This window comes from Mesoplodon mirus (assembly GCF_964341445.2).
Source record: "Mesoplodon mirus genome assembly, chromosome: 15".
NCBI lineage: Eukaryota > Metazoa > Chordata > Mammalia > Artiodactyla > Ziphiidae > Mesoplodon > Mesoplodon mirus.
Window position 1 is genome coordinate 27352940 of NC_138991.1, and position 51722 is coordinate 27404661.

General features: G+C 49.9%; 2 protein-coding genes across 6 annotated transcripts; both read left to right on the top strand.

Moving 5' to 3' along the window:
* Positions 1 to 13153: 13153 nt before the first annotated feature.
* On the top strand, positions 13154 to 19371 carry NRSN2 (neurensin 2). Of its 4 annotated transcripts, none has more exons than XM_082644114.1 (3): positions 13154 to 13205; positions 15791 to 15985; positions 17676 to 19371. In XM_082644114.1, exons 2-3 carry the CDS (start codon positions 15800 to 15802, stop codon positions 18099 to 18101), a joined length of 612 nt encoding a protein of 203 aa, XP_082500240.1. In that variant the 5' UTR covers positions 13154 to 13205; positions 15791 to 15799; the 3' UTR covers positions 18102 to 19371. The 4 variants fall into 4 exon arrangements, with proteins under 4 accessions (XP_082500240.1, XP_082500241.1, XP_082500239.1 ...); XM_082644115.1 differs by lacking the exon at positions 13154 to 13205 and adding an exon at positions 13297 to 13361; XM_082644113.1 differs by lacking the exon at positions 13154 to 13205 and adding an exon at positions 13911 to 14180.
* Positions 19372 to 39263: 19892 nt separating this feature from the next.
* On the top strand, positions 39264 to 50549 carry TRIB3 (tribbles pseudokinase 3). Of its 2 annotated transcripts, none has more exons than XM_082643899.1 (4): positions 39264 to 39480; positions 42893 to 43183; positions 46281 to 46573; positions 49212 to 50549. In XM_082643899.1, the coding sequence occupies exons 2-4, from the start codon at positions 42893 to 42895 to the stop codon at positions 49699 to 49701; spliced, it is 1074 nt and encodes a 357-aa protein (XP_082500025.1). In that variant the 5' UTR covers positions 39264 to 39480; the 3' UTR covers positions 49702 to 50549. The 2 variants fall into 2 exon arrangements, with proteins under 2 accessions (XP_082500025.1, XP_082500026.1); XM_082643900.1 differs by having other exon boundaries at positions 39264 to 39475.
* Positions 50550 to 51722: the final 1173 nt, after the last annotated feature.

Here is a 51722-nt window from a genome sequence, read left to right on the forward strand (position 1 = left end):
CTGTTGGCTGGGCTGCATTCCTTTCTGGAGCTCAGTGTCCTCTTCCAGAATCACGGGGTGGCGGGCTGAACTCAGTTCCTTGTGGTTAAAGGACTGAGGCCCCCATTTTCTTCCTGGCTGTCAGCTGCTACCACTCTGGATTCCTAAAAGCCACTCAGTTTTTTTCTTCACAGGCCCTCTATCAGTGTGGAGGCTTATTTTGTCAAGGAGCAGCAGGAGAATCTTTCTGCACCTTCAAGTCACGTGGCTCAAGGAAGGCTCTCTTTTAAAGGGCTCACCCAGGGAAATGGTCCTTTTGATTCACTAAATATCAACTAATTTAATCACATTTACCTTGATCACATTTATGAAGTCCCTTCACCCTTGCCAATAATGTAAGCTAATCACAAGAGTGACATCCATCATGCTCCCGGGTCTTACCCACACCCGAGAGGAAGAGGTTATGTTTGGGCACGCACACCAGGGAGTGGGAATCTTGGGGGCCATCTTAGAATTCTGCTTATCATAGCCGTAGCTTCTCAAGCTTATACCTCCATCCCGACACTGCCAGACTATGTTTAGCTGCCTTCTTGTCGTCTTCACTGGGATATCTAATTGGCACCTGAAACTTGGCATGTCTAAAAATGAACTGTGGTTTCCCCAATCCTCCCAAGCCTGCTCCCCCACCCACATCTTCACTTCTTCACATATTACTTTAGTTGGCCTTTTAAGGCCAGCAAACTTGACTCTTCTTTTCCTCATAGCTTCATATCCCTTATAGCCTATTGGTTCTATCTTCAAAATGTGTCCTGTGTCCTATCACCTCTCACCTTTTCCATGGCCACTCTCCTGGTCCTGGCCCCCATCATCTCTTGCCCAGTATCCTTTACCAGCCACCTCGCTGAATTCCTTGCTTTCTCCTTTGCCCCATTCATTCTTGTTACCCACAGAGCAGCCAGAGGAATCTGTTTAAGCTATAAATCAGACCATATACCGTCTCTGCTCGAAACTCTCCAATGGCCCCCATCTCATTCAGACTAAAAGCAAAAGTCCTCAACAAGGCCTGTGAAACCCTGTGTGATCTGGCGTGTGGCCCACCCTGGGACTCATCCTTGCTACTTTTTCCTTCTCTCATCATGCTCCAGCCACCCTGGCTTCCTTGTTGTTCCTCAAAACTGCCAAATGCACACCCACTGCAGGCCCTTTGCACATGCTGTTCATTCTGCTTCAAATGCTCTTCTCCCAGGCTTGCTCTCTCACTTCCTTCAGGTCTCAGCTCCAATGTCACTAACTCAAAAAGGTCTTCCCTGACAGTTCATATACAGTATCACCTCCCCTTACGCTATCCCCTTACTTTGCTTTATTTTTCATAATAGCATTTATCACTATCTGGCAGTTATCATATAAAGTTTTATTTTATATGTATCTCTTCAATTAGTATGTAAGCTTCATGAGGAAGGCATGGCCTTTGCACTGGGCTCCATGCCTTAGCTCATTCAATCACTCATTTGCTCACCCATGCAACAAACATTTATTAAGGGCCTGCTTTGCCACGCTTGGTGCTAGGTGCTGGGTGTACAAAGGTGAGAAAAACAGACATGGTCCATCCTCACTGAACCCTCAGGTCTGGGGAGCAGAAAGACCCATAAACACAGGGGTGGAAATGCATTGATGGAGATGGACAGTGGGGCTGGGGGGACACAGAGGAGACCCTTAATCCAGACATGGAGCAGGGTGTGGTCAGGTCACCTCCTGGAGGAGGTGATGTTTAAGCTGTGACTGAGACCTCAGTGCATTGTTGTGGTTTTAGGACACGGCTACAAGTTCTTTGACATTCCTCCCATAAATTTCCTTCCTCTTGAACCTGGGCTGGTCTTCGTGATCTACTTGTAACTGCTAGAATGCAGGAATGAGGCTGTAGGTTTCCAAGGCTAGGTCACACTGAACCACCGTAAGAAGTCCAACAACCCTAAGACTGTCACATGATCAAGAAACCTCAAAACACGTGGAGGGACCACACGCAGGTGCTCCAGGTAATACAGGCACTGCCAAGGCTCCAGACACATGAGTGAAGAAGCCTTCAGATGATTCCATCCCCTAGTCATTCAAGTCTTCCCAGGCGAGGCTCAGCCACCATGGAACGGAGACAAACTACCCCCTCTTGTGCTGTCTGAATTCCTGACCCACAGAGTCCATGAGCAAAATGAAATGGCAGTTATTTGCACTATTCAGTTTTGGGGACAGTTTGTTATGCAGCAATTAAAACTAGAATAGTAGGATGAGACAGATATGGGGGAAGGATAAAGCTTTCCAGACACCAGTGAGAGCAAGTGGGAAGACTCGGCAAGAGAGGCTGACATGGAAGGAAGTCGGCTGTGGCTGGAGGGGTTGGTGAGGAGAGAGGAGATAGACTGGCAATAGCATGAAGGGCCTTGAAGGCATTTAGACTTTATCCTGGATCTCCAGATTGCAGCTCAAGGGATCTTCTGAACACATAAATCTGACCACTGCTGAAAACTTTTCGGTGGCTCCCTATCACCTTCAGGATAAAGTCTAAAGTTCTTGGCCTGGCATTCAAGGCTCTTTGCGGTTGACTTCTTTACTGTCTTATAGACTCTTCTTCAGCTATCAGCTCTACCCAGTGAAAATGCCCTATCATGCCATTTGTCTTTGCTCTTCTTGAGAAATTGGGGGGACTTTGGGCTAATCACTTTGTCTTTTGAGGACTCAGTTTCCCCATCTGTACAGTTAGGTGGTTGGACTAGAAGTGTTTAAGAGCATATCCAGCCTGGCCTTCCAGGAGCCTATGGAACCTGCCTGTCTAGCTTCTTCCAGGTTGCCTAGCAATGAACGCCAATACTCTCTCCCTTCCTCAGAGGTTTCTTAGCAACCCAATTTCTCACCCTCAATTGTTTTCAGGGTTTCCTACTAACTAAATGAATGTCAAGTTCTGTTTTTCTCCTCCAAAAAAATCTGAGACCAAGGAATCTCTTTGGAGACCTGGATACAAACCCAGACTGGCAAGAAGCTTGGGTTTGAGTCAGTGGATGATTTGCTGTAACACTTAAAGAAGTTACCTGACATCTCTGGCTTTTATTTCAGATTATGAATACCTATCAGGCACTTTCCCTATTCTCTTGTGTGTGTTTGAGTCAACTACTAAATTTATTCACTCTTTCAACAAATTTTTACTGAGTGCCTACTCTGTGCCAGGCACTATCCTAAGAACTGGGAATTCATCAATGAGCAAAACAGACATAATCCCTGCCTTCATGGAGCTTACACTCCAGTGGATGGAAACACACAATCAATAAACTGATAAATCTATACAATAATGTCATGTAATGAAGGCGGCAAAGTATGAGGAGAGGCTACTATTTCAGACGAGGTGGTTGCATCAGTCAAGAGAGGCTAGGAAAGCCAGGGGAGGAAGGGCAGAAAAACCCTGGCTTCTCCCTTTCTCCCACCCACCTCTGCCTCCCATTGGCTGAGCTCAGCTGGAGGCCAGCTGGCAAGGGAGGCTGTGAAATACAGCCTCCAGGGGTCAGCTCTCCAGAGCAGGGAAAGAACAAGGAATGGACTGGAAGGCAACAAGGTCCAGAGCTGCCTTGTGACTCTTGGGAGGTCCACAGGTTTTTTTCAGTTCACTTCCTGCCTATAAGCTGTTGGGGACCCTAGGATCTTTTTTTTTTTTTTTTTTTACATTTTGATACTTTAACAAAAATTGTGGTAAGATATACATAACATAAAATTTACCATCTTAATCATTTTTTAGGTGTACTGCTCAGTGACATTAAGTAGCCACATTGTTGGGTAACCACCACCACTGTCAAAACTAAAACTCTCTGCTCAGGAATCCGATAACTGCCCATTTACCCCTCTCTCCAGCCCCTGGCAACCACCATTCTCCTTTCTGAATCTTTGAATTTGACTACTCTACGTACCTCATATAAGTGGAATCATACAGTATTTGTCTTTTTGTGACTGGTTTACTTCACTTAACAAAATGTCCTCAAGGTTCATCCATGTTGTAGCATGTGTCAGAACTTTCTTCTTTTTTAAGACTGAATAATATTCCATCGTATGCATATACCACATTTTGTTTATCCATTCACTAGTGGACAGGCACATGGGTTGCTTCCTCCTTTTGGCTATTGTGAACAACATTGCTATGAATGGGTGTGCAAATACCCCTTCAAGGCACCCTGTTTTCAGTTCTTTTAGGCATATATCCAGAAGTGGAGTTGCTAGATCATAGGGTAATTCTATTTTTAATTTTCAAATTATTGCCATACTGTTTTCCATAGCAGCTACACCATTTTACATTCTCACCAACATTGCATAAGGGTTCCAGTTCCTCCACATCCTCACCAACCCTTGTCATTTTCTGTTTTTGCTTTTGTTTTTTTGATAATAGCCATGCTAATGGATGTAGGTTCCTAGGATTATTTTGAGATTTGAACAGTCATGGGCTTTTTATCCCAGGCTTGTGATTTTTTTCAGCAGACAGTTAACTCAAAAACTTAGGCTTCAGGACTAAAGATACACACAAACATTGTATATCACTGTTACTCCAATAAAAACTAAAAATTAAATTTAAAAAAACCAAACACATACAGACTTCCCTGGGGGCCAGTGGGTAAGGCTCCATGCTCCCAATGCAGAGGGCCTGTGTTCAATCCCTGGTCAGGAAACTAAATCCCACATGCATGCCACAACTAAGAGTCCGCATTCCACAACTAAAGATCCTGCATGCTGCAACTAAAAGATTGCACATGCTGCAACTAAGACCCAGCACAGCCAAAATAAACAAATAAATAAATAAATAATTTTTAAAAAACCCACACAAGCGCCCCTCCAAAAAAAAAAGAGCTCTTTGGGGTAAGAAAACAGAGAAACAAAGCAAACCTAAGGACTATGTGTTGAAACATGTTGTGGGTTTGGTTTTGTACATGAAACTGGCTATAGTCAAATGGATAAGAAGCCTAAGTGTTTTTTTTTAAGATTTATTTATGATTTATTTATCTATTTTTATTTATTTTTGGCTGTGTCAGGTTTTTAGTTATGGCATGCGGCATCTTCATTGAGGCATGCGGGAATCTTTTGTTGCGGTATGCAGGCTTCTCTCTAGTTGTGGCGTGCAGGCTCCAGGGTCCGTGGGCTCTGTAGTTGTGGCGCATGGGCTTAGCTGCCCCACAGCATGTGGGATCTTAGTTCCCTGACCAGGGATCGAACCCGTGTCCCCTGCATTGTAAGGCAGATTCTTCACCACTGGACCACCAGGGAAGTCTGTATGTGTTTGGTTTTTTTAATTTAATGTTTAGTTTTTATTGGAGTAACAGTGACATACAATGTTTGTGTGTATCTTTTTTATTGGAGTAGCAGTGATATACAATGTTTGTGAGAATCTTTTTCACTTATACATATATATATATATTCATCTTAGGATTCTTTTCTTATATAGGTTATTACAGACTGTTGAGTAGACCTCCCTTGTTATACAGTAGTTCCTTGATTACCTATTTTACTTTATTTTATTTATTCTTATTGGAGTATAGTTGCTTTACAATATTGTGTTAGTTTATACTGTACAACAAAGTGAATCAGCAATATGTGTACATATATCCCCTCTTTTTTGGATTTCCTGCTCATTTAGGTCACCACAGAGCACTGAGTAGAGTTCCCTGTGCTATACAGTAGGCTCTTCATTAGTTATCTGTTTCATACATAGTGTCAATCTCAATCTCCCAATTCATCCCACCACCACCCCCTTACTCCCTTGGTATCCATACGTTTGTTCTCTACATCTGTGTCTCTATTTCCAAAGAGCTCTCTTGATTGAATGGCAGCTCTCAGGAATAATTAGGTGGTAAAGCCACACCCTTTATATGATCTTGGCCCTCAACCATGTTGTCCATCGGAGAAGTTTTACAGAGTATTTTCATCCAAACCCTTTTAAAATTCAATCTCTTACTCTAATTAACTTTAGCCCAAGATACTTTAATCAACAGAGAAGTTTTTTTAAATGGGTGTGAAGGCCCTTAACTTAATCTATGCCCTGAAACATTTTAATGAGTTAATAGGTTCTGCTGTGCTCAACACCTCTTTAAAGCTCATTTCTTTCCATTTGGGGTCTAGAAGCATTAGAATTTTCCAGCTCTGCAAGAATCTAAATTTCTGAACTCTATTTCCTTTTATTTCTGTTTGCAAATTAGCCCATTCTCTTTACGCGGGCCTCTCACTGTTGTGGCCTCTCCCGTTGCGGAGCACAGGCTCCAGATGCGCAGGCTCAGTGGCCATGGTTCACGGGCCCAGCCACTCCGCGGCATGTGGGATCCTCCCGGACCGGGGCACGAACCCGTGTCCCCTGCATCGGCAGGCGGACTCTCAACCACTGTGCCACCAGGGAAGCCCCTTTTCTTCTTCTTTTTTTTTTTTAATAGATGGCACTGTCTTTCTTTTATATAAATTTATTTATTTATTCATTTATTTAATTTCTGGCTGCATTGGGTCTCCACTGCTGCATGCGGGTTTCCTCTAGTTGCTGAGAGTGGAGGCTACTCTTTGTTGCAGCATGAGGGCTTCTCATTGTGGTGGCTTCTCTTGTTGCAGAGCATAGGCTCTAGGCGCACGGGCTTCAGTAGTTGTGGCATGTGGGCTCAGCAGCTGTGGCATGTGGGCTCAGTAGTTGTGGTTCATGGGCTCTAGAGTGCAGGCTCAGTAGTTGTGGTGTATGGGCTTAGTTGCTCCGCGGCATGTGGGATCTTCCTGGATGAGGGCTCGAACCCGTGTCCCCTGCACTGGTAGGCGGATTCTTAACCACTGCTCCACAGGGAAGCCCAGCCCATTCTCTTCTGAGCTCATCTCACTCTTGAATATTCAAATAAATGCAGCCAAAGGCACCCCTGTAGTCAGCTTCCCAAGTTACTGCAGAAAAAGTGTTACTAAATGTTCTGGTTCTGTAGAACAAGGATTGCCAGCTCCCCTGCCTGTGGCCCCAACCACTAAGGCAGTGACACACAGTTTGGTTTTGGTAAGTACCCTACTTCTGGTACCAATTTCTTAATCAATCAGAAAAGGCTGGATTATGACATAGTAACAAATTAACTCTGAAATATCAGCAGGTTGACATAGTAAAGGCTTATTTTTTACTTAAACATATTCTGATATTGTGACTCTCCAAAGCAGCTTTCTCCACTCAGAGACTCAGCAATCCCATCTACCTCCATCTTCTGATGCTACCATGTCCATAATCGTCACGGCAGGAGGAAAGATAACTGTAGGGTCATGCACCAGCTCTTAAATGTTCTAGCAGTTCTAAAACACGGCCCCCACATTATTTAACATTTCTCCTACTGAGAGTGGGGAGTATGTCTCCTCTTCTTAAATCTGGCCTCTGTGACTGAAAGAATAGAGTAGAAGTGACACTGAGCCACCTTCTAGACTCTAGCCTTGAGAAACTTGGAGCTTTCACCTCTTCTTTCCTGGAATAATCATTCTTGGGATCCAGCCACCAGGCTGCAAGGAAGCTTGAGAAACTGTGGAAAGTCCTACAAGGAGAAGAACTGAGGCCCCCCCGTCCTCAGACACAGGTGAGCTCCCATCTACAGCCATTACCAGCTTGCCAGCAATGTCAGCAAGCCATCTTGGGAGTGGCTCTTTCCAGCCCCCAGTCAAGTCACCCCAGGCGATGCTAAGTGGTGCAGACTTCCCACTGAGGCCTGCCAGTTGCAGATTTGTGAGCAAAATAATGATCATTGTTGTTTTAAGTCACTAAGTTTTGGTTGGTTTGTTATATAATAACAACCAGAACAAATGCTTTGGCCCAGAAGTGACATGCATCACTCTGCTCATAGCTCATTGGCCAGAACAAATCCCATGGCTTTGTCTAACCTCAAGTGTGAAGCACATAGAAATTGGGTGAGCAGTGTATGTCTCTATCACAGTGAGGCAATAAAACCTCTTTGATAAGGTGACATATGGGCAGAGATCTGAATAAAGCCAGAAACTAGCTATACAGATATCTAGAGAAAAGAAAGAGAGGCAGAGAAGCAAACAGGTGCAAAGGCTCCGAAGCCTTGAGGTAGGAGTTTGCCCACTGTGCTGGGTTCATTCAAGGAAAAGCAAGGAGGCCAGTGTGGCTAGAGTCCAGCAAGTGAGGGAATGGAAGAGATGAGATCAAGGAGGGAAGTAAGGTTGTGGGGGAAGGGCAATTAGAGGCCACAGTAAGGACTGGTTTAGCATATCTATTGCTGCACAGCAAACAATCTCACAACGTATACCTTATAGCAACACCATTTTATTATCTTGCAAGATTCTGTGGGTTTATGGGATTCAGTGGGATGGTTCTTCTGCTCATGTGATGTCACCTGGGGGCTCAAGTGGGCTGGAACATCCAAGATGACTCACTCACATGATGCTGTCCAATACAATATAGCTGGTGCTAGCTGTGAGCTGCAAGTTTGGCTGGGGCTGTCGACTGGAGCATCTACATGTGGCCTCTCCGTGTGTCTTGGGCTTCTTCTGCATGGGGACTGGGATCCAAGAGGGAGAATTCCACAAGTGAGTGTTCCACAATGGGGGGAAAGCTGGTCCTCTTGAAAGCCAGGTCCAGAGCTGGCATAGCATTACTTTCACCCCATTCTATTGGTTAAAGCAGTTGCTGGGTCAGCTCAGATGAGGAGGAGCAGAGTGACAAAGAGTTTGTGGCCATCTTTTTAAAATTATTTATTTATTTATTTTGCAATACGCGGGCCTCTCACTTTTGTGGCCTCTCCCGCTGCGGAGCACAGGCTCCGGACACGCAGGCTCAGTGGCCATGGTTCACGGGCCCAGCCACTCCACGGCATGTGGGATCCTCCCGGACCGGGGCACAAACCCGTGTCCCCCGCATCGGCAGGCGGACTCTCAACCACTGCACCACCAGGGAAGCCCCTTGTGGCCATCTTTAATCCACCAGTCTTTCCCTTTTACCTTGAGTAAGATGAGATGCCATGGAGGGTTTTGAGCAGAGGAATGAGAGAATCTCACAGTTTCAAGGATCATTGTGGCTGCAATGTAGAGAAGAGACCACCAGGGGCAGGGCAAAAGCACTGGGGTGATGGGGATGGATGTGGGGGTCTGAGACGGCAGTAGTCATGCCCAAAGTAGGGCCCTGGCAGCAAGATTTGCACCACTGACACATGGTTGACCAATATGGTGACCCCTAGTCACATGTGGCTATTTAAAATTAAATTTAGAATAATTAAAATTATATAAAATTTAGAATTCGGTTCCTTAGTTGCAATAGCCACATTTCTTTCTCTTTTCTTTTTTTTTTTTTTTTTTGGCCACGCTGTGTGGCATGAGGGATCCTAGTTCCCCGACCAGGGATTGAACCCGTGCCCCCTACATTGGGAGCGCAGAGTCTTAACCACTCTAGCCACATTTCAAATGCCTAATAGCCAAATGTGGCCAGTGGCGCCAGTATAGGCAACACAGATATAGAACACTTCCATCTTTGCAGAAACTTCTATTGGATGGTACTGGCTTAGACCTTCTCATCTCTTACGAGTTTCCACATCTAAAATCTTTAACTACAGGATCCCACATTCTGACCTCAGACTCCCTTCCTTCCCATCCACTTATTTTTAGACTGCATTGAGCTCTTCAGTCTGGATTCCCTGAGTCTTCTCCAGATCCATCTGCTCCCCTCCTGGGCTGCCTTGGAATCCTTCCCCAACAAGCCAGGATCCATCGTGAGGTCCATCATGGGAACTGCTCTCTCCCTTGCTCTCTGCATTACCCATCACCCTCTCCTCTGCCTCACTAGGAGCTGGGGTACCAGAAGCCTTCTTCTTCTCTCCCAGGTCTCCTGACACTGCCAAAAAAAGTCACAGCTATGCAGACCCCTGTCTCCACAGATCATGGCCTCAGAGCCATCAGAGCAAGTTCGGATTCTGTCACATTGTGGCAGGCCTTGGGCAAGTGACTTACTTTCCCAAACCCAGGGTTTATCATCTGTAAAATGGGGATTATCAGAGCTCCTATCTCATAAGATTATTGAGAAGTAAAATTATCCTGGCACATAATAAATTCTCAATAAGTGATATCCATCACCATCATCATCATCATTATTACTGAGTGTTCCAAATCTTTAATACTCTTTAAAAAATTATGGTAAAATATACATAACATGAAATTTATCATTAGCAACATTTGGTACATTCATAATGTTGTGCAACCATCACCACTATCTAGTTCTGGAATACCTTCATCACCCCAAAAGGAAACCCACCCTGGTGGCGCAGTGGTTGAGAGTCCGCCTGCCGATGCAGGGGACACGGGTTCGTGCCCCGGTCCGGGAAGATCCCACATGCCGCGGAGCGGCTGGGCCCGTGAGCCATGGCCGCTGAGCCTGCGCGCCCGGAGCCTGTGCTCCGCAACGGGAGAGGCCACAGCAGTGAGAGGCCTGCGTACCGCACAAAAAAAAAAAAAAGGGAAACCCATTAAGCAGTCACTCCCCATTCCTCCCTTAACCCAGCCCCAGGAACCACTAATCTGCTTTCTGTTTTTATGGATTTTCTGAGTCTGGATATTTCATATATATGGAATCATAGAATATGTGGCCTTTGTGTCTGCTTCACCACCCTTTGAAAGGGTGTTGAACTAAAACCTTTCTATTTTGGCAGTTAAATGCTCTACCCTGGAGCTATAACCCCCCCCAAACCTTCCTCTTTCTTAATTGATAAAGCCTCTTGTTTTCCTCAAGAACATTCAATTTAACACGTTTCCTGTCACTCAACTTCCTACCCTCTTCACCCATAAACAATAAAAATAGTAGTAACAATGACAATAGTGTATTGAGTTCTTATTCTGTTCCGGGTGCTTTGCTAAGTGTTTTATATACACACCCCATTTCACTCTTATAACCCCTTTGAGACGCAATTGCTGATATTATCTCTACTTTACAGTTAGGGAAACTGAGGCTCAGAGCATTGAGACCATGTAAGCAGAGAGTGGCAGAACCAGGGATTCAAATCTGGATCTGTCTAACTCCAGAGTTCAACTCACAAACACCAACCTGCGTCTCTTCTCAGCGGCCCTCCTCCTCTCCTTCCCCGGGTCTCAGAGGGTACTGGATCCTTCCCATGCTGCTGGCTCAATGCCAGACCATCCACCTATACATCTGATCTCATCCCATCCCATCACCTCCCCAACCTCAGCCATCCCCTCTCTCATATCATCGGAGCTGAAGCTGATTCTAACAGATGTGGAGTAGAATCATCTGGTTGCTTCTTTGTTCACTTGTCTGATGCTTGAACTGGGATGACATAAAGGCCAAGCTCAGCTGGGATGGTGGTGTCTTCTGTGGGTCCTCCATGTTATTTTGGCTTCCTCTTAGCATGGCAGCCTCAAGGCAGGCAGACCTCTTGCATTAGCACCTCAGGTCTCCAAGAGCTAGAGTTCCAGGAGGAGTGCCTGTCCTTTCACGTCCTGGCCTCGGAAGTCAGAGCATCACTTCCACCATACTCTATTGGTTGAAGCAGTCATCAGCTCACCCGAGATACAAAAAGAGGGTACCTAGATCCCACCTTGCTGTAGGAGAAGTGCTAAGGAATTTGCAGCCATGTTTTAAAACTGCTGCAGTTTGTTTCCAATCTTTTGCTATTCCTGCACTTCATTTTACTCCCCCCCACAACACTCTTGAATCCATTCATTTCTGTGCAAGCCCACTAGGCCAAGACATCGTCATCTCTGACATGGAGCCTCCTTACGGATTTCTTTCCTACCTCGCTTGAGCTTTTTATCCTGTTCTTCCCAGGGATCGATCCCAGAGGGATCTTTTCAGAGTGCAGATCAGATCACACCCCTCCCCTCTTTAGGACGCTTCCATGGCTCCCTACTACTCTTGGGTTGAAGTTCAGACTCCTTACCTTGGCTTGTGAGGCCCTGAAGGGTCTCACATCTGCCTGCCTCTCCAGGTTCATCTCCCGTCACATGGGAGGGCTTCAGTCTTGAGCTCTAGGAATTCCTCTCTCTCTCTCTCACACACACACAGTTAAATGGGTGTAGTACATATATAGCACTTAGAGAAGTACTTTGCTCACACTCAGCATCATATATTTGCTATTTTTATTAGTCTGTGTTCAGTAGATGTTTATTGAGCTGCCTGCTCAATGCCAAGTGCCCTGTGAGGCTCGGGGATACAACAGTGAAGGAACAGAATGTGTCTCCACCTTGCAGGGTTTATGCATCCCTGTGTCCCTGGCCCACAGAACAAGGAGAGAAGGAACGGACACTCAGGGAACGAAAGCACGTGTGCACAATGGTGCCTGAAGAAGCTTGGAGAGGTGTGGTGACTTTGCCAAGCCCATAGAGTGAATGTGGGACAAAGCCAAGGCTGTGGGTGGATACACGACAAGGAATGAAGAAGCTGCCTGGCAAGGGCTGGCTCTCCAGGGAGATGGGCCAGAGGACACACTGTCCAGGACGGAGCTAGGGGTAGGTTGAGGAGAGAGAACAAGGGAGGATCCTTCCAGAAGGGAAAGGACTTGTCTCTCCCAACAGCTTCTTTCCAACCCCAGCTCCCTTCTCAAGATAAGGGGCGCTGATCCTCAGCAAGGGGTAGGGGCTCGAAGAGGGAGAGAATGGAGAGAGGATGGGGGGCTCAGTGAGAGGGTGAGGACTGCAGTCAGATAAGGGGCTCCTGATGCAAGCAGGAGGGGACTTCCTGGTGGGGACCCGGCGGGAGAGAGGTGGGGCTCAACGAGAGAGCCAGGAGTCTGTGAAGAGGATGGGGGCGCAGCCAGTAGATGAGCGTTTGTACACTGGGGTGAGGGCTCCATGAGGAGGATGGAGGCCCAGAGAGGAACAGAGGTTACAGTGCGGAAATGAAGGCTCAGTGAAGTCAAGGGTCTTCAGTCAGAGCGTTGGGAGACTGAGGGAGTGATGGGACAGTCAGACGAGGAGTTTGAGGGACTGCATGAGGGGGTGGGGCCGAGGGATATGATGGGATCCCCGCGAGGGGCCTGGGGTCTCAGAGAGAGAAGGGAATTCTTGGAAGGGGACCAGGGCTCGCAATCCTGCAGGGGTCCGAAATCTGCAGAGCCAGCCCTCGGGGCGCGCCGGCGCCCCCCCACCCCCGTGTCACCCCCGCCCCCCAACTGCGGCGCAGGCGCCAACACAACCTGCTTCTGCTCTGCTCGCGTTCCCGCTCCCGCTCGGCGGAGACTGCGGACGGAAAGGTGAGCTCAGCCCTGCCCCACGCTCGGCCCGACCCCCACCCCGCCTCCTCCCAGGATCTGGAGAACCCCCACCCCGGCCGCATCCCCAGCCCGGCCGTGTCCCGCCTCGGGCAGGACGGCGGCGCCCCAGCCCTGGTGTGCCTCGGGCTTTGCGAGGTAGGGTCTCGGGGAAGTAGCAGGGGCAGAGGTCTCGCCAGCCCAGCGCCTGGAGACACTTCAGGGTTGGTAGGCTGGGCGGAGGCCTCAGAGGGCAAGACCCCACCCACCTCTCTGCAGAAAACCCATTCCCGCCCCTCTTCGCCTCAGTTTCCCTCTAGGGGAAAGGATGCACTTAATCTCGACCGGGGAACTGGTGCTCGGCTCAGAAACCGCGTGCGGTGGGGGCGGGGGACGTTGGTCTGATTTCTCTGGCCTCACTCGCCAAGACAGCGTCTCTTCAGGCCTGAGCTACACTGGACGCTGGAGTGCGCGGGTCTGGGGGTCTGGGAAGGAGAATTGAGCGAGGCCCCATAAAGACGAGAGATTCCAGCCATCTTCGGGCCTCGCGCCTGTCACCGCTCGCCTCCTTGCCGCAGCCTCCACCCCTCGGACCCAGTAGCTCCGTCCTCTCCCCTCTCCCTTCTCACGGAGCTCCTCCCCCATCCCGCCTAAGGACAGCTCCCTAGCACTTCCTTGGCAACCCTGGTCCGGGGCTCTCAGCATCCTCTCCCACCCTCCCCCAGATCGCCAGTCCGCCTTCCGACAACCCTAAAAGGCAGGGGAGGGGCCCGGTCGAGGGGGAGGCAGCGTCAAGGTCACCTTCCCGCTCCGATGCCAGCAGGATCGGGTGATGTATATTTGGAGGAGAGGGACAGTGAGCTGCACGAGAGGAGGAGCTAACCCAGGCCTATAATCCCTGAGCTCCCTCCCAGCCCCGTCCCCTAGGATTTTCGGTTAATGGTCTTTGCACTTATGCTCACCGCCCCGCCGGCCGGGGTGAGGAAGCTGAAATTTCCCGGGGCGGTGCCCGCTCTGGCCACACCCTCTGCAGAGCCCCACCCACCCCCCTCCCCCATTCCCTCGAGCACCGGCTCTTCCCCCCACCTCTCGCCCGCCCTCTTCTTTCTCTGTCTTTGGCTTTTGATCTCTGCCTTTTCCCATTGTATGTCAGTGGGGGTGGGGGGTATTGTCTCTTACCCCTTTTCCCTTTTTTCCCTTGAGTTTTGGGTGAGGGCTGTGGAGAGCTGTGATTTATAGACAGGCTTTAACGCAGCACTTCTGTGTGCTGGTGTGGATCCATAGAATCACCTCCAACACACGTTGTGGCTCTGTGTGTGTGTGTGTGTGTGTGTGTGTGTGGTGTGTCTGAGTCTCTGTCTCTTTGTGCTGTGCGTCTCGCTCTGCGTGTCTCTATGTGGTATATGTGTGCCTGTCTGTATATGTCTGTGGTGTTTGTGTGTCTGTGTTGGTGTGTGTGTAGGTGCATCTATCCGTGTATGTCTCTGGTGTGTGTGTGTGCTTCTCTGTGCTGTGTGTTTGTGTGCTGGTGAGTCTCTCTACACAGGGATTTGAGGATCACATCTGGAAATGAGAGGGGACTAGACATTTGTCTTATTCTTCAGTGTAAGCACATTGCTTCATTGTGTTTGAAGCTGCTCAGAGGGACTGAGGGCCATCAGGGGATGGGGGGGAGCCCAGTCCTTCCCCAGCAACCCCCACCCCCTTTGCTTTTAGTCCTAAGGATGTTTGGATACACAAGTACCTTCCATTCCCTAGGCCTCAGTGTCTCCATTTGTGAAAAGAAAGGTCCTTAGATAGGTTTCTTTAGAAATCTAATGTTGAGCCTAAGAACACCTAAGCCTGAGGACCCCTGACTTTCACCTTCTGTGGAGTCAAGGTTCCTTGGGACTTGGAGATTGTTGCCTTCTGAGGGGCAACCCTGGGAGGGATCTTTTAGGACCTTGCAGCTTGCGGAGCTCCACCCGATTGGACGAGTGTCAACCGTGACACTTTCAGCCCAGAATACCTTGAAAGGCAGGGAAATTAAGGGGAAGAGATTTGGAGAGGAGATGGGGATAAGGAGCTCTCACTCTAGACATGGGGCTCTAGAAATTCAGGATAAAATAATAATGAAGAAATTACAGTAATAATAGTCACAGAAGCTATCATTTCTTGGCACTGGACACAATAACTGTATAAAGCAGGTATGATTATCAGCTGTGTTTTACGGATGAGGAAACTGAGGCTTAGAGAGGTGAAAGCACTTGTCTGACATCACACAGCCAGGAAGTGGTGATCCTGGATTCCAATCCAGGCAGTCAGGCTCCAGAACCCACAGTTCCAGCCACTGGGTGGCCTCCACAGTAAACATGCAAATTTATTGCCACCAACAAATTGCCAGGCTGTGGGCTAAGCACTCAGTGCCTTGGCTCATTCACTATACTCAAACCAGGATTCCAGAAGGACAGGCTCTGCTATGAGTGTGAGCTCTCTAAAATGGGTGGAGAGGTGAAAGTAGCACAAAGATTCCGGGGGCCTTGGAGAGTCAGCATGGGCAACCCTCACTGCCCCCTCCCTCTGTCCACTGCACCTGGCCTACCCCACAGGGACCGAGGATGCCAAGCTGCGAGCGTCCCTGTGGCTGCAGCCGAGGCCCCAACGTGGAAGATGGCAAGTGGTATGGGGTCCGCTCCTATCTGCACCTCTTCTACGAGGACTGTGCAGGTACCCCCCTCAGCGATGACCCTGAGGGGCCTCCTGTACTGTGCCCTCACCGACCTTGGCCCTCACTGTGCTGGAAGGTAAGGTGGAAGGAGGAGCAATTCCTGTGATTTCCTGTGGTTTCAGGGAGGAGGTGGGATCAGTGGATAGAAAGAAAAGGGGCTGCGTAGCAATTAGGAGTCTTGCATGTTCAAACAAGAGGAAACCCAACTCAAATGAGTTTCAACAATAAAGGGAAAATATTGCTCATTTTATAGAAAAGACCACAGGTTGGGTGCCTTCAGGCAAAGTTCGCTCCAGCAGTTCAGAGCATCACACTGAGGCTCAAGATTTCCTTCAGGCTCCCCATGGTACCCCCATCCTTGCAGCCCATTAGTTTGAGGCTCTCCCCATGTGTTCTCCAAATGACTGCTCCCAAGCTGACCCTCAATCTCTCACTCCACACCTTCCAAGGGAAATCAGAATTTCATCCAGTACTTCTTTCAGAAAAGAAACAATGGTTTTTCACTTCCAGAAGTCCTGGCAAGTATTGCATTGGCTCTGACTGGGTCACTTGCCCAGCCCTGAGCGAATTACTATGACCAGAGGGATGGTATATGCTGACTGGCAGGAAGAAGGGTTTACCTCACTTAAATTTTCCTGTGGCTTCCCAAAGATATACTGGGGGACTGTTGCCAGGACAGTAGAAGATGTGAGAGAAATGAACAGTCAAGGTCCATACCAGCCATGGAGAATGGTCAGTTAGGGAGCACCATGTGAGTAAAGGCATGGAAGTGACAGTGAGCTGGGTCCCTACAATGCTCTTTGATAAATACTATAGGAAGCCTGAGACAGAGGGTCCCTCCTCTCTGCTTTCAAAAGGCTTCACTCTAGTGGGAAGGCGAGGTGCCAACCTGCACAGTGAATGCACAGCCTCAGGCCAGGTGTGCAGAGGATGGCAGGAGAGGAAATGCCCTCAGTGCCTGGGGTGATCAGGGAAGACTTCCAGGAGAAAGTACGTATTTTAAGTTTTTGAGCATCTTCTTATTGCCAAGCAGCGTGCTAGGATCTTGGGAACACAGAATTTAAGACGATGTCCCTGTCTTTGAGGAGCTCCTAGCTGTGGTTCATTTAGTCATTCTGCAAACATTCGCTCAGCTACTGCTGGGTACCAGCACCGTGCTAGGCATGGAAGGCACCTTGGGAGCCCAAACAGGCAGTCTCTGATCTCATGGCTTTCCCAGCTCTCAGTCCAGTATAGCAGGCAAACAGACATCACTTACATAGTAACCAAGGTACACGTCCAGGTGTGCACCAAGGTGAGTGCACTGAAGAGCAAATGGGCACAGCGTTTGCATGAGTGCAGAGCTGGGGACTTGACCCAGTCCAGGGGCATCCTGGAAGGCTTCCCTGAGGAGGTGAGGTTTGAGATGCATGTGATCTGAGGGATGTGTAGAAGTTAACCCGACAGAGGGATAGAGGTAGAGGGTAGATGGGACAGGGGGATAAGATGGGACCCAAATGATGATTCAGGGGGACTCAAGGCTGGCAGAAGGAGTCCACTGCTAGGTGGGAGCTGAAAGGGAAATTAATTCAGAGGCCTCAAGATTTCAAATAGAACATGACAGTTTGTGCCCTTGTCAATTAGATCCTAGCAGGTGTGTCTATGATCCCATCTTTTAAGGTTGGACCAAGGGGTTACCTTTAAGTCCAATTTGGATCCAAGGTGATCCCTTGGCCTGGGGCCCCAGCTGACCCTGACTGCCTCCCAATCTCTCTGCTTCTCTCCAGATCAGCTTATCCTCAGGTACCCTGCTTCTGCTACTGGGTTTGGCAGCCCTGACCACTGGCTATGCAGTGCCCCCCAAGTTGGAGGGCATCGGAGAGGGCGAGTTCCTGGTGTTGGATCAGCGGGCAGCCGACTACAACAAGGCTCTGGGCACCTGCCGCCTGGCAGGCACAGTGCTCTGCGGGGCAGCCGGGATCTTGCTGGCCATCTGCATGTTCTGGGCCATGACTGGCTGGCTGAGCCAGGACCCCAAGGCAGAACCCTTGGACACTGAAACCGATGGCCACATGGAGGTCTTCGGGGATGAGCTGGAACAGCAGTTGTCCCCCATTTTCCACGATGCCAGTGGCCGGTCTTGGCTCCCACCACCCGCCAGCCACTTTGGGCAATCCTCTGTGCAGACCATCCAGCCCAAGCGGGACTTTTGAGCTGCCCTCACGGCCAGAGGAGGAGCCAGGCCTGGGGTCTGGACCCTTCCTCCTCCCCACCACATCCCACCTTCCCATTGTCTCCCTAACTTCTCCCTTTCAATGGGGCCCCTTCCATCTAAGCCCCCAGAAAGCCCAACTCCAGGTCAGAAAGTCTGGAGCTCACATCTCTGTGTCCCCTTCCCAGGGGTAGGGCCCTAAGTCCAAGATGCCAGCCTTCCCCGAGTCCCCCCAAAACTTCCCACCCATTCCTCCTTTCCAAAGCCATTCAGGGGCAGAAAACTCCCTCAACCTATCCCCAATCTTTCCTCTGTATGACCTTGGGCAAACCCCTTACCCTTTCAGACCATCAGTTCCTGCCTCTGCACTAATGAAGGGTTTGGACCAGATTCTAGAGTTCCATGACTTTCTTTTTCTCCCCAGGATATAAGTATTACCTTCCATAGGCAAAGATAAGGGGAGGGGTAGTGGGGTCATTCTTATCCACTGACCCCTCCCTCTGTCAGCTGCACCAGGAGGCCTCAGGATGGGTCCAAGATGCTCACTTGGACCAGGATGATGCAAAAACATTTCCTCCTTACAGTATGTTTTCTATACATCTTGGCATCAGAGCCCCCAGTCCACTCCACCCTGAACGATTACTAACCCCAGTTTACAGATGAGGTGGCTGAGGGAGGCTGGCAGTCTGCAGGAACTCGGACCCACGTCTGTAGACTCCTGGAACAGATCTTATTCCACAGTGGGAGCCACATCTTCCTGGCTTCCAGGGGACCCGCAGGGGTGGCACAGGTTCGGCCCAGAGAGACTAGCTGATGCCTAATGGTCCCAGGTGACTCAGAAGATACTTTGGACATGCATTTAAATGGTCTCTAAGAGCCAGGGGGCAGGAGAACTGGGATGTCTTTGTCCCTCAGAGTCCACCCACCTAGAAACCATCACCCACAGGTCCTGACCTCACCCTGTACAAATGTGCCCTCCTGGAGGCACCAACCCCTCCATCCTTCAGGCTCCCCAGCCAGGTGCATCATCTCTGTTCTCTACCACTAGGGGGAGCTCCAAGACAGCTGGAGAGAGATGCCCAAGGCTCATGCCTCTACCCTCCCCCTTTAGTCTCAAGGTGGTGGGGATGGGGGTGGGGGCAGCCCTCCTGGGAGGGTCCTCAGTCCTCCTCCACAAAGCAGGCCTTACTGCCCCTCCCCATTCTGCACCCTTCCACCGCCCCCCCCCCCCCACCCCTTGCCTTTCAATAAACAGCTGGGATGGATACTGACTTTGCTTCTCTTCTCCCTGACCACCAGGGCCTGGGGAGGGAAGAAAGAAATTGCTGTGAGCACCTACTGTGTGCTGGGCACTTAAATCCATTATTTCTCGTTTGCTTCTCACGATAATCCTTTGAGAAAGTGGATGATTATCTTCATTTTACAGATGAGATGAGAAATTTCTCAGCCATCTTGACAAATTTCTGTCTCCATCCCTGAGAGGGATGTGAGGAGGTGGTTCTGAGAGCCAGAGCTAGAGCCAAAGGTGGGATCTTTTCCAGGAAGATAAGAACAGTTAACCTCCACGAGCACTCACTGGGGGCCAGGCCTTGTTCTCAGGGCCTCACAGACATGAGTTCGTTGAACCCCACCTAGGTGGGGACTATTATTCCCAAATCTCACTCCTAGGCTCCAGGCTTGGATGTCCACCTGAATTCACCTACATGTTGAATCTCAACTCAACTTTCCCGAACTGTTCTCCTTTTCACCCCTCCCCTTCCAGACCTGCCCCTCCTATGCTGCCCACTCCTGAGAGAGTGGCAGCTCCGGGCAAAGCCCTGAAGTCATCCTTGACTCCTCTCTTTCCTCACAGCCTGAATCCAAGCCACCAGCCAGTCCTGTCAATTCACCCTTGGAAATGCACCCGGTACCTCAGTGCTTCTTGCCATCCTCAAGGCCGGCTCCCTGGCTCTCATCTGGATTATTGCACAAGCTTCTCCCCGCTCTCCCGGCTTCTTCTGTGCGCACACATGCATGCACACACACACACACACACACACACACAGACTCTAATCTTTACAGAGCAGTCACACAGATCCTGGATGACATAGGTTAGACAGTGTCCCCTCTCTGCTTGGAACCCTCCCGTGGCTCCCACCTTACCCAGAGTAAAAGCCAAAATCCTCCCTGTGGCCTACAAGGCCTGATGTGAGTTGCTGACACCCTTCTCCCACTTTCTTCCCTGTGGCCTCAGCTCCCACCACTCTCCCCGCTCCTGTCTCCTCTCCAGCCAGACCGGCCTCCTGGCTATTCCTTCAACATCAAGCACAGCTCCTGCCTGAAGCCTTTGCCTAGCCATTCCCTGCTGGTGTGTTCTTCCTCAGTTCAGCACTTGGTCAATCCCCCCACTTCCTTCAAGTCTTTGTGCAAATGTCACCTTCTCAGTGGGGCCTTCCCTGAGCAGCCTATTTTTTTTGGCTGTGGGATCTTATTTCCCTGACCAGGGATCGAATTCGGGCTCTCCACAGTGAGAGCAAGGAGTCCTAACCACTGGACCACCAGGGAATTCCTGCTGAGCAGCCTATTTTAGAAGGTGACTATGCCCCCATTCCCTGTTGCCTGTGTACTTTGGGTTTTTTTTTTTTAACTTTTTATTTTATATTGGAGTACAGTTGATTAACAATGTTGTGTTAGTTTCAGGTGTACAACAAAGTGATTCAGTTATACATATACATGTATCTATTCTTTTTCAAATTCTTTTCCCAATTAGGTTGTTACAGAATATTGAGCAGAGTTCCATGTGCTATACAGTAGGTCCTTGTTGGTTATCCATTTTAAATCTAGTAGTGTGTACATGTCAATCCCAAACTCCCTAACTCTCCCTCCCCTGCACCCTTCCCTCGGTAAATATAAAAAATAATAAAAAGTTCCTTCTCTAAGTCTGTGAGTCTGTTTCTGCTTTGTAAATAAGTTCATTTGTATCCATTTTTTTTAGATTCCGCATATAAGCGATATCATATTTCTCTTGCTCTGTCTGACTTACTTCACTCAGTATGACAATCTCTAGGTCCATCCATGTTGCTGCAAATGGCATTATTTCATTCTTTTTAATGGCTGAGTAATATTCTACTTTGGTTTTTTGCTTTCCTATAGCATTTACCACTTTTCAACTACCAGATAATTTACTTATGTGTTATAGCATCATTTGTTACCTGTCTACCCTTGCCACAGTACGTGCTCCACAAGGACAAGGATCTTTGCTTGCTTTGTTTACTGACATATCCCAAGTGCCTACAACAGTGCCTGCTACATAGTAGATGCTCAATAGAAATGTGGTGAATAAATCAATCCTAACTTTATAGATGAGGACAGTGAGGCTTAGAGACATTAAGCCATTTGCCCAAGGTCAACAAGGAAATGCATAGCTGGGATTCAAATGCAGACAGTCGGCTTGAGGAGGCCACAGCTTGGGCCCCTGCACTATGTTGCCCCTTGGTTTGAAGGCCCAGAGCTGGGGTCACAATATTAAGTGCCCACAAGTGTATCCAGATGTTCGTCGCTCTGTGGAAATACGAGCATAGTGTTAATAGATTTTTTTTTCAGAGAAGTTAGGAATCCAAAATTTCATATTAATTGTACCTTTTTTTTTTTTTTTTTTTTTGGTATGCGGGCCTTTCACTGTTGTGGCCTCTCCCGTTGCGGAGCACAGGCTCCGGACGCGCAGGCTCAGTGGCCATGGCTCACGGGCCCAGCCGCTCCGTGGCATGTGGGATCTTCCCAGACCGGGGCACGAACCCGTGTCCCCTGCATCGGCAGGCGGACTCTCAACCACTGCGCCACCAGGGAAGCCCGAGTTGTATCCATTTTTAAACATTAGTATCTGTTTCAAAATATGACTGAGCACTGCTCACAACAGACATTCCCGGGGACAGCTTCAACCCATGAGCTGCTGTGTGTGACCTCTGACCTAGACGTTCTGGGTTAGCTCCCACAGCTGATCAGGACCAGGGAGAGAATTTCACACTGACAAAATGAACCAGAAATCGGAGGTAGCTCCACTCCAGAATATCTATGTCACATAAGCTTTCCTTTCCAGCTGCCACACGGGAAGCCAACCCTTGTCTGTAACCCCAATAAATCTCAGGCCTCCACACAGCCATGTTCCCATAGAGCATCCCATTTTGCAGAAGCAGAATTCAATAACCAAAACTAATTCCCAATAATGCCACATGTCACTGCAGTCCTTGAAGAGTGTTGAAGGAGGTTCACTCTCATACTCTGCTAGTGGGGGTGTGTACCGAGTTGGATAGTGTTTTCCAGAAGTTCATATCCACTTGGAATCTGTAAATATGACCTTATTTGGAAATAAAGTCTTTGGAGCTATAATAAAGTTCAAATGAGGTCATATTGGATTAGGATGGGCCCTAATCCAATAAACAGTGTCCTAATAAGAAGAGGGAAACTTGGATATGACACAGACAGAGGGAAGACAGCCACATGAAGATGGAAGCAGAGGCTGGAGTGATGCATCTACAAGCCAAGGAACACCTAGGGTTGCTGGTTAACAGCCAGAAGCTAGAAGAGGCAAGGAAGGATTCTTTCCTCGAGGCCTCAGAGGGAGCATGGCTTGCCGACCCCTTGATTTCAGGCTTCTAGCCTCCAGAACTGTGAAACAATAAATTTTTGTTGTTTTAGTTTATGGTACTTTGTACAGCAGCCCTAGGAAACTAATATAGGATGTAAACTGGCACGACGTACAAGAGAGGCAGCTTGGCAGCATCAAAATGGGAAGTATACATGCCCTTTGACCCCTCCCTCTTGTGCAGATAGATCTGTAGGTTCAATTCTACATGTTGGAACACGGAAGCATTGTAACAGAAAACGTTTGGAAACAACCCACATGTTTACTGATAGGAGACTAGTCAATCAATCATGGTAGATTTACATACTGGGATACTACGTAAAGGAGTGAGAAAGCGTTTTATGTACTGATCTGAACTGATCTCCAAGTTAAATTGTTAGGTGGAAAGGTGCAAGGTGCACAACATTATGACTATCTTTAAACCACTTGTGTAAAAAGAAGAATAGTTATGGACATTGCTGGTATATGCGTCAAATCTCTCTTGACTTCGGTTGACTTTGGGGAGGGCACTGGGGACTGGGTGGATGAGTGGGGGTGGGAGGGACCCTTGCACCACATGCTCTTTCACCCATTTTGAATTTTGAACGTGTGAATGTATTACATTTTTTAAAATAATTAATCTTAAAATTTTAAAAATAATATAATTGATTGAATACCCTTAATAAATAGGGGAGAAGAGACAAATCTCCCTTGCTGAAGAATTTTTAATTAATAAATATGGAAGGATTGAGAGAAATAGAGAAATCTCCCTAAACACACTACAGTAATCATTGCTGCAGTTGAAACCCACCTATGAATCCTAAAATGAGCGGGTGAAACTTTAAGGTGAAACAGATTTGTGTCATTTCAAAGTATCTCCCCTCCAGATATTTATTATCTTCCAGGGGGGCGTTAACACATGCCCACAGTTCCTTTGATGTTCCACCCTCCAGGTGGTGAAGCTTAGTTCCCCTCCCCTTGAGTGTGAGCTGGACTTGGCAACTTGCTTTCTGAATGTGGAAAGGGAAAAAGAGTGACTTCACAGTGGAGAAATCTGGCAGGCACTACCTTAAGCAAATGATCAAGTTTTGCATCTCCAATAACAAGTTTAGTTGATTTTCTGGACCCCTGAAATGATGTGATGAGAAGCACACTTGACCTGTGTGGTGTTCTTCCTCCAAATCCGTAACCTCAGCCTAATCACGGGAAAAGCCAAATTGACGGACATTGTACAAAACACGTGACAAGCACTCTTCAAAAGTGTCAAGGTCGGGCTTCCCTGGTGGCGCAGTGGTTGAGAGTCTGCCTGCCGATGCAGGGGACACGGGTTCGTATCCCTGTCCGGGAAGATCCCACGTGCCGCGGAGCGGCTGGGCCCGTGAGCCATGGCCACTGAGCCTGCGCGTCCGGAGCCTGTGCTCCGCAACAGGAGAGGCCACGACAGTGAGAGGCCTGCGTACAGCCAAAAAAAAAAAAAAAAAAAAAAAAGTGTCAAGGTCACAAAAACAAGGAAAGGCCAAGAAACTGTCATCGATTGCAAGAGAGCAAGGAGACATGGCTAAAGTGTATATAGAAACTTTCGGTACTGTCTTTGCCACTCTTCTTTCTATAAATCTAAAATTATTTTCTTTAAAAAGTTAAAAAAATAATACAATCGTTCGGGTCAAGATGGAGTAACAGGAATCAGGTTCACCCTTCCACCTGGAAGAACTAAGGAATGGACCAGGAAACCAGTGCAGAGAGGAGCCCTACGATCACCCCAGCTGACCTCACTGAGAGAGTTTCCAGGCAGTGGCATAGATTTCCATTCTCTGTCTCGATAAATGAAGAAACAATTAGACAGAAAATCAGTGAGGGTATGGAAGACGAACACCACTATCAACCACCTTGACCTGATTGACATTCGTAGGCTGCGCCACCCAACACCACCAGAATACACAAGGCTTTGGGCTTCAGGGGCTCCAGAATACACAAGGCTTTGGGCTTCAGGGGCTCCTGAATACACAAGGCTTTGGGCTTCAGGGGCTCCTGAAGACCCAAGGGACACACGGGGGCCCCAAATAGACTCAGAGCCACAGCTGCCTCAAGGGTGCCTTCTAGTGTTCCTGCAAGGTGATTGCAGCTCAGCAGCTTGACAGCTTCCCTCTACCTGAGGGAGGCTGTTTCCTCCAGCCTGCAAGCCCTCTCCTCTCTGAGGTGAGGAGACCTGGGAGAGGGAGGGAGGCTGATGGGCAGGGTCCACCCCTTTTTAGCCCAGAGCCTGAGCACCCAACGCATCGCCACCCCGAGGCTGCCCCTCCCTCCTGTGGGCTTCCCTCCCCTCCCCCATCCCCACTGGGGGTGGGCAGGTGTCTAGGTTATTTCTCAAGCCCAGATTCAAGGGAGCTCCTCCACCTCACACCCTACTGGATCAAAGAAGGGGTGACCTGGGGACACAGCCTGCCTCTGGCGGCGCTGTGCCAGGGCAGGGAGTTGAGATGCCCCAGAGTGAGAGAGAGAAACAAAGGGATATTCATATCGATGGGGAGGTGTGGGCGGACGTGGGATGAGAGAGAGCCCGCCGTGGGGCGTCCAGAAGGCGGGCGTTCAGCAGCAGTCATGCCCTAAACTCTTCATCCCAAATCGAGAGCGGGCTGTGAGTGAAGCAGTCTGCTGGGGTTCAGGTCTTTGTGTGAGCCTGGGCCTTTCTTAACCTCTAGGTTTCTTTGTCTCTAAAATAGGGACAAGGATACCAATCCCTTGAGATTGTTTGAAGATTAAGGGGCTTACAGTCGTGCCTGGCACCTAGAAGTGCCCAATAAATGCTAGCTGTTGTCAGGGAAGAGGACAAAACTGAGGTTTAGAGTTAGCTGGCAATGCGCAGGTTCTAATTAGGGATGACTCAGACATGGTCCTGTCCTCCAGGGACTCATAATCTAGAGGACAGGACAGTCTTTGTAGGCAGACAACGGCGGTATAATAGAGCTAGTGCTGTAACTGAAGGACGAGGAATGTATCACAGGACAGACGCAGGGAGATTCAAAGAACTGCACACGCTGCACTTGTCTGTGCCAGGCTCTGTACTCACCACTTCGCATTAACTAACTCTTTTGGTCCTCAGACCTCTCTAAGGTGGCTGCCATTACCTCCAATTCCCAGAAAAGAAAACCAGGCGCAGAGAGTTGAAGCATCCTGCCCAAGGTCACACAGGTGAGATTTGAACCCCAACAGCCCAACTCCACAATGCCCCATAACACTGACATCCATAGTTGCAGAAGTGACCCAATCCCCACAGACTCTACCAGCTAACCAACCTGGTAAGGGATGGGCTTGTACTCATAACCCCTTACGGGTCCACACAGACACGGGCAAGCATGTGCGTGTCTACCCAGATAAACACCAATTCCTGCCGTGACGGGTAATCAGAAAATCCTCTGAAAACCACCCAGGAATGGTGTGCATTATTGGAAAAAATAATCAGCCCAAACGGCCTCACAGCACGTGTCCATATGTACACTGGTGGGCCCATACACAAGCCCTTGAATAAACATGTTGCATGAGTGGGTACACACCAATATACACTCATGTGCACTCCCAACAGGCTGTAAGTTATTACGATGACATCCTGTAGATACACTGACACACTCAGTGTGTATATGCACTTATTCTACTATTGAGTTTTTTTAGCTGCCATGTCTATTGAGCATCTACTATGTGTAAGTAAGTAAAGATAAGGCTCAGAGAAGTGAGGTGTCTTGCCCAAGGTCACACAGCTACTAAATAGCTGGGATTCAAACCCTGGTCCTGTGATACTAGGAAGTGGAGTTTCTTGCCACTGCTGTGCAGATGTGTTCATGAGTGAACAGATGTGCTGTGGTGGTATTCCTTCATGGACACTCCCTGTGACCTTGGACACATCACGTTCTGTTCCAGGGCACACTGTCACACGTCTGTTCACAGGTGTGCTCCATGGGCGTGTGTGGTGATGGGCCCCGTGACTCTGGTCCTGCTCCAAGTCTCAGCCTGGGTTGATGTCAACGGAGGGCTGTGAGCTTCCAGTCTGAGCTTCGGCAAGCCCCAGAGCACATGATTCAAAGCCAAACCCTGGGCATCAGGCCATCAGGAGCCTGATGATGGAAGAACTTATAGGGTTTCGTAAACATCTGGCCTGGGACATGTGGTCAGGGCAGGAAGAAGGAGGGAGGAAAACAGTATGTCCACTGGGTGTGCACCCAGGCAGGGTCCAGGACCAGGTTTGGCAGGAGAAGAGCTGCCAGGACTTGGCATCTAATGGGCTCTTCGTGGATGCAGGCTGTGGGAGGGAGGGAGGAAGGGATGAGGGAGGGAGCAGCACTGCCCCATCCTGGAGACCCTGAGTGAGTGAGTGAATGAAGGAAAGGGTAATAAGTTAAAGATGGAAAGAGGAAGGGAATGAATTTATCGTCTCCACAATTCTTGAGTGCCTCCCCTGGGCTGGGCTTGGGCTGGACACTGGGATGCTCGGTGAACAGGGTGGACACAGTCCTGCCTTGCAAAGCTGAGAGCTCCCGTGAGGCCAGTCAGGCCAGGGGACTGGTAGGACCCTTGATCCTCAGAGTGGCTCAGCCAGTGTGAGCAGTCCTCAGCGTGCTGGGGGAGCAAGAGCGTGCAAGAGAGTTTGTGTATGTGTGTGTGTGTGCGCACGCATATGCACCAGCGCCTGGAAGCCTGGTGTCTGCCAATGCGTGTGTCCCGTGAGCACAAGTGCAGCTTCCGCCTTCTTCTCCTCCCAGGCCTCCACTTGCCCCTGTCCTGCCTACATCGAAGCTGCTGCTTCCAATCAGCCTGCACCCTGGGCCCCAGGGCTAAAGATCTCCCAGCAGAGAGACCCCCAGTGTTCCTCATCGCCAACCTCTCTACCAGGAGCCCCAGAGTTGTGAGGAACACATGCAGCCCAAAGCCTCCTCCCTAGTGCCATGTGCAAGGGGTGTGCCCAGGCGTGTGGCCCGCATCCCAAGCACCGGAAACGCTCCAGGGAGGCCCAAACAGGTGTGCAAATGACACCTTGGCCACTGAGCCCCCATTCTTGGCACAGGCACTGTGCTAAGTGCTTTGGAGACACACTGACCAGCCGGGTGACCTTAGGCGTGTCAGACTCTGTGATCCGCAGCTTCTAATCTAAAAAATGGGTTGATAATAACCACTTCCAGTTCTGTCTCAACACCTGATGATTATTTTTCCTTGGTCCTTGTCTTCCCAGCTATATTGTCTATTCCTCAACAGCATCCACTGGGTCTCATGTCCCTGTTTCTCCCATGATGCAGCATCACACGGGACTCAAGTAAATAGTCACTGTAAGGACGGCTGAATGAAGTTGTTTATTCCTCATAAACAATCAGGTCAGCCCCTAGCATTTATATAATGATAATAACCAGCAATATTGAGTTTTATTATGTCAGGCATTGTACTTGAGCACTTTGCATTCATTCATTCAATAGTTATTAATTGAACACCTAGTAGGTGCCAGGTTATGTGCTAGACACGGGGGTGCGTCATCCCTGCCCTCAGGGTTCTTCCTTTCTGGTGGGGGCAGGAGGGACAGACAATTTAATACACAGAGATCATTTCAAACCTTGAAAAGTGCTATGGATAAAATAAGACAGAGTTATGGCTTAGAGACAGACCGCGGGAACTGGGGTGGGGAGCGGTACTTTGTGAGTGGTCAGGGAGGGCCTCTCGAGGAGGTGACATTTGACCTGAGACCTGAAGCAGGAGAAGTAGGAGCCTGGGAAAGTTCCAGGCAAATGGAGCAGCCAAGGCAAAGGCCCCAAGGCAGGAAAAATTTGGTTCATTCAAGGACTAGAATAAAAGGAAACGTGGCTGGAGGGAAGGAGTGAGGTGGGAGGAGGAGGTGACTCAGCAAGGCGGGCAGGGTGTCTGCTCCTGAGAACTGGGCTCACAGGGGGTGCTGATTAGAGGCTGAGCAGGGATTCAGCCCAGGTCTGTCTGCGCTGCCACAGAGACATATCCAGGTGATTCACACCAACGTATGCACATCTGCACACACTCACTCTGCACTCTGACCCACAATGAGGGGTTTGAGCTTGACCATCACTGAGTGCCCGACTAGTGGAGATAGCCTGAGATTCTGTTTTCCCTGGTGTCTTGAGGGACCAGGTAGGAGGGCTGTTTGTCACCTTCCCCCAGCCTTCCAGAAGCTCTAGGCCAAGGGAAGGCTAAATGGCAGGAGGAGGGAAAGGGCTTCCTAAGGAAGGGGGCGGGGACTCTGGGGTGGCCTGTTGGGGTGCAGAGATGGGGGAAGTGATGGAGACAGCGCACGCCTGGGAGGAGGTGGGGAGCCAGGAGCAGAGGGAGCTGAAACTGTTCTCTTCAGCAGCACAGCCCCTGCCAGGCGGATGGCCTGGCCCCCTCGCACCTCCCCTGGGTCACCTCCCCCAGAGATGGGGCACTCACTGCCCACCACCTAGACAGCCTGGGCGGTGCCAACCCTGAGAAGTGCCTCTTCCACATCTGCTGCCTAGGTGGCTGTAAAATGGGAAAAGATTCATCCCTCAGTCCAAGAGAAACATACAAAAGCTGCCTGAAGACACTTCCAGTGTCTGCCCCACACCGCCATCAGATCAGTAAAGATCAAAACTGTGCTGTCGAACTCGTGGGGAAACAGCCCTCACAAGCTCTGCAGCAGGAGGTAGATTGGCACAGTCTTGATGGAGGATCATCCAGAAATTTGCATCAAAAGTGCAAATGGGGGGGCTTCCCTGGTGGCGCAGTGGTTGAGAGTCCGCCTGCCAAAGCAGGGGACACGGGTTCGTGCCCCGGTCCGGGAAGATCCCACATGCTGCCGAGCGGCTGGGCCCGTGAGCCATGGCCGCTGAGCCTGCGCGTCCGGAGCCTGTGCTCCACAACGGGAGAGGCCACAACAGTGAGAGGCCCGCATACTGGAAAAAAAAAAAAAAAGTGCAAATGCACACACATTTGATTTAGCCATTCTGCTTCTAGGAAATTAGCTCAGAGTTTCTCGCTACTCCCCCGTGTATGAACATCACAGCATTTTTTTGTTACAGCAAAAGACTGGAAATAATGACACGTTCATTCACAAGGGATGGTCGCAGGACACTAGTACATCCCCACGACAGAGTATTACAAAGCTGAAAAAAAACCCAAAAACAAGAACGACTTTCTGAACTGATGAGGAATAATCCCCAAGACAAGTTGTTAAATAGGAAGAAAAAAAGTAATCTGAAGGACTGAATGTATGCCCCCATCTGTGTAAAAAGGGGGAAATAGTCATAACTTATATCTTAAAGGAAATAAGAAAATTGGTTGCCTCCAAAAAGAGGAGACAGGAATGGGAGGGAGACTTTTCAAGTACGACCCCTTGTACCTTTTGAATTTTGAGCCAAAATGTAAATAAATAAAAACAGTTTCAAATCTGTCCTCTTGAAAATGCCATGTTCTCACACATTTCCTTCTCCCAGTTAAATTCCGTCCCCCGGACAGATCCTGGAAGAGAAAAAACCTGTCTCAACCTGTCTGCCAAGACAGGAAGCCCAGATGTGAATCCTGGTTCCCTTGCTGGCCCATCGGGTGACCTCAGGCAAGACACCTCCTCTCTCTGATTTATATTAGATGATACCTAGATATTGCCCCAGCTCTGGCATTCTGTGTCCTCCTGCTAGACCAAGCACCCGGAGGGCAGGCACCCTGTCTTCTTGCTCTTTAACCCATTCCATTAACTTAAACTGAGTAGCTACCGTCGCCAGATTCTGGGTTCTCCATTTCTTTCCCTCCACCCCACATTCCAGTGTCTGGCATGGGAGTTGGTACCCTGTAGGGGTTCAGGACAAACTTCTTAGTTTATGAATAAGGAATGGATGTTTGGGCAGATGCATGGTGAATGGTGGATGGACAAGTAGATGGTAGATGGTGGTTGAATGGATTTATGAATAAATGGTAGATGGATGGATCTTTAAGACAACAGCCTTCCCTTGATCCTTCAGTCTTCCCCACAGCTACTGTTCATTTTTTACTCTACTTTGTAGCAAAGGCCTTTTTGAAAAAATTGTCTGTACTCACTGTCTCTGATTCCTCTTCTCTCTTAAATCTATTTGGATCATACTTCTACCTGCCCACTCCATCCCCACTGAAACTGCTCTTGTCAAGGTCACCTAGTTGCCAAATTCAATGCTCAATTCTCAACCTTCATCTTCTTGACTGACCAATAGCTTCTGACACAGTTGAACACTCCCTGCTCTGTGATACACCTTCTCTCTTCACTTAGCATCCAGGCCTCTACGCTCTCCTGGCTGTCAGAAGGACACTCCTCACGGGTCACTCCTTGGCTTCTCCCCAACCCTGCCTGCTGGAGTGGTCCAGCACTCAGTCGCTGCTGCTCTCATCCAGCCTCATGTCCATGACTCCAGATCTATATCTTCAGCTCATACCTCTCCCCTGAACTCCAGTGCGTACATCCAACTGCCTATCCGACGGCTCCTCTACAATGTCTAAAAGACATCTCAAACTCAGCACAACCAAAGCTGAATCTCTGGTTTTTCCCCAAACACCTTGCTCATCTCACCTGATGGCAGCTCCGTACCTGCAGTTGCTGAGGCCAACAAAGCTTGGGGGCATCCTTGACAAACCATTTCCCCTCACATTCCACATCTGAAACATCAGCAAGCCTGTTGCTTTAAAATATACCCAGAATCAAATCACATCTCACCACCTGCATAGCTACTGCCTTGCTCTGAGCCACCAGAGTTCTTCAGCTGATTTATTGCAACACTGCTCCTCTCTCTCCAGAGTCTTTTCAAAGGCCTCCAAAGCCCCAGATGGTCTGAACCCCCATTTACCTCTCTGACCTCATCTACCACCACCTCCCTTCACTTGCTCTCCACTCCAGCCATACCAAACAGGCTTCCCCTTGGAGACTTTGCATAAGCCATTCCCCTGCCTGAACAATGTGTCCTCCAAACAGTCTCATGGCATCCACTGGACAACCCTACCTACTACCTACCTCCACCCTGCCCTCCTGATTCTCTTTCCCCACTCTTTTCCTTTTTTTTTTTTTTTTTTTACTTTTTCTCCCTAGCACCTATCACCCTCTAACATACCCTTACTTTAAGTATTTCTTATGTTAATTATTTCTTGCATATTTTCTCTCTACTGGGATGTAAGCACTTTTTTGTTATTACATCATCTGTTACATCAGATATATACATGTTATTTTCTCTGCAGTATTTCCAGCCTCTAGAACAGTGTTTGGCAGGTAGTAGGTACTCAATAAATATTTGTTGAATGAATATATAAATGGTTTGATTGATGCTGGAGAGATATACAGGTGGTGGGAGTTTGGATGGTGATGGTTGAATGGAGCGTAGATGGAAGAATGGAGAGATGGTAGGAGAAAGTTGAATGGATAAACAGTGGGGAATGGGTTACATGTGAATGGTAAATGGATGGATGAGGGTTGAATAAATAGGTGGAGGGATTTAATTCATCCAGCTACTATTAACTGAGTAGTTACCATGTGTCAGGCTCTATACCAAGTACTGGAGATATGCTGGTGAGCCAAACCAGCAGGTGCCTACCCTAAGGGGGCTTACAGCTGAGTGGGGGAGACAGATATATATATAATCAATATGTATATTGTATATACATATATATTATGTATATTATGTATAATAAAATATATGTATAATTCCAAATACTAATATGTGCCCTGAAGGGAAAGAACAGGATGCTCTGAGAGAGAAAAATATGGATGAGCGATGGAAAAATGGTCAATAAATGGGAAGATGGAGGTAGATAGGACTTGGGCTGAGTTGCCTTATATTAATGGTCCCAGGTTGCCATGCACACCATCTGTTTCCAGACCCAGGGCCTCCCCACACTCCACCTGTATATTTAACCTCAGAGACACTGTCCTCTCTCTCCCCGCACTGACTCAGCACCTGCCCAGCCCCTCCCCAGTGGCCCTGCCTGACTCCACATCCAGCCCCCATCCTGCTGAATCACAGTCTTGGGCTAGTCAGAGGACAGCTCCATGGGGCCCTCAGTTCAACCCAGCCCCTTGGCCATCCTCATCTTCGGAGGGGGTAAGATACCCACAAGGGAGGTCGGCAGGTGCCAAGCTCTCGATGCCTGGGCCTGAGCGCAGCTCCTGATTCTCAGGAGAGTATCTCTGACCAGGCCTAAGGTGAGAGTTTGGCTTATCTGGGGACTGGGGTAAAGGGTAGTGGATTAGAGCTGAGTCTGTCTGCAGGACTATACCTCAGTCAGGAGCTGGCCTTGGAATTTAGGTCAGGGGTCAAGATGGGAGAAGGTGGGTGCCTCATCAGTGACCAAGTCAGCACTCAGCCTGGGACCAGGGTCAGGATCTAGCCATGGCTGTGGGCAGTGATCAGGGCTCAGGCTACATCTGAAGGTTCAGGTCAGGGTTTAGTCAGAGTCCTCAGTCAGGGAATAGGGCTCAGTCTATGACCAGTAAGGATCAGGGCTCAGGCAGTGTCCAGGGCACTGGCCTAACCTCCTCTTTCTCCAGGGAGGGGCTGAGCGGGTGGGTTGACCTGGACTGGTTGAAGAGCAGTTTCCAGCCTAATTTCCATCACCCGGAGACATGAGCAGCACCTGCCCCAAACCCTCCCCTCCATCCTCTGGCCCTGGCTAGGTCATGCCCTAGGGGCCAAGTCTGGCTCAGTGTCTCCAACAAGACCTAACCATCCTCACTCTGGTACCCCGGGGGCCCCGGGCTAGGGGTGGGGTAGGGGTAGGGCTGTGGAGCAGGACTCTATGCCTGACCCAGGAGGGCGCCTTGCGCAAGGCTTTCTGACGCAACTGGATGCTGGCTGAACACCTCGGCACCCCCCACTCCACACCCTGAAAGCTTTTCGCAGAAAGGGAAGGGCCAGGCAGTGGCCTGGATTGAACACACATAATCCCTTTCCTTCCCTGGCCCTGGTGGCCTCAGGACAGGAAGGAGGCAGGTCAGAAAGAAGGCAGGGCAGGGATCAGATGATTCAGCAACCCAACTCAGCAGGACTCCAGGATCAGGAGGGGGTGGATCTGGGGCTCTCTCCTCCCTGCAGCGGGAAGGTAAAGTCAGGATCCCTGGAAGTTCCTAGAGTGCCACCCCCAACACACACAAAACAGTAATTATGTGGCTGAGCCCAGAGCAGAACTGGTGGCTGCCCAAGGTCACCCAACTCTCAGAGGCAAGGTCAGAACCAGACACCAGCTTTTGTCCTGGGTTTCCAGCTCCTCCCACCACAGTTGGGGGTTAGGACCCCTCACACTTGGGGAGGGCATAGGACTTCCCCAGGAACTTTCAATCATTCTTGTTGAGACTCCTGAATTAGTGGACCAACATGGGCTTTGGAGCCATACAGACCTGGGTTCAACACCCCTGCCTTACTGTGTGATCCTGGGCAGGCTACTTCCTCTGTCTGACACCTGGTTTCCTCACTTGTAAAATGGGCATAAATTCACTCTTAGCTCACAGGGTTGTGGCCAGGATTACATGAGAAAGCAGATGGAGGGCACAGCCTAGGCATGCCACATGGGGGATGCTCAGCTCTCAAGGGGTGTGTGCTTGGGGGTGGAGGTAGAAGCCCGGGCCCCCTGGAAATAACGTTAATCACTTATCATCAAGTGCTTACCCTGTGCCAGGAACTCTTCTAAGCTCTTTACTTGTAATTAACTCATATAACTCTCCATTTAATCCAATAATAGTTCCCCATAACAGTAAACAGTTCAGTAACCCTATCAGGAGGAATCGATCCTCAATTCCATTGATAGATGAGGGCTCTGGGTCTCAGAGTAGCTAAGTGACTTGCTCAGTGTCATCCAACTAGGACAGGCCAAGGAGGCGGTGTACCCAAAGACCACCCAGGGTTTCAGCCAGACCTGGCTCCACATCCCACTGCCTACCCCCCTCCTTAGGCAGTGATGTCACATCTCTGAGCCCCAGTTTCCTCATCTGCCTCCAGGGATGAAAACATCAACTTGGTGGGGAAGTTTGTGGAGGCATCAGATGATGTAAGGGAGGCACCCACACAGGGCCATGCTGGATCCATGGGCACAAGAATCACACTCTTCATGAAGAAAACGCAGGCCCACGGGCCAGAGCTGGATCACCCAACACAGCCGTGCCTGCAACGGGACCACCACTGGGCTGGTGCTGTGCCCAAACACTGGCCTTCCTGCCTTTTCTGCGGCCCAGCCTGAACCAGATTCGGATGCTGAGAGATTTCTGCCAAGCCCCTGGAAAACCCCAGAGACAGGGGAGGTACCCAGTCTCCTAATAAATGCTCCCCAAGAGGAGCACAGGTCCAGAGCTGCAACTCTTGAATCACCCACAGTTTTTCCCAAATTGATTGACCCAAATCCATTTACCCACCTGTCTTATTAGTTCTGTAATGTTTTTCTTTCAATCAGCTCATTTTTAAAAACTTAGATAAATTCATCTAAAAGGGAAAAAATTTTAAATCACTGACCTCAAATGGAAAGCCCCTATCATTTGCCATAAAGAGGAAGTAACTGTAAAATTAATTACTAGGAAAACAAAACAAAATTCTTTTTTTTTTTTTTTTTTTGCGGTACACGGGCCTCTCCCGTTGCGGAGCTGTGCTCCGGACGCGCAGGCTCAGTGGCCATGGCTCACGGGCCCAGCCGCTCTGCGGCATGTGAGATCCTCCCTGATCGGGGCACGAACCCGTGTCCCCTGCATCGGCAGGCAGACTCTCAACCACTGCGCCACCAGGGAAGCCCAAAACAAAATTCTCTAGCTGAGCTCTGCTCTCCCTTCTTTAACATTGAGGTGTTAAGAGCACAGACACTGTTAAATGAGACTTTCTCCCCCAGTAATTGCAGGAACTGGAAGAAAATCAAAAGGAAATACGTGTATCACAATATGATTCAATGTTATTTAATAGAGTCTTGAGACCCTAAAACCATCTGGCATCCTACTACTGCTGTATGCAACATACTTGGGAAAACCCTGACCTAATCCAACTCTCTTCCTAGTTTACACATAAGAAAATTAAGGCTCCCAAAGAGGAGAAGACTTGCCCACAATCTCACAGAGTGAGTGGCTTCAGCCAGATCTGAATGCAACCAGAACTCTTTCTAAGCCATCGTTTCAATTTTGTGAGGGAAAACCTAAAGATGAAAGTTTTGAGGACACCAGTGGTGGAATTTCAGGCATACAGTAGGCACCAGCAACACCTAGGTGGAGAGGAAGTTAAGCACAGCAGTCCCCAGACCCCACCTCCTCTCCTCCCTCTGAGTTCCTCCCGGCATTGCTGAGGGTCCTCAGAACTACAGCAAATAGAAATGCAGCCTGCTTGGCTCAGGGACTTGGGCAGAGGGATGTTCTGAGCCTGGAGAGAAGGAAATTCATGAAAGCCGAGCTCTCTCTTCAGGAAAGTGCACATTTTTGCATTTAATTTGAGGGGGGGAGTGTTGGTCTCCTTTTATTTTCTCACTTTTTAACAAATGCTTATATAGCATTTATTCTATTTGGTTTTTTTAAAGAATAAATGTATTTATTTTTGGCTGTGTTGGGTCTTCGTTGCAGTGCATGTGCTTCTCATTGCGGTGGCTTCTCTTGTTGCGGAGCACGGGCTCTAGGTGTGAGGGCTTCGGTAGTTGTGGCACGTGGGCTCAGTAGTTGTGGCTCGTGGGCTCTAGAGCACAGGTTCAGTAGTTGTGGCACACGGACTTAGTTGCTCTGCGGCATGTGGGATCTTCCTGGACCAGGGCTTGAACCCGTGTTCCCTGCATTCGCAGGCGTATTCTTAACCACTGCACCATCACGGAAGTCCCATTATATAGCATTTATATTCCAGGCACTTCACAAACATTGTCATTTAATCCTCATGACAAACCAATGAAGTAGATACTATTAAAATCTCCATTTTACAGATGAGGAAACTGAGGCACAGAGAGCTTAAGTAAATTACCCAAAATCTCCCTACTCGGCAGTGGTAAGATTTGAACCCAGGAAATGTGGTTTGACTATGACATAAGGATGCTTCAGTACATTTAATCATTTAATCCTGAAGACAACAATGCAAGGAAGGTATAATTAATCCCATTTTATAGATGGAGAAGCTGAGGCTCAAGGCTATTAGGCATCTTTGTTGTAGACCCAACAGGCTCTTCACTTCTTTGTTATACTTGCTGGACCCTGTGCCAGGGATTCTTGGTCTAGGGTGGTGTTACTCTGTATGGTAACCATTTGCCGCAGGTGGCTATTGACCATTTAAAGTGTGTATAGGGTGACTGAGGAACTGAATTTTTCATTTTTTTTAATTTTAATTTTAAAACAGGTAAAACATTTTCTCCATTAAACAAACCTTAATTGTTTTATACTTTAACATTCTTTATCCACTGACAATTTTACTTTAACCACTGACAATTTAGCTTCCATGCTGATTTGTGTCCAAACTAAGCGTAAAATATATGCCAGATTTTGAAGATATTAGTATGAAAAAAATTTAGGTTATCTCATTAACAATTTTTTACTATCTGTTGAAATTATAATATGCTATATATGTATTGGATTAAATAAACTATATTATTAAAATTAATTTCACCTGTTTCTTTTTATGCTTCTTTAATGCATAACTAGAAAATCTGAAACTACATATTTGGTTTTGTTATGTTCTATTGAAAAGTGCTGGTGTAGAGAATTGGGATTTGATACCCCTAACAGTGATAAGGTCCCCAAACCTGGGGTCCATGCCCAAGGTACAGTTCCAGTGACCATACCCACAAGTCTTGGAGGAGGCTTCTGGGTTGCAAAGATTGTGAAATGTCCCTGGACATTGTGGGCACTGGAATCAGCTGCCCCAGTTTCAAATCTCAAATCTGCTTCATATAATAAGCTGGGTGGTCATGGGTAAGCCTCTCACCTTGACTCACCTATAGAATAGAAGTGACATTGCCCTTTTCACAGTTCCTTAAGTGCCCCAGGGCCTTTGCACTTACTCTTTCCTCCATCTCCTCTCACATCTTTGCACTCCTCACCCCTTCTCTTCCTTAAGACCTTAGTTTAAACATCACCTTCCTGATGAGCCCTACTGAAAATAGCCAGCCCTCAGTCATATCTGATAGAGAATAAATTTATGCAATTTATTAAAGAAAATACATGATGCATGGCCTATTTTAAATGATCTTGGTTTATTGATTTTATTTTCCTGAGAATGGTCTGTTTCCCCACTGATTTATAAGATCCATGAGGGCAGGGATGAGTCAGTCTTGTCACTGCTGAGTTCCCAGCACTTAGAACAGGGTCTGACACAGCATGAAACAAAGTTAGGAATGTATAAGCAAGCGCAGCCACAGTCTGGCTTCAGAGAGGTGCTGGGAATACAACATCCCAGCCTTTCCTTGCCCCCTACAGCTGTGGGAGTGTCCACCTGAGTCTAGGTCCTGGTGTAGAAAATGAGTTCATTCATCCCTCCCAGGCATGGGAGTCTCCAGGGTTAAATGAGATCCCAGAACCCCCTGGTGTGCCCTGAAGGCTCTGAGACACAGGTGAGCTGGTCCCTGGAGTTCTGCAACCAAGGAAACAAAGGTGACTCCACCTGCCTCCCATCAACCTCTGCATGGAGGAGTTACTTTTCGACACTGGTGAATTCAGACATCAAGGCCTTAAAGGGATTGGACCCCCGGGGCTGCACAGGGATGCTTCACCAAACAGTGAGTGGCACCTGGGCTTCCCACCCCTGGGGTGCAAGTCCTGTTATGGGTGCCGTCCCTCTCTGAGCCTCCACTGTCTCCACTCTGTTTACTGAGCATCTACCATGTGCCACGCATTCTAAGCCTTTAACATTTGTTAACTTATTTAATCCATTTCCTGAGGTAGCACAGTGGGTCTGGGCAGAGTTAGGGTCTGAGCACACTTAGGCAGGCCGGTTCCAGGGGACTTGCTCTTAACTACCAGGCTGCACTGCCTCTATTAAATGAGTGCTGTGAAGCCCACCAGAACCCAGGCCTCTCCAGGGCACCACAATGGTTCTGTTGAGCCCAGAGTCAGCTCCTAAGTCTGTGGTCTTTGCAAAGCTCCTGGGTTGCTTTCCCATAGCTGGGCCTCAGGCTGCCCCTTAGTAGAATGGGGGAGAATGGAGCTTCCTGCCTGCCCAGGGTTCTCCTAAACGTTTAATAAAGCAATGGTGGGCAAGTGCTTTATTACCGCGGGGAGGGGGGGACACCCAGAAAACTGTCACGGTTTGCTGTTTTTCTCCTCCGCCCCATCCTGAGAAAGAAGGATGTTCTTCTATTTCACAGATGGGAAAACTGAGACTCAGAAAAGCAAAATGCTTTTTCCAAGGTGATAGGGAGAGCCAGCCACCGGCATCGCTTTGAATCTTCGAGCACGGGGCGGGAGGGGTAGGCAGGGGGCGGGGGTGGAAACAAGACACCCCTAGAGGGCCGGGACGGGTTCCGGGACCGCAAGCGGACCGCACGGAAGGGGTGGGGCGGGGCGCGCTCGGAGGTGACCCCGGGGGGCGGGGCTCAGGGGATGGTGCAATCCCGGGCCTGAGGGCATCTGGCGGTGGCTGAATTGCTCAGGTTTACATCACCCGGGCTGGAGCTGTAGCCCGGCGCTTTGGCGCCCCCGAGACATTCGCAGCGGAAGCGGCGGCGGCTCCGCACGCGTCCGGCTGCCTGGGACCGAAGCCGGAGCCCGACCTGGAGCCGAGCTCAGCCACGACGGAGCAGCGCGGGCCACCCAGGGGTGCTTGGGGACTCTGAGCTTGGCCGGCGCCAGGACTCCGTCGCGCGCGAGGGCAGGGTACCTGGCGGGGGCGGGAGGCTGCAGCCGGAGGGGCTGAGGGGCGGCCGGGAGCCTCGGGGGGCTGGGGTTGTCGCGTGTCACACGTACACACACACACACACACACACACACACACACACACACAACTTTTAAGGAAACCTACGGTCCGGGGAGCGACCTGGGCTGAGTGTTCCCGCCGGGCCCAGGTGACGCGGCCCCGCAGGGCGTGGGGTCGCCGAGCGTGGCCGATCAGGCTGGCGGGAGGATGCGTACCCGCGGGGCGTGGCAGCGTGTCCCGGGGGCGGAGGGTGTGTAGTGTCCGCATTTGTGTGAGTGTGGGACGGGCAGGGGAGTTGTGTGGCTGGGTGCGGGGAGGTCTGTGGGGTCACTGGGGGCCGGGGGGAGCCTGTCTACCTGTGGGATGTGTCCGTGCGGATCTGCTGGGGTCCGCGTGGGCCAGTGGGGTCCGGTTGGGGCTGTGTCTCCGGGGACCTTGCGAGCTATGCGGAGGGCTGAGCACCGGGCGGCAGGTGCGGGCCGTGCGGGGACGGCGGTGCCCGTGGGCGGGGGGTGGTGGTGGCGCAGGGTCAAGGGCAGCCAGGACGCGGCGCGAGGGCATGGGCCACGGGTGTGACGGGCCTGACGGCTACCGGTTTGCGAGCTGTAGGATGCGCGCGTATTCGGTTGTTGCCGACTGTGTGTGTTGTACCTGTTGATTCTGGGGTGTGGGGGCGAGGCCTCTTATCTCAGCCCAGGGGCCCAGCCTCCTTCCCTTTGCCCGCCCCTCCCAGGCCCCTCGCCGGCCCTCGGTTTCCGCTGAACCTTCTGCTCCGGGACCCCCGCCCCTCCGCCGCTTCCTCTCCCACGGCTTCAGATCCCGGCTGCCGAGGACGGGGCGAGGCCGCCCACTGCCTTCGCTGTGGGGGCGGGGTGGGCGGGGGGTCAGACTGTGACGGGCCACAACAAGGCGTGTGGCCTTGTTGGTATCCGTCCTGCAATCGTGAGTATGATAGTTGGGGGAGCTCTGTGTGCGTGTGCGTGCACGCTTGCCGGTGGAGGGCGACGTGTGTGTCTCTTAATGATGTGGGTGCCCCTCTCTGCCTTGTATGTGTGCCTTGGCTGGCTGGCTTGGACAGAGTGTGTTTTGGGGGGGCGTGTGTACACCCGTCTGCCCTGGGCTGTGTGAGTATGTGTGTTTGGTATGACCCGCCCTTATTCCCCTGGGAGTGTCAGGGACCAGCAAGAGGTAGAAATTAGGGGCTGCCTCCATCCTACGGCAGAGATTCTAATCTTGCCCTGTGGCATGCAAATTCCCTTGTTCACCTATAGACTCAGTTACCCCATATGTCCAATGGAGCTCATCCCAGGCCCTACCAGGCTCTGAGCCCTGGATAGGGCAAAAGCAGCCTGGGGTGCTGATGTGGCCATGGGAGAGCCACTCCAGGGAGTCTCAGGCTTTGCAGGGCAAAAAGCATCTACACAGACAGGGATCATCTTGCTTTACTCTCTGAATAGCCAGTGCAGTAAGGAGAGTCATCGTAACCTCATCTCTGCAGAAGTTTCTGAGACTCCCAAGAGTAGCACTTCAGCATCTTCAGCTGTGAGTAATAATAATAATAACAAACCAACAGTAGTGACCATTTCCTGACACCTACCCTGCAACAGGGCCATGTTAATTTATTTGTATTTTCATTTCATCATTACAAAAATCTTATGGGGTTTGCATCCACTTTACAGATGAGGGAATGGAGCCTCAGGAATTTTGAAGAACTTGCCTAGGGCTCTCCAGCCAGGAAGGGTCTGAGCCAGGATGACATCCAGGGAATATCTGATTACAGTCACCCCCTACTGCATTCTTACCAAGATGGGATTATGGTCTTTCATTCAAGATGGGGGCTCCCTCCCTCCCAAGGCAGCCCATGCATTTGGGAGCCCATGCATTTGGCATGATTGGAGAGATGGGCTTCAGTCAGAGAACTGACTCTGAGTGATGATCCCCCCTAATCCTGCCTAGGACTGTTGGGAAGGTCTTCACATGGCTGAAGTCTATCTCCCTCTCACACCTCATACCTGGGCCTCCTTGTTCCTCATCTGGAGCCAGGATGGGTGGGCAGACGGGTCCTGGAGAGAACCTTTCCTCCCTGACATGCCTTTGCCCTCTCCTCCACCCACCACACACACAGTGACACAGCTGTGCCCGGGGTGGGGGTGCGGGGTGCTTCCTCTGAAGTTGGATGAGTGAATCTTGGGGCTTTGAGAGACCTCCCCTCCCTGCCTCATTCTCACCTGATGGTAAAACTGAGCTGGCTGGTGGACTAACTCTGCATGTAGACAAAGTTCACATTTTAAAAAAGAAATACGCTCCATCTGTTTTGAAATACTCAAGCACTAAATGAATGTGGAATCTTTATTTTAAATTATTGAAATTGAAAATTCCCTTGCCTCCCTACCAAATCCCTTCCTCTCCTGGAGTCTCTCAGGAGGCCAGAAGCTACTGTGGCCAACTTAGTCTGGGTCCTTCCAGGCCTTTTCCTGTGCATTTACACACCTATAAATACAAATATGCAGATACATCATATTACATGCTGGTGGGGTTTTTTACATAAATGAGATCATCTTGGGTATATTGTTCAGTAGCTAGCTTTGTTCACTTGACAATAAGTATATTCATTCCAGAACATCCATTCATATGTAAATTCAGTATACACTTCATTGATTCATCATCCTTCATCATCCCTACTCCTCCTCCCCCTCCTTGCATCCCTCCCTACCTTTCAGAGGTAATAGCTGCCTATACTACAGCACTCAACAGATACAGTGCAAAGTCTCTCTTCCTCCCTCTCACCAACCGTCAAGTCCATCTCTCCACTGTACTTTTTTTTCACTTAACAGTTCACTCTGGAGATCTTTCCAATTAGCACATAAAGAATTTCCTTAGTCTTTTATATGGCTACAACTGTTCCACATATAGAGAAATATAATGTATTTAACCAGTCTCCTAATGATGGGCATTTAATTGTTTCTATCATATGGGCTGTAGGGATAACCTTGTACTTGCATCACTGCATCAGTATGTAGAGAGTTCCTGGTCTTTTTCAGAGCTGTATAGTATTCCACAGTGTGGCTGTACCATGATATTTTAACCAGTCTTCTACTGCTGGACATCTGGGGGAATTTCCTGCTTTTTGCTGTTAGACACAAGGCTCTGATTAGCAGCCTTTCACATATTTAATTTTTTGGTAGGCATTTAAATTGGAGGATAAATTCCCAGAAGTGGGACACCCAGTCAAGGGTATACGCATTTGTCCATTTAATGTACACCGCCAAGTCACCCTTCATAAAGGCTGTGCCAATGTATCCTCCCACCAGCAGACGAGAAGAGGGGACACCAAGCAGCCTTACTTTAGTGCTTTTCTCCCCTTCTTTCTAGATGCGAGCCACCTCTCTGGCTGTTCCTGAGGGTGTCCCCTCCAGGAAGAAGTGGTTGGAGTTCGATGATGACCTAGACACTGAGTGTCCCACCCAGAAACATGCTCGATGTGGGCCCCAGCCCAGGCTGCCCTCCTGCCAACTGCCCCTGAGCCCACCCGCTGCTCCAGTTCACACCCCTGCTGTGACCACTGCCTCCAGGCTTGGACCCTATGTTCTCCTGGAGCCTGAGGAGGGCAGCCGGACCTACCGCACCCTGCACTGCCCCACAGGCATGGAGTACATCTGCAAGGTACATGCCCCAGGGGCCACTGTCCCCGAGCATCACAGGGGGCTGGGAAAGGATTGCCAGGGCTGAGGGACCCTTATATTAATTTAGTTCTATTTTTATTGGGGAAGCAACCAGTGAATCCCCAGCTCTCTGTCAAGCTCCAGGCTGGGCTGAACCCGAGAGGTAAACCAGATGGTCCCAGCCCTGGGGGAATTCACAGCCTAGGCCCCATAGTATGATAAATGTTGCTGGGGTGGAACTTAGGGGCCATGAGAGCACAGAGAAGCCTCTAGTATATTCAAAGGCAGAGTCAGAAAAGGCTGAGTAGGAGTCAGCTAGGGAAAAGTGGGAGAAGGGAGTTCCAGGCAGGGGAAACAGCTATGCAGAGGCCTACAGGAGTGAGAGCATGGCACTTCAGAGAATTAAAAGGAGTTCATTATGGCTGGAGTAGAGAGGGGGTGCAGACAGGGCCAGCAGATGAGAGCTGGCAGCCACTGGTTGTGAAAGCATTAGGAAGAAGCCCCCACTAGGCTGTGGGGAGCCATTTAAAGTATTTGCACAAGGATAGGATGAGATATGATAGACCTCAGAACTCCTGGGAACCTGGAGGTCATTGGGCCTACCGGTGGCCATTTTACAGATGGAAAGACTGAGGTCAAGAGGAGAAGGGCCATGCATGAAGCCACATGGCATCAAGCCTGGATCCTAGGGCACAGTCCAGGGTTCCTGACAGAAATCAGAGTTCTTGGCAGAATTCAGGCAACAGGCAGGGCCAAGTGACCCATACAGGACACTGCCAGGTCTCAGCTCACAAGGACAGAGGTGAGAAAGCATAATCGTAGGTATTTCCTGTGCAGGTATTTACTGTCTAGTCTGCATCACTCCTCTAATCTTCACACAGTCTATGAGGTAGTTACTATTATTGGGCCCATTCTATAGATAGAGGACAGGCTCTGAGGTTCAGAAAGCTGTGGTTACTTGCCACCTCACAAAGCCAAGAGGTGTCAGAGCTGAGATTGGGCCCAAGCAGGTTAAGCCCAGAGCCGTGGGCCCCATGCTAGGACAGGTGGTTCAGATACAAGCAGGGCAGGTTTGCTCTGGTGGGCAGGGGTAAGGAGGATACGGAGACCCAGGTACACCGGGAGGGGTAGAAGGGGGCTGGGTCCCCTTGGGAAGGCACAGAGAGGCAGAGGTACTGAAGCCTCCATCCAACTGGGAGGAGCAGCAACGGTGGCTCCAGCTCCTGCTGATGGGGGTGCAGCGGGCAGGGCCAGACCTGGACATCACACTGGGCTCTGGGCTGCCTGATGCTGGTCCCCAGGGCTACCCCAGGTGCTCTAAGGAACCCCTGAACTCTGGGTCCCCTTCCTGCAGCATCACAGGGTTTTTTTTCTGTTCCCCTGGGGAGGGAGGTCCATGCTGAGAGGAACGACCATGGCAAGTTGGAGCCAGAAGCACCATGCTTTCACATGGCCCCAGATATTCAGGAACATTTAAAGAAATCTGCTGGGATGTGCCTGTTCCTAAGTCCAGCGTGAACTGTGGGGGCCGACCTGCTGTTTCCACATTGCCTAGGCTTTTCTGGTTGGTGTGTAGAAAGATCTACATCCTGTCTTCCTAGATTATCGCCTTATTCATTAATTCAACAGACTCTCAGTGAGCACTTGTACGTGCCATGCACCATGCACCATGTACCATGCTGTGGCTCAAAAGTAAACCAAGCTCTGCCCCCACAGTCCACGCTGGGGGTGAATGAGTGAAATATACGTCAGGTGATCTTAACTGCTATGGAGAGAAACTAGGAGCCGGGAGAGAAGGGAGTGGGGAGGGGAGGGGGTGAAGGTGATCTTAGCTGGGAAGTCCAGAAAGACCTCTCTGAGGAGGTGACTTTGAGCAGCGACTTGCACTGGGGGAGCCAGCCCTGTGGGTATCTAGAGGAGAACAATCAGGTGGCAGGAAAAGCAAGTGCAAATGCTCAGAGGCAGGGATGCGCTTGGCCTGACTTTTAAAAAAGTCTCCGTTTTTCGATTATTGCCTCCAGGCCACCCCAACTGTTTTGTTTTAACACATCTACTTGCATTTTTTCATGGATTAAATATGTATATGCTTTATTTATTTATTTTTATTTCCTGTGTGTCACAGACAAAATAACAAGCAAAGTGTTTAAAGGCAGATAAACCAAAGTGAGTAGACTGCTCTACCACTGATTAGCTGTGTGGCTTCCAAGTCACCTTCCTCTGAACATCCTTTCAGGAATATGGCAAGGTTTCCATCTAATGTCCATAAAGCCCCTAGCATCTTTCCCCACAACCTCCCCACTCTCACCACGGGCCCCACCTTCCTCCCCCACCCCATTCCAGCCATACTGATCTTTGGCTGGGTTTCTAGAGCAGCTCAGGTTCTTTCCTGCCTCAGGACCTTTGCACTGCCTGTGCCTCCCACCTAGAAAGCTTATCCCTTGGGCACCTCAATCATTCAGGTCACTTCCTCAGAGTCCCTTCCAGACTACACTTTCTAAAATAGGTGCCCCCTGCCAGAATACTCTTTATTCCAGCATTCCTTTGCAATTCTTATCAGAATTTGTAAGTATTTAGTTTTTTTGGCCTGTTTACTGTCTCATGTATTGGACTATGGGCACCAGGAGGGCAGGGACCATGGCTGTCCGTCAAGTTAGCGCCCCAGTGGCTGGTTCAGGTAGGCATTCAATGCCTGCTTGTGGAATAAAGGAAAGGGTGGGTGGGCAGTGAATCCTAGAGAATGGTAGCCATATTGATGATGAGGAGAAGGATGAGTTACTTCTGCATTATCTGCTCTTTTGGAATCCCTCTGGGGGGTTATTTTTGTTCAGGTTACCTGTTATTTTTAATTATCTGAGGTTTGAGGCCACATGAGCTCACAGCTAAGAGCACAGATGATGGAGAACAGGGATTCAATCCCAGCCCTGCCCCTTGCTGGCCATGTGGCCCTCCGCTTGGTCAGGATTGAGTGACCTGCTGCTGAAGTGCTGGGGCACAAGGCCCAGCACACAGTAGTGTCTAAAGGGTTGGCTGTGACTGGCTGCAAGGCCGACCTGGGCCCCACGGGGTCCCCACCCGTATTCACACCGGGCTCCCAACAGGTGTACCCGGCCTGCGAGGCCCTGGCGGTGCTGGAGCCCTACTTGCGGCTGCCCCACCACTGCCATGTGGCCCGGCCGGTGGAAGTCCTGACAGGCACGCGGCACCTCTATGCCTTCTTCCCGCGGCCGCATGGGGACATGCACAGCTTGGTGCGCCGCCGGCGGCGCCTCCTGGAGCCCGAGGCCGCAGCGCTCTTCCGCCAGATGGCCGCCATCCTGGCGCACTGCCACCAGCACGGGCTGGTCCTGCGCGACCTCAAGCTGCAGCGCTTCGTCTTTACTGACCCGGAGAGGTGAGCGTGGCCACGGATAAGGCCTTGACTGATGTTCTGGTCACAGTTAGATTGAGGTTATGCATTTTTGGCAAGAATACCACAGAAGCCATAGGGCCTTCTCAGCCTATCCTATCAGGAGATACGGGCTGCTGATACGGATTGCTGTGATGTTAACCTCAATCTTTGGTTAAGGTGGCTTCTGCCAAGTTTCTCCACTGGAAGTTTCCTAATTTACCATTTACAATTAATAAATACCTTGGGAGCTTCCCTGGTGGCGCAGTGGTTGAGAGTCCGCCTGCTGATGCAGGGGACGCGGGTTCGTGCCCCGGTCCGGGAAGATCCCACATGCCGCGGAGTGGCTAGGCCCGTGAGCCATGGCCGCTGAGCCTGCGCGTCCGGAGCCTGTGCTCCGCAACGGGAGAGGCCACAGCAGTGAGAGGCCCGCGTACCGCAAAATAAATAAATTAATTAAAATTAAAATTTAAAAAAAATAATAAAGTAAATACCTTGGGCAATACCTTGTAATTAATCAGTACTCTGAGGTTCTTTCAGGCTCTGCATGTAAATATCCTGCTTCTGCTTAAACTTTCACCCACTAATTTCAGCCACCATCCATTTCTGCCTGTAGCAGTTATTCCTAGGATGTTTGCCTAAGGGTGGTTTTCTATTTCCTTTTACATTCTATACTAAAATGAACATGCTTTTAGTCAGAAGTAGAATGTAAATTTTATAATGATTTTTAAGCTAATACACAGCTTCAAATAATTTTGAACTTAGGGTGAGTACAACACCCCCAGACCACCCAGAAGTGAGAAAAGTACTTTCTTCCCTTTTCAAGGCAATAGTTTGAGAAGCACCATCAGAAGAGGGATGGTGGAATCAGACAAACCTGGGTTCAAATTCTGGTTCTACTTTTTAACTTGCAATTTGTCCTTGAGCAAGGGCTTCACCTGCCTGAACCTTGACTTCTTTATCTGAAAAATGGGCCAATAATGCTACACCTCAGCCCACCCCCTGTGCAGTGATTCACAGGACTAGTCAGCGTTTTCAGACAGGCACCCAGGAAGTGGTGCCATGGGAACAAGATTAGTAGCAGTGGTAATAGTATGCTTCCTATTAAAGTAGTCTAGAGTGCTCTGTGGGAGTTATTTATTTATTTATAATTAATTAATTAATTTTTGGCTGCGTTGGGTCTTCATTGCTGCATGCGGGCTTTCTCTAGTTGTGGCTAGCGGGAGCTACTATTTGTTGCAGTGCGCGGGCTTCTCATTGCGGTGGCTTCTCTTGTTGCCAAGCACAGGCTCTAGGCATGTGGGCTTCAGTAGTTGTGGCACGCGGGCTCAGTAGCTGTGGCTCGCGGGCTCTAGAGTGCAAGCTCAGTAGTTATGGCACACGGGCTTAGTTGCTCTGCAGCATGTGGGATTGTCCCAGACCAGGGCTCGAACCCATGTCCCCTGTGGTGGCAGGTGGATTCTTAACCACGGTGCCACCAGGGAAGCCCCGTGGGAGTTATTTAAAGCAGAAGTTGCAAATGGTGGTCTGCACACACTTTTTTTTTTTTTTTTGCCCCACATTCCTGTTTGTGTTTTTAATTAAAATTGGTTGCGGGAATCCGCTGGTGGTCCAGTGGTTGGGACTCTAGGCTTCCACTGCGGGGGCCCCAAGTTCAATCCCTGGTCAGGGAACTGGGATCCCACAGGCCATGCGGCACGGCCAAAAAAAAAATAATAAATTTTTTAAAAAAGGGACTTCCCTGGTGATCCAGTGGTTATCAACGCTCCCCATGCAGGGGGCCCCCGTTCGATCCCTGGTCAGGGAACTAAGATCCCACATACCTCAACTAAGCCCGCACGCCACAACTACTGAGCCTGCGCCACAACTAGAGAGCCCGTGCACCACAATAAAGACCCAGCGCAGCCAAAATTAATTAATTAATTAAAACAATAAATAAAATTGATTGCTAACTTTTTAAAAGCTGGGATTTTTTTTCATTAAAATATGACCTCTGACTTCTCTTGTGGAAAAGGGGACCATGGAGCCGCCTAGGAACTACATAAGCAGCTCATAGCGCTGGCTCTGGGCTGGAGAGAGCCAGGATTCAATTCCAGCCCTGCTCCCTGTGGCTGCAAAATGGTGTCTTCCTCATCGGTTGTATGAGGGTGACATGACATACACCAGGTGGAAGCTTAACCCAGGGTCAGGTTCGCAGTGGACGCTCCAAATAGTGACTGTAATGCTCTTAGTGGTGCCCTTTTTAGGCAGGGTTTGTGCTGAGATAGTTGGCACAGTCCCTACTTTTAATTTTGTTACCTGCCTAGACCCTAAGTTTGCATCTGGCTTAACAGAGGCTTAATGCCCTCAGCCACCTGAGTACGCACCGCCCCACACCAGGCCCCCGCCCCAGAGACAGTTGGGAAATGTGTTCCTCTCAGAGTCCTAGTTCAAATTTAATTGCTCTGTGACCTTAAGACATGACTTAATCTCTCTGAGCCTGGACTTCCTCATCTGTAATACGGGATTAATCAGCCTCACAGGACTGGCTCATGTCTGGCAAATGCCAGCAGGCACTTGGGAAATGGGTGCCATTAAGTGTGACAATGTGGGGTGGTGGCATGGGGGTCCCACTATCTGACCCCCTGTCTCTCCCCCTGCACAGGACAAAGCTGGTGCTGGAGAACCTGGAGGATGCCTGTGTGCTGACCGGGCCTGACGACTCCTTGTGGGACAAGCACGTGTGCCCAGCCTATGTGGGCCCCGAGATCCTCAGTTCCCAGCCATCCTACTCCGGCAAGGCAGCAGACGTCTGGAGCCTGGGCGTGGCACTCTTCACCATGCTGGCTGGCCACTACCCCTTCCAGGACTCAGAGCCTGCCCTGCTCTTTGGCAAGATCCGCCGTGGGGTCTTTGCCCTGCCCGAGGGCCTCTCAGCCCCGGCCCGCTGCCTGGTCCGCTGCCTCCTCCGAAGAGAGCCAGCTGAGCGGCTCACGGCCTCAGGCATCCTGCTGCACCCTTGGCTGCGGGAGAATGTGATCCCTACACCCCCCTCACGATCCAGCCTCTGCGAGGCTGACCAGGTGGTCCCAGAAGGGCTGGGGCTGGAGGAGGCAGAGGAGGAGGGAGAGAGAGACGTGTGTCTCTACGGCTAACGCCACCCTACTGGACTCTCAGCCCCAGACTGCCAGTTGAGGCTGGGGTATCTCTAAGCTCTCTCCTGCCTCTTTGAACTGAGCCAACAACCTTAAGTGCCTTCTGGGAGGGAGAGAGGAGGAGGTGTGTGTGGAGTGTGCTGGATGCACACACCTGTGCACATGATCTCATGCCTCACCGAGTCCTCGGGAGCTCGCTGTGCCAAGCCCCGCTCCCAGTGCTGGGAACACAGCAGTGAACGACAGAGACAAAACTCCTGCTCACAGAGCTGACAACACTTTCCATGCCCACCGGGCAGTGTCTACACTGAGCACCCACAGTGCAGGTATTGGCATCCACTCATGCTGATGCCCAGGTACCTCTGACATGGGACAGTCCCTTTCACAAACAACCCAGCTGCCTTTCTATCTTGCACCTTTTCAGAGAAAGGGAAGCATCCCTGTGCCAAAGGCTCCAGGCCCCTCCCCTGTAACTCAGGACTCTAGAGAACAGACCATGCTGGGAATTGTGCTCCCAGCAGCTCTGTCCTCTTGGTCAAGGGCTTCTCCATCCAGGCCTGAGCCAAGGATTTGGGCTGGAAGATCAAGAGTGCAGATGGTGAGGCTGGTCTTCATCTAATTCAAAGAGTAGCCTGGAGTGAAGGGCCAGGCCTGTCCACCTCAGTGGCCCCTGACCTGAGCACCAGAGTTGGGCCGGGATCAGGCAGGTTCTGTCCCCTGGCCTCCTGAAAAGTCCCAAGCTCTGTTCTAGGGACACTTGGGGTCCAGGACCCTATATCAACACTGTGGGTTTTGGATGCCATGGGTATATGTTTTTATCTTGTGCCTAATAAAGGAATTATGAAGTACTGTCATTTCTCCTGGTTATTTCATCCATCTCCTCCTCCCCATCTCTTATGAGTTTTCCCTGCCTCCAAACCAGCCCCAGGGTGAAAGGCCAGAGGCCTTCTGTGTCAATCTCAGCTTGAGTGGTTCATGAGAACAGAAGACCCAATAGGTCTTCTTCCCTCATTCCCTCTGTTCCTTCTGGATGTCTTGGCGTCTCAGGATACTTTTTGGCTGCATGTAACTGAAACCGTGAGTTAAAGTGGCTTTAAAAGGAAGAAAACGTATTTCACACAAAGCAAGAGGTCAACAGGTGGGGAGTGGGCTTCACGGCTGGTTGATTCGGCTCTCAGAGCTGTTAGCAAGGACCTGGCTCCCTAGGCTCATTCTGTCTCTTTGCTCTGTTGTCCCAGGTAACTGCTGGCACAATGGCTACAGCAGTCCCAGGTGTCACTTGAGAACTCAGTACTCTGGAGTCAGGTTACCTGGAATTAAATCCTGGCTCCAACACTCACTAGCTGTTTGACCCTCGGCAAGTTTCTGAATCACTCTATACCTCAGATTCTTTTTTTTTTTTTTTTTTTGTGGTACACGGGCCTCTCACTGCTGTGCCCTCTCCCATTGCGGAGCACAGGCTCCGGACGCGCAGGCTCAGTGGCCATGGCTCACGGGCCCGGCCGCTCCACAGCATGTGGGATCTTCCCGGACCGGGGCACGAACCCGCGTCCCCTGCATCGGCAGGCGGACTCTCAGCCACTGCGCCACCAGGGAAGCCCTAATTGGGGATTTTATATGCAATTGGGAGCTAAACACAAAATATCACACTGTGGCCCTGCCTGATTATTCATTCACCTAGCAATTCAACAACTATTCCTAATGCCAACCAACGGTAGAGCAGGTCCCATGCAAGACGGATGCAATGTGGTCCCTGCCCTCATGGACTTCAGTCTAACAGAGGAGACAGATGTTAAACAGATAACCACACAAATGAAGAAATTAATTATACCTGTGTCTTTGTGGCAAAGACAAGCGTCACCAATAAGTCCCATGCCCTAGCCTCCCTTACAGTCACAGGACTAGTTTTGACCAATGGAGTGTGTGTAGAAGTGACATAGGGGTGGTCACTTCCGGGCTAAAGCAATTGAAAGCTGATGGGCCTCAATCCCTGTCTTTCCCTTCCACAACTACCTTGAGGC

Coding starts and splice junctions, on each gene's coding strand:
- NRSN2 (XM_082644113.1), top strand. CDS start 14,142: ATGGTCTTTGCACTTATGCTCACCGCCCCGCCGGCCGGG. Junction 14,181..15,790: donor TCACCGCCCCGCCGGCCGGG/GTGAGGAAGCTG, acceptor CCTACCCCACAG/GGACCGAGGATGCCAAGCTG. Junction 15,986..17,675: donor GGCCCTCACTGTGCTGGAAG/GTAAGGTGGAAG, acceptor GCTTCTCTCCAG/ATCAGCTTATCCTCAGGTAC.
- TRIB3 (XM_082643899.1), top strand. CDS start 42,893: ATGCGAGCCACCTCTCTGGCTGTTCCTGAGGGTGTCCCCTCCAGGAAG. Junction 43,184..46,280: donor GCATGGAGTACATCTGCAAG/GTACATGCCCCA, acceptor GGCTCCCAACAG/GTGTACCCGGCCTGCGAGGC. Junction 46,574..49,211: donor GTCTTTACTGACCCGGAGAG/GTGAGCGTGGCC, acceptor CCCCCTGCACAG/GACAAAGCTGGTGCTGGAGA.